We start from the raw sequence: 60,655 nt of genomic DNA, 5'->3' as shown, positions 1-60,655 counted from the left end.
CCATCCTTCCTTCCTTCCTTCCTTCCTTCCTTCCTTCCTTCCTTCCTTCCCCCCTCCCCTACCCACATGCTCTAGTCATTACAACCACAGAGGAGGAGCTTGAGGTCAATGTGTATCTATTGGCGATTGTCCTAAAGGTCTGAGGTAGACGGTTGCAGAGAGGCGGGTGCGGACCTAGTGTGGCCGGGTCCCAGCCAGGCACCTTGGCTCCCAGCAGGATTCGGACCACAGCAGAGGCAGGCTTAGGGCTCTGGACGTATTGGGCCATCTGCCACCAAGGAAGAGGCAGGCCAGGACTGCACTCTGCATGGGGGACAGAGGTTCCAGTGAGAGATCCAGGCCACCTTGCTCGGGTCTGAGACGTGGGACTGCAGAGGGATGTCGTTGACTTTCCCTGGGAAAGCCTGCTCTCCTGGAAGGACAGCCATTCCCCTACCCACAGGTGCACGCCCAGGGCTGCTCCAAGCCAGGCCCTGTGCTAAGAGCAGAGAAACAAAGAGGCATCAGACTCCAAGTGGCTCTCAGGTCAGGCGTCACAAGTCCACAGGCAACCACAAAGCAGGCTGCAGAATATGCTGGAACGACTGCCGTCCAGGAGGGCCAGGCCAGGCTGCCCAGAGGAATGCTGAGGGTCTGACATCTCACAAAGTGGGCTCTCGGGGTGGCCCAGCGGGGCGTGCAGAGCTTCCCCATGGAGGGATGGAAGGTAACTCAATATGCACACACGCGGGAGCCTCTGCCACCTGCCTCTCCCCTTCTCCGCTGGGGGGCCGGGGAGGGCCTACTCCATCTTTGCCGTCCCCCACCCAGGGCAAAAATCTGCGTGTCAAATTCTTTCTCTCATATCTCACATCCCACATCCAATCTGTTGGCACTCCTTTCAAAATAAAACTAGATTCTGTATGTATTTATAAAACACTTAGTAAAATGCACACATTAAAAAAATAAAATGAGAGAGGAAACATCTAGAATCTGACCACTTCTCGCCACCTTCAGGGCTGCCATGATGGCTGGTCCGAGCCGCCATTCCCAGGGTGGGCGACGGCAGCCGCTCTTCCTCATTCTCTCCGCCCCCCCAACGCTGGGCCTCTGCCATCTCTTCTCCACGCAGCAGCCGGTCAGCCAGCACAGCGCCTGGCGTCCCACCAGGTCCCTGCTCTACCCATGCTGGGCAATGGCTCCCCATTTCCCTGTAAGTGCCATCGTCCTCCCGGGACCCAGGAGGTCCCCAGCCTGCTTCTGGACCCAGCTCCTCTGCTCTCTCCCTGCAAAACCTCCAGCACACGGGCATGCTCCCTCCCTCCAGAGGACCCGGCTCTCCCCTCTTCCTGGAATGGGCTTCCCCAACCGCTCACTCCCTACCACCTCCAGCTGCCCTGGGATCTCCCCGTCTTCATAAAGCTAGTGCCCACCAGCCTGCCGGATGCTGTCCACTGGCCCCTGGCACTTCCCTTCTCCCTGGTCCTGCCCCCTCCAGCTCTGTTCTCTGCCACTCGACACCTGACCTCTGTCTCCCCAGCCAGAGTGTAAACTCATGAGGGCAAGAAACTTTCTTTTCTTTTTTTTTTTTTTTCTTAATCGCAGATGTATATGCTGAATGGGACATGGTCAAGAGAGAATGTGGAAGGTAAGGGGATGGCCAGGAGCTCAAGAGTGGAGAGGGGCTTTCCAGAGCCAACACAAGTGAGGTGGCGGGTAGGGCTGGGTGACAGAGAGCCTTGCCGCCCCCCCTGAGAAGCCTGGGGCTGATCCTGGGAGCAATGAGATACCCCTACCCCATTCTCTGCAACATGACCACTCTCCGCATGTGTGAACTTGGGCAGCTCAAGCGTCTTGAGGCCTAATATCCTCGGGGGCAACCTAGATGGCCGAGAGCGTGGCCTGCGGTGATCAAGGGGGACCCACAGGGAGGTGACAGGGACTCTGTAAGGTTCAATCACTTCACCACTGGGCGCTGTTGGAGTGAGAGCCCCGCCTCCAAGGGGACAGCCTTTGAATGTGGATGCATTTTTTACAGCAGCTCTCTACAGATTTTCCCCGGCTGTTTCTTGCTGCCTGGGGAAGCTGTCAGCCAGCGAGGGAGGTGGAGCGGCGGGCACACCCTCTACCAAGGTGCTAGGCTCAGTGCCCTCCTGGGGAGACGCTCTGCAGTCGCCGCTTTGGGCTGACCGTGCACATGTGGGCTGAGTCTGGAGTCACTATCCTGCATTCCCACTCCTGGGGTGTCCGTGAAGCTGTGAAAGTCTTGACGAGCAGACGTGAGGAACGTGGCGTATGGCCGTGGGGGTGTGGCTGTGGGCCTGAGCTCAGGTGGTGTTGGGGCGTGGTGGGGAGTGAGGTGACTGGGTTTCTGGGTCAGTGGGTGCCTGGGCTGGTGGCTCCTGGGATGGGCCAGGCATTGCTGGGCTGGCTGGGAAACGGGGTCCCATCCAGATGAGAGAACAAAGTAGGGCATTGTCCAGGCCCTGAAACCCTGAGTGGGGAGAGGGGGAGTCCACGTGTGCCACCCCCGAAGTAGCCCCCCATGTCCTGAGTGCTCACCTTGTCCAGACACAGAGTAGAGACCCACCTTTAGGCACGGGCTGTTAAAAGTTCCAGTTTACTGCAAAACCACACAGCTAACACGGCCAGAGCAGGGTGTTGTCAGACTCTGTCCCCGCTACCCCACGGTCCCCCTCAGCAGGCTTGTCCCAGAAGGAATTCAGAACTGGAGAGACTCAGGGGTGGGGAGGGCAGTGACCGAGGATGTTACTCCAAGGGTTTAAACACTTGCCCTAAGGGGAGGCCTAGGTTCTGGCTAAGCCACTAACTCATGGTATGGGTTCATCCATCCATCACACGGATATCCAGCATGGTGAGACTGGGCTGGGCACTGTGGACTCAGTGGGAGCAGCAGGGGGTCTCCCCTCCACCTGAGACTCCCAGCCCAGGCAGGGACACACAGACACCAACAGCACAGTGAGGAGCAGGGAGCCCGGCGGCAGGCAGACCTCGGGGGCCCCCCATCCGGACCTGCAGCTCTGGGAAGCCTTCGGACCTGCCTGAGGATAAGTGGGTGTTAGCAGGCAAGGTAGAGAGGAGGGGAGCCCGTGATCCAGGAGGGAGGCTGGTGCAGAGTGGGGAGGTGTGGAGGGGGTGCACAGGAGCAGAGGTGAGTGCAGAGCAGGGGTGGCGTGGGAGAGAAAGCCCAGGTCTTGAGGAAGGCATCCGGAGGAAGGATGACCTCGCACAAGCCCCACCTCTTTCTGAGCCTGATTTCGTCCTGGTCCCGAAAACACAGCATTTGTGTAGCTTTGTGTTACTGATCACCAGAGGGTCTCAGGAATGACTCATCCTCATTTCACAGATAGAAATAGAAGGCCCAAGGGAACAGGTTGGCTGGAGTTGGAACCCATGTCTTCTGATTCAAATCTCATTTCCCACCCCCTTTCTCAAGAGGAGGGGGCTGGACTGGCTGCTCTCTGACACGGAGGCTCCGGAATCAGGGTTCAAACCCTGTTTCTGCTGCATGACCTTGACCTTCTCTGGGACCCCGTTTGCTCCTTCTAGAAATAAAGCCATCACTAGCCCCCACCTCATGGGGTCGTTAAGAGGATTGAATGAGATAGCAAACACAAAGCCCTGAGCACCTGCTCGGCATACAGCAGGCGCTTAATACATCCCGTTCTTCTTACAGGGCCCCGACAGCATGAGATCCCGGACGGGCGGCCCGGGTAGAGGGTGCGAATTCCAGCTGGGCTGCTGTTGGCAGGGCCCGGGCTCCACACCCGCGTAACGGGCAGCCCTGCCTCCCGAACTGTGTTTCTTGTCACACTTGGTGGTGTCAGCTGCTTGTTAGAAAGCCACAGCTGGGTAGCTGACAACCCGCATCGCCGTGCCAGCCTCTGGGGAGGAGAGGGCCGCCTCTCTGAATTCACAGTCCGATCCTGAGTTGGGGGGAGTGGTGGCTCCCAGGCCCAGTGGAGCAAACCCAGGGCTGGACAGATGCCAGGTGCCCACCTGTGGGTTCATGGCCATGCGTGCTGCACGGAACCTTGCTACTGTCTCTCTCCCCTCCTCCTCCTCCTTCTCTGCTGCTCTCCCTCTCCCCCTCACACCCATATGCAAGGAGCCAGATTTTCTTGCTAACCCACAGCTTTGCGTTTGCCAGGTTTCCATTTTGGGGAGAAGGTCCCCCATGAATGTTCCATTAGCTCCTTCTTCCTTCTACCCACTGCTTTTTGCCAATCTGGCCCTGCAGACCTTTGGTCCGAAACGTCAGCCGAGGGCACCAGTGTCCGGGGCGGACAGTCTCCACTCTCTGCTCCAGACTCCGTGCTAGGGCATTCCCACCCGTGGCCTCATTTCGTGCCCACAATATGCTCTTCATTAGGACCTTCATTGTGCAGGGCAGAGGAAGGGAGGTGGCGTGTGCATAGGTGGGTGGGGGCGGTGTTGGGCTCAGGGCCATGTGGCTCCGTCTGCTCTTTGCAGGAGACGGTGTTGATGGCAATAAAGGATGACAGAGGCAATGCTGGTCACCAGTTGGTCATGTCCTTGTGCTCTCCTGGGCATGGCCAGTCTGCAACAGGGTCCAGAAGCAGAGGGGCAGGGGATGTGGAGCATAGAATGGGCGGTGACCCAGAATGACCACTAGGTGTCACTCGAGTCCTGGAAAAGAGCTGGCAGCCCCTCCTGGAGGGCTCTGAAGAATGGGGTAGGGCAGAGCTGTGCTTCCAGCGAATGCAGAATTCTGACCTAGATTTGGGCAGAGATGCTGATGTGGAAAACTAGAGCTGGACGGAGGTGCAAGTAAAAACCGATTGTATTCAAGAACTATGGCAACGAGGGGGAAAAAACTTCAGTATATCAACTGCACTCACCTGAAACAGAAAAATGGGGATTTACAGCCAAATGAGCAGGGCAGGGGGAGGCTTCTCTGGGTGGAGAATGGCTAAGATAGTGAGGGGTGGGGGGCTCTTGCTAAACTGACCTAACAGGAGTCTTGCTGAAGGCAGGCCTGGTGACCGCACCGGCGGTGGGGAGTGCGGCGTGGGGGAGGCGGGAATTTGACCAGGTGTTGAGGACAGGTGGGCGCTCTTACCACACAGACATGGCAGATATCTGGCCACATGCCAATGATGTTAGAGGGGCACAGAAGCCCAATGGTCAGGCCTGATTGAGGAGAGGTCTCAGAGGAGCCTGACTGAAGTTTGGTCGAGGAGACAGTCTTCGTCCGTCCCTGTTCTTGTTTGAGGAAAGAAAAGGACATTCTCCTTTCTGAGCAATACGCATCCCTTTCTCATCAGTCATTTTGTTCGGAAGTGGCCCGCAGAACCATCTGTGAGGCTTGGTAGTAGAGGATGTTTGCTGGAGGTTGCAAAGTACCAGGCATTTCGATGAGGGAGATTTCCATGCAAATAAAAGAAAACCAAAGATGAATGGCTGGAACTGGATGAAACCCAGTTTCTGAGCCCAGAAGGCAGCCAGTGGAGATTTCTAGAAGTTGAGCCTGGAGCATCTTTAGACGGTGAAGTGAGAACACCAGAGGAAATCTAAAGGACCTCCTGGCGTGTGACTTGAATGTCCTTGGCGATGCCCCAGCCATGAATGTCACCGCCATGTCTATTCCTCCGAGAAGAACGTGGAAGCATCCAGCCTCAGCTCCCAGGGCTTCTTCAGATGCTCCCCCTAAGGATCTGGGCAATGGGGTTTAGTTCTCAGTGACTGCAGGTCAGCAGGAAAATCCGAAAAGTCAGTTTGGAGAGTTGTAGCTAGATCTCCAAGGAGAGATCTTCTTCTCCAGAAGATCCAACACCAGGTGCAGAAGACAGAACCCAGTCCAGCTTACAGGTGGGCATCTAAGTAGAGAGGAAAACAGAGTTTCACCAAGGGGTGAAAATAGCTCAAAAACAATGAATAGGACTATCATTTAAAAAGCCAAGGACATGCGCCATAGTTTCCCATTGGAACACTGAAAATCTGTCTCTACAGACACCTCCCTTGTTGATTCCCGTTTCTACAATACATCTGATTTCATACAATTCATCTGATTCCCGTTTCTACAATACATGATTGTTCACACAAGGGCAGTGAAAAAGGTAATTGACCCATAGGCCTTTTAAACTTTGCTTTACTGGAATCTTTTGTAAGGAATCTCAGGCTAGCCTTTCAAGAGCCTCTCAAGGTTAGGAAGCAAAGTTAAAAACTCACCACCTGATTTTTCTGGCAATGCCTATAGATTTGGGTGAATTCGTCTCCTTTCAAGGTCCCCAGTATAGCCTAAGGTTGCTGGGTCTGCCAGGAAATGACCTTCTTTATTCGCCCGCAAGGCCGGGAGCCCTGCAAAGCCAGGTCCCGGGCTGGTTTTTCCAGAAGGGCTCCATGAATCAACCTTAGTTTCTTCCATTGTGTTCTATGCACATCATTCTCAAACATGACATTCCAGCCAAGGCCTTGGGGATATAACCAGTTTCCAATGACATTCTGTCATAAGGAAACGGATTCTTCTTGAACTTACGCAAATAATTATATTGCCATGAAAATAAGAATACTCAACGTAAGTTTCCAAATTCTGGAGGAATCGGGCAGGGAGAAATGATAACCTGTTTTGTTTCTGCTTGCAAAAGTACCATCTACTAAATTGTCATGAATTATAGACAGCTTGAGATAGAAGGGAAAACAGTTCTGTAAACCCAGAAAATAGAACATTTAAAAAAAAAAAAAAAACCAGCAACATTTGAAGGGAAAACTAGAATCATCCTTCACTGGCTAATTCAGTCCCATGTAATTAATTCTTGTTCTGCTTGATCTTGGGTTCGCAATTTGATGAACCCGTCAGCTTCTCTACTGGTTCTGGAAACCCTTACTGAGGTCAGCAATGTGATCTAAAGGTCATTGAATGTCATCAGAAGTCTGCTCCCCACAATACCTGCCCTAGTCCTTTCCAGGGGTCTCTGAAATTGTCCTTGCTAATGAAAATAGAGCATTTTGGCTGCCCGGTGATTGGCATAACCTTTCAGGAAAGCATCAGAGGAAAGCTTACTATCTGTAAATGACAAGAGGCTTAAAATAGCTGCGGTTAAAGATCTGATGAGAACTCATTATAAAACAATTAACCAACAAAGGAATGTAATCGTCTCTGTGACATACAACACATTAAGATAATAACTAGAATTATGACTGATAACATTATGCCAGGATGTTTCATAAGCAACAAAGCATAGACAAATTTCTACGAATTTCATACAATTTCTAAAATATTTATATATTTAATTTAAAATATTTACCCATTCAAGTATAACAGGAAAGTTAAAGTACTTCTTCTGATCTGACAGTGCCGTCCAAGCAATCCAACATGTCGAATAAACCAGATTATTTTTAACATCTCTCCTTTTACAAGGTGAGAGAACAAATCCTTGGAGATTTTCCAGGGACCTAGTGCAAGGTCAGTTTAAGACCAGGATTTCATTAAGGAGTTGATTTTTGGGAAGGCAAAATTGTAAGAAAAGTAAAAACGAAACAAGCCGTAAACCCCTAGCTCTTCTCAAAGTGAAAAGTCTGGGGGGTGGGGGGCCGTGCCCAAGTGGTTCAGTTGTTTCAGCATTTGACTTTGGCTCAGGTCACGATCTCAGGGTCCTGGGATGGAGCCCTGCTTCTGGGGCTCAGCAGGAAGCCTGCTTCTCCTTCTCCCTCTGCTCCTCTCCACGATTGTGCATGCACATTCCCTCTCTCTCTCAAATAAATAAAATTTTTTTAAGAAGTGAGAAGTCCGTGTTCTCTTAAATAATCACTGACATGGTATGGTTAATGTAAACACAGTAAATTATTCGGATAAAACATAATCTTTGTTTTCTAGGCAGTTTTACTTAAAAGATAAAGAAAAGCTTTCTACAATCTCATAGAAAGAGCAGACGAATCATCCAAGAAAAGTTTGTTGTTTCAACAGAAAGCAAACCAAATGCTAGTTTTGCATCTTACACTATTGCGCTCATTTTTAAAACTTTATAAATCAATCAATTCAACGAAGCCAGCTTGACCACACAGGAAATTCCTTCTCACAAACCCTCTACAACTTTCTATAGCCATGCAAATTTTTTTTGCCCTATATTTTCCTCTTTTTCATTCTGAAATAACTTTTATTTTATTTTTTTAAAAGATTTTATTTATTTGACAGAGAGAGAGATCAAAGTTGGCAGAGAGGCAGGCAGAGGCAGGGGCCTCGGGGAAGCAGGCTCCCTGCTGAGCAGAGAACCTGATGTGGGGCTCGATCCCAGGACCCTGAGATCATGACCTGAGCTGAAGGCAGAGGCTTAACGCACTGAGCCACCCAGATTTCCCTAAAATAACTGAATCAACCTCTAAACAATTTGTACGTTGAAGACAAAATTTTTCTCCTTTTCCTTAACAGAAATATAGCCTACATTCTTGCATAATTTCCATGCAGTTTTTTTCTTTATCCTTATTATTCCTAGAAATTTCTAGCAATTCACTTATACATGACTGGGATCTTTAAACCACAGGAATCTCAATTTCCAGTGAAAACAAGGAAATAGACACTTGTTAACTGTCTGCTATATGTCAACATTCTATGGTAAATTAGTAAATTTTATGAATATACCGTCTCACAATTCCTAGAAATACATATAGTTCTTCTGGTACAATTTTTCCTTTTTATTAATAGACCCAAAGGTATTTCTTCATACCTTATAAAAGTAAAAAGACAAAAGTATATAAGCATATACTTGTGTTTAGTTATTAATGTCTTAGTGGTTTATCTGACTTAGAAATGATTTAGATAGTTAATGACTATCTATTACTTAATTTAATTAGCTTAACTGTTAAGATGGCAAGCTACTCAATATCCACAATAGTCAAACTATGGAAAGAACCTAGATGTCCATCAACAGATGCAGGAATAAAGAAGATGTGGTATATCTATACAATGGAATACTATGCAGCCATCAAAAGAAATGAAATCTTGCCATTTGCGACTACGTGGATGGAACTAGAAGGTATTATGCTTAACGAAATAAGTCAATCAGAGAAAGACAACTATCATATGATCTCTCTGATATGAGGAAGTGGAGATGCAATGTGGGGGGTTAGGGGTTGGAAAAGAATAAATGAAACAAGATGGGATCAGGAGGGAGACAAACCATAAGAGACTCTTAATCTCATAAAACAAACTGAGGGTTGCCGGGGGTAGTGGGGTAAGGAGAGGGGGGTGGGGTTATGGACATTGGAGAGGGTATGTGCTAAGGTGAGTGCTGTGAAGTGTGTAAACCTGGTGATTCACAGACCTGTACCCCTGGGGCTAATAATACATTATATGCTAATAAAAAAATTCAAAAATTGTTTAAAAAAAGATGGCAAGCTACTAAAAAAATTATGGAAGCTGTTCTTAGGCGAGCATAGAAGAACATCAAGCAAAACTCTCTAGCATCTCAAGCTATTTCCCTTAACTATATTAACAGTACCTGCCCGTTAGGCAAACATTGTAGAAACCAAAACCTAAACAACCTACAGACACGGGTTTTCTGTTTTCTGCAGTGCTTGATCAACACAAATGAACAGATATCAAGCAACTCACTTTTACTGCACCTTGACTTAGACATTTTTTCCTTAGGTTCAGTTTATAATTTTTTATAATCTTAAATACCTAGTCGGTATGACATTATCTATTTAACTACTAAACCCCAGTAGAATGAAACATATGCTCATATGGTCCTTTTCCTGCTGGTAAATCGGAAGACATTTCTGTTTTTGTTCCACCAATGCCATTAAGCCAAGATTTGCTCGAATCGTATGGGCTTGGAAAATACCTGGGTTCTTTGCTAGATTTCTGTGTGATTTAGGAATACTTAATTAACAGAAGTGCTGATTTCTATCCAAGCCCCTTTGAACAGAGCTCCGTGAAGAGATGTCGTGAATTAATCTGGCAATGCTATCTTGAATAGAATGATATCCCATATATTACATACATTCACACACACGCACAAACTATTTTACAGGCAGACAGAGACCTTACCAGTTTCTCTCTAAAAATTTAGCCCATGAATAGCAAAACCTAGTGATGCACGCTCTCTGATTTATACAAAATAGTTGGATCTGGTCTTCACTCCGTTGTGTATTTTTTATCTGAATTGTGTTTCTGGCAGATGGGACAAGCTGAGGTTGTGTATTCAGCATGAGAGCTAAGATGTTCACTGGTGTTTGTGGCAGAGACTTTTAAGCTTTTCAGTTGCCCCAATATGTAATTTTTTAAAAAAGAGGTTATTTATTTATTTGGGGGGGGGCACAAACGGGGGAGGGGCAGAGGGAGAGGGAGAGGCAGACTCCCCACTGAGTGGGCAACATGATGCGGGGCTCGATCCCACGACCCTGAGATCATGACCTGAGCCAAAATCGAGAGTCGGAAGCTCAACTGATTGCACCACTCAGGTGCCCCCCCACCCCAATGTGTAGTTTTAAGGAGGCCATGGAATACATTTTAAGGGAGAGATTTGAGGGGACGTCAAGCAGCTGCTGGGATGTCTCCAAAGCCCTTCTAAATGAATAAAATATCTAGTTGTTTCCAAAGAGCATTTTCCTTCTTAGCTTTAGGTGGTTGCTTCTAGGGGTCCCGGAGTCCCTTAAGAAATGCTTACGGAGGCAGAGAGCTAAATATGCAAGGACCCAAAGGGCTGGCCTGGGCAGGGAAAAGGTCTGGCAGAGGCAGGCAGAGGGAAGAAGGAGGCAGGGGTTCGAAGGCATCATATAAGACGACACAAGGGGGCTGAAGGAAGGCTCAAAGAAGGTGTGGGTGCAGGGTGTAGGAACGGAGAGGTCTTAGAGGAAGCAGTGAGTTTCCAAATTCAGCAGAGGGTCAGGAAGGAGAGGGGTGCGCTTGAGTCAGCTGAGAAGTTTCCTTGGAAGAAGCAGGATCAAATAGAAGAGAGAGGCATTCCAAGAACCGGGAAAAGTATTCCAGCCTCGGGAGTCAGGGAGTGGATCCCCACTCGAAAGGGCCAGGAAGAAAGACTTGCAGCCCAGCAGGTCTCTGTCAAACAAAGTAGCCTATACCTCTCATCCGGCTTCACAGAGTGTACTCAGAACCTTAAGAACCAAAACCTATCCTTGCCGGGCCTCAGTGGACCTTTACACAGAGCCCCGGCTTAGGGGTGGGGCTCACAGTGGATCCCCCATCAATCAGTCAGGGCTGAAGACGAAAGCCTCAGGATGTCCGCTTGGGGTCCTGGGTGACATGGCGAGGGGCCCAGTATGATGACTCTGTTCTCACACGAGTCATGGCACCACGGCGGTTAGAAAACCAGAGCCAGGGGCGCCTGGGTGGTTCAGTGGGTTAAGCCTCTGCCTTCGGCTCAGGTCATGGTCTCAGGGTTCTGGGATTGAGTCCTGCATGGGGCTCTCTGCTCGGCGGGGAGCCTGCTTCCCCCTCTCTCTCTGCCTGCCTCTCTACCTACTTGTGATCTCTCTCTGTGTGTCTAATAAATAAATAAAATCTTTTAAAAAAGAAAAGAAAAGAAAAGAAAACCAGAGCCAGACAGTTGTTTCAGTGGTAGAAACAGATTCTATTCAAGAACTATTGCAACAAGGGCCCGTATGGAACTGGGCTCTCATTCTCAGTAAGACAATTATGAACACTCCCTTTTCTTAGATGGGGACGTATCGCCAAGGAGCAGGGAGAGAGGCTGGGGGACAGAAGACCACCTGGGAAATGGGGGAGGGGAAGGAATTTGATCAGATACTGGGGGGCCCACCCCTTCTCCCAAGTGCGGTCCCTTCTGGGACTGCCACAGACACACTTGGGGCTTCAGTCTCCATGCTCCCCAAGCTCCCATGACACCACTTGGCCCTGTACAGCCAGGTTATCTCAGGTTGCCCCCACCGCCAGCCTCTGGGCTTCCTTGGGTAGAGTCCGAGACTGATCAGAGATATACCCCCACCCCCCGGTTCCCGATGACCATCGGTACAGGTCCATTGAATGAATGAACCAATGGACAGTCTTGTCCAGGAGCTTTCAAGCTTTGAAAGAAATTAATAAAGAGTGTCTTTTTCTTCTTACAGTAGTTCGTGTGAAAGCTCAGTACATAATAGAGGCAAAGCAGAGCTGTTCAATGGAAGATTGAGGTGGTGGGGAGCAGAGCCCCAGAGATCATTCCAGATGTGCCCAGGAAAACACATGGCTTTGGGGAACAGTTTCTCTGGTCCCCTTGCACATTGGGAAACTGATGCCCACAACAGGGAAGGGACTTAAATCAAAGAAGGGGCTGGGGGGGGGGGGGACCGGGACTTGGTGTCCTGTGGATTTTCAGTTGCTGGCTCCACTGTGCCCAGCTGCACAGGTCATCATTAAGAAAGTGCAAGGAAGGGCAGTTAAAAGTCAGATGCAGGGTGTCTGTCTGGCTTTATCAGTTAAGTGTCCTACTCTTGGTTTTGGCCTCAAGTCATGATCTCAGGGTCATGTGAGAGAGCCCCAAGTTGGGCTCTGTACTCAGCTCTGAGTCTGCTTATCTCTCTCTCTCTGCTCCCTCCCCCAATAAATACATAAAGAAAAGAAATCTTAAATAAAAAAAGTTGACCCTGAGGAGTCAGACCCAGCCCCATCACTGACAACCTGTGTCTTTGGACAAGTTACTTTCCCTCTCTGGGCCTCAGATGTTCAGCAGTAAAGGACGGGGTGGAGATTGATGCCTGACAAGCACCCAGCCCAACAGTTATCGTCATCCAGCCCTTGCAACACACCACTCTCCAGCCTTCCTGATACTTGCTTCTCTGCTAGAGCGGGACCACTGCCTCCAGGCCCTGGGGCAGGAAGGGGACAGGCCATGCCAGATGCTGGGTGTTTTCCCAGAGCTTTCCCCAGAGCTCCAAACCCTGGAGGGAGTCTCTGTGCCCTCCCCTGATGCCTGGTCAGTGCGCACCCAGCCAAGGAGGAAAGGACCAGCAGGGGGAAACTGAGGCAGGAGGACTTTATTAGATTGAGGAGGGCGTGCTGAGTCCTAGGGAGTGTCTCTGGGGTGCAGCATCCTGAACAGGCCGGGGCAAGGTGGGGGGGCGGGGAGCAGGCAAGACTGTTGGCCAGAGAACCTAGTCCCAACACATGGGCCCAGACTCTCTGTGGTGGAGGCATGTGCAAGGTGGAGAGGCACAGCCCAAAACCTGGGCCCCCACGGGGGAACGGTGGAGGCTTCTGCAGACCCCAAATCCAGCGGGGACACTGGGTGCCCCATCGTGGTCCCACCCCTGGCTTGGTCGGTGCTTCGGCTCAGAGATAACGGGCCCTCCCAAGACAGCCAGGAGAGGGTAGTTCGTTAGCTGGAAGACGTCAGCGATGAGGCTCACAGCAGACCACGGCCACCACGTCAGAGGGAGGTGAGCGGTGGAAGGGCCTCCTCTCACGCACAGTGACAGCTGACGCCAACGGCTTCATCTTTAGTCTCCGAGGCCGGTGTTCTAGAAGGTGCCACTAGGCAAGGCGTCTGCCCCGTCCTGCTGTTTGGGGGGTGGGCAGTCTCTCCCTACCCCCATACCTCTCTTGCCTCCAGCTTTCTTGGCCATGCCTGCTGACAGCAGCCTACGGGGTGCTGGCAGGGCAGGGCGAGCTCCTGGTGGCTGCTCTCGGTGTCCAGGTGAGTCACAGTGCTGGGCCAGGGGGTCATCGGGGTGAGGCAGGGCGTGCTGGTTACTTGGAGGCCGCTGAGGTCAGGAGGTGAGGCAGGCAAGACAGGGGAGGGTGCACCTGGAGAAACAGCAGTGCTGGCGCAGAGTCAAGAAAGCTGCACCCACCCCCCCCACCGAGGCCGACCCTCCTCCACCTCGGCCCACAGTCCCACGGGCTCAGTGGGAACCTGGGCCCAAGGAGGGTCCTGCAACCCAGGCTCCTTTACCGCGCTTCTCCTGCCCAGACCCCTCAGGTCTGGGTGCCTCTGGGCCCCACCTCTCTCCCACTTTCTCCGCTTCCATCCCTCTGCATGCTGCTGCCTCCCCACGGCCTTCCTGAATGTTCCCCACAGCCTCCTTCCTGGACCTGGTCCCTCTTGCCTTTGTCTCCCCCTTCATGGAGGTGGGTCCCCGCCCTCGGCCTCCTCCCCATGGAGAGGACTTCGGACCCCAGGGTGCAGCCTCGTCTCTCCCTGGCAGGGAGAGAGGGGTTTGGGGTCTCTCCACCCACTGGCCTGGCTGCTGCAGGACAGGAGGTGTGGGAATGGGGGGACAGCCCTGTCGCCTCCACGTCTGCCAGGGTCCCAGGAGCCTGGGGTTGGGAGCTCCTCTGGGCCATGCCCTATGGCAGGCCCGGCTCAGCAGGGAGGCAGGGGAAGAGCTGTGAGTTCTTGGGGACATATCGGTGCCCCCATCTGGGTCACCCTGCACCGAGGGGAGTGCCACTAGGAATGTGGGTTCTGTCGGAGCCCTAGAGACCGCTCTGAGGCCAGACTTTGGGGCAGAGACGCTAAGCACTGTGGTCACCCTCTGATGTCTGGGCCACCTCTGACTCTGGGCCACCTACCCTGGAGCTCCAGGGAGAAAGCAAGGGTCACCCTGAGTCCTCCTAGGGGCAGCCAGGAGGCCTCCAGAGCCCAGACCTTGGGACCAGCCCGCCATCGGTCTGGCAACCTGTCTGAGAACACACCAAGCTCTGAGGTTGTGCCGGCAGCTAAAACTCTCAGTCTCTAAGTCCCCGGGGTCCAACCTGGAGGGTGAGGCCGAACAAGTCAGGCTGTGGCCAGGAGCAGAGGCCCCACTCAGGGGACCTCCTCTCTCTCAGGCCTTGCCTTCCACACTCAGGAGAAGCCCCAACAAGCTGCATGTTCTCTGCCAAGTCTAGGACCGGTGGCAGAACATGGCCACACCCAGGGCCGGGCTGGACCAGCCTGGGGGCCACAGTCAGAGCCCAGGCCTTCCCGAGCCCTCGGGAGCCTGTCTCACAGTCCTTGGACTCCCAGTCTCACCCCGCCCCAGCTCCCCCTGCTCAGTCTGTCTTGTCCCCAGAGGGCACTAGGGAGGTGCAGGGGGAGTGGGGTCAGTGTGTCTCCAGGCCACCTCCTCGGGCGGTGGCTCGTAGATGCTGCAGTTGGGCGTGGGGCCCTGACAGTAGATGTTGAGGTAGTTTCGATACTTCTCGTTGTACGTATGGTTCCGGAGACACAGAACCACACTCTTGTCACATTCGCACGTCTGCTTGTCGCACTCCGTCTCGTTGAGCTCACCTGCGCGGGGCAGAGGTTCTAGTGGGCCTCAGAAGGTGGTCCCATGGTGGGGGGACGGGCAGCAGAGCCTCACTGGGGGTTCACCCCTGGCCCACGGCTCAGTGGGCCCCGCCATCTGTGTCCACCGCCCTGCCAGTGGCTCTGGGGTGCGCTTCAATCAGAGAAGCCCTGAAGTCCAATGGGCCACTTTATAGATGGGGAAACCGAGGCAGGCACAGAAAAGGGGGGACTGGTTTACCTAAGTCACCCAGCTAACCTAAGGCAGAGCTGGGCCAAACACTCAGGGGTCAGGAACTCCCTGCCCCGGGGCCTCCTCTCTTCCATCACGGAATCACAGGACCCCTGCCCTTGGAGGTAGCTGGTGGTAAAGAGCCTCGGTGGAAGGCTGGCTTCCTAAAGAACCTGGCGCAGGGCCACCCACGGGCAAAGGCTTAAGACCTAGTCACTGCTCCCACTGCCACCATTGCTGCCAGTGTTGTGAGCGCCCAGAAACCCTCCACCCTGGCCGTATCGACCTGAGGGCTGCCTGGGGATCTGCCGGGGGCTTATGGAAACGGAGACTGCTGGGCCCAGGCCCCATGGCTTCGGGTACACTTGGTCTGCATGGGGCCCGACAATCTGCATTTCTAGCAAGTTCCTAGGTGATAGCGATGTTGCTGGGTCAGGGAACCCTCTTTGAGAACTGCCCCCAGCTCAGTGGTGTGCATACTTCTCAAACTTTGCATCAGCAGAATCCTTGCTCTTAAATGAAACTCTTTGCAGGAGGCTAATGTATCAAATGGCCTAAAGAGAAGCACTTAGGCTATCAGATGGGCTAATGGGGCCAGCTGGACCACTTAGAGGACCCCCATCCCCTGACTCCCCATGACCTTAGGAGCCCCCAAAACCCAACGTGAAAACCACTGCTTGGGTTAGTCCACTGCCTTTGGGGATCCCTAAAATGCTTTAATGAAGGACCACCCCACTCTCCCAAGCCAGCCCCGCCAATCCACTGTTTGAATAGCAGAATACAGGGACCTCAGCTCCCAGAGGGCCCCACCTGAGCCCAGTTCCCCACCAGAGAACAGGAGACTTGGGGTTTCTTTGCAAATCTGGGCTTACTGGTGAGCTTGAAGAATAGTGAGCAGAACCTGGTTAAGCCAAGGAGACAAAGGGGAGCCCAGGGCTGCCCATGGGGCTGGGCCAGGAGGCACCTGCTACCTAAGGGGAGAGAGGGCAGGGACACTTGAGCCATTAAATTGGATGCCACATCCCTCAACTGAGCAATGGCCTGGAAAGTCCATGGCAAGGGAGGGAATGTTGCCAGGCCTGGTTCTCATCGCTTAAATCCTGGAAACACTGAGCATCCTAGGATGAGGCCATCTTCCAGCAGGGTCCCAAGGGCAGAATTAGAAAGAAATAAGTCTGTTCTGATCCAAACTCTTCCAAGGACTCATGGAGAGACTGAGGCCAGGTAAGGGAACACCTTGGGTAGGGTTACACCCAGCAGGAGGTTCTGGCAGAATCCAGGTTTGAACCCAGGTCAGCATGTCACAAAGTCTCACCATCACCAGAGGATCTGGTTAAAAACAGATTTCTGGGCCCTCGCCCAGACCCACTGACTTAGAACTGCTCCTTAAACCCCGAGAAGCTGAGGAATCGAGGATCAGGGAATGAGGGTACTCATTCAGGCTGAGCACATCAGGATGAGGACCATGGCTGGGGTTCTCAGATTTAACGAACAAGAACAAGGGGCCTGGCTAATTTGAATTTCAGACGAACAGTAAATATTTTAGTGTAAGTATATCCCAGATATTACATGAGATATACTTATGCTAATTCTTACTTTTATACTAACAGTAATTGATTTTATGCTAACATTGAATTTTTTAGTATAAGTATGTCCCATGCAATATTTAGGACAGAATGATGTGAAAATAGTTTTCATTGTTTATCTGAGACTCCAATTTAACTGGGCACCCTGTCTGTTGCCTGGCAACTGTGCACACAGGGTGGTGGGGAGAGGGACTGGCAATCTAAGCTCTTCTCCTAGGTTGGGGAGGAGGGAATGGCAAGGGGAGAACTCACTGCAGACGACCTCAGTATTATTCTCGATGGTGTGCTCATAGTGGTCCACATAGGGGTGACAGCCCAGGTCAAAGAGCTTCTGGTAGCAGCAGTCATGGGCGTGGCAGCACCTCGGGGCAGGTGGAAAAGAACAGGCGATGTAGGCAGGCTTGGCCTGTCTCCTACTGTCAGAGATCCCAACTCTCTGTACCAGTTCCTTACAGATCAGACCTGCAGACTCTGGCCCAGAGGGGGCAATCACATGACTGAAGTCACACAGCCCGGCAGAGCCCGGCCAGTGCCCCAGTTTCTTGCCCATGATCTTGCCTCCCACCTTTCCCCCTGAGAGCCCTGAGTGCAGCTGCAGGAGGCAGGAAGCGTCAGGCTCTCTGGCAATGCCGTCAGGATGGGAAAGAAGATCAGGGCTCAGTCAGTGTCCAAGGAGCCTGCCTGGCTATAAGAAGGGGCCTTGCCTGGCTATGAGGGATGGCCAGGGAGAGACAAAGTTGCAGGGACAGGAAGCAAATGTAGTGTGGCCAACTCCATCCCCTCTGGTGGAGGAAGGCAATCAGTCAACATGCATCTATCAAGTCTCCCCCCTACCCCGTCTCCTGCCCCCTATGATGCCAGACTTAGTGCTGGCTGCTTCTGGGGAGATAGGAGCAGAAAGTAACCATGGCTTCAGTCAGCAGTCTGATGGAAGAAGCTCAAGCCCTCCATCAGAGCCCCTTAGGGTGATGGGGGCGAGAGGGGTCACAGTCCTTGCTTTTGCTGAGCGTGAGCTGTGTGTTCGTTGCTCCCATGTGCTTTGGGGGCAGGTCAATGTTTCCTTCCTGGCAAGAGTGCAAAGTTCAAATGCCTCCAAGACCAAGACTTGGAGAAGGACAGTAGAAAGCATCCACGACAGTGGAGGAGGGCATGAGTCAAGGTCACTAACTCATTGGACCAGGCTCATCCTTTGGGGAAAGAGTCCTCTCCCATCTGTCAGAGATGGAGACCAGTCCAACCCTCACTGTCTCCCCTCCCTGTCCTGACACAAGAGCAGCGCAGGCGCTCCGGGACCTACCAGTCCACCTCGTCCATGGGCAGCCCGCGCCCTCCCAGCCCACAGTAGCAGCCGTAACCCACGAAGGACAGGATGGCGTTCCTCCCCGTGATGGCTTCCACCATGGACTTCAAGTTAAGCAGGCTGCCGCGGGCCTCAGGCAGAACTGCAAGAAAATCAAGGGGTGCTGTGAGTGTCCTGCCTGGTGGGTGCCCACCCCTGCCCCATCTGAGTGACTGTCCTCCCCACACCCCAGGGCCAGGGAAGGGGGGGAGCGGGAGAGAAGGTGAGCACAGGCAGGAAGGGAAGCCATGTATAAAAAGCTGTGACAGGGGGTTCCTGGGTGGTCCTCAGGTCATGATCCTGGGGTCCTGGGATCAGGTGCTACATCGCGTTGGGCTCCCCACTCAGCGGGGAGTCTGCTTGCCCTCTCTCCCTCGACCCCTCTCTCCCTGCTCATACTCTCTCTGTTTCAAATAGATAAATGAAATCCTTTTTTTTTTTAAGATTATATTTATTTATTTGACTGACAGAGATCACAAGTAGGCAGAGAGAGAGGAGGAAGCAGGCTTCCCGCTGAGCAGAGAGCCTGATGCGGGGCTTGATCTCAGGACCCTGGGATCATGACCTGAGCCGAAGGCAGAGGCTTTAACCCACGGAGCCACCCAGGCACCCCTAGATAAATGAAATCTTAAAACAAACAAACGAACAACCACAACCGTGAGGCACCAGGGGCCTTAGAAAGTAATCATTGTTGCTATTTGTTGAGGGCTCTGTGCCAGGCTCTGTCCTAAGCCGCTCCCATGCATTAACTCACTGAGTGGTGTTATTATCTCCACTTTATAGAGGAGGAGACTGAGGCCCAGAGCACCCAGCAGCTTGCCCAAGAACATTATCAAAACTGGTAGGGATAGAACTTGGACCCGGGTAGTGAGACCCCAATGCCCAGTCCACTCACCGTAACGGGGTTCACAAATGCCATGTGCTCCCCTGAACACAGGGCTTTGGTTCTGGGCCCTGGGCTTGGTCGGGTTTCTCTGCCTCCAGCGAGGACTCAGTGTCCCTGCCACAGTCCTGGGCCTGGTGCCAGTCATGATGAAGCCAGAGACAATTCAGCGCTCTGGTCGTTCAGCAAAGACAGATGGACAGACACACAGACAGACACACACACACACACTTTCTCCTTTGGTCTGTGTCTCGCAGGAAGCAATAGCACAATGACCCCTTCCCGCACCAGCAAACTCAGCAGCTTCCCCGCACCTGCCAGGCCAGCCCACCCTGGCAGACTCTCCCCTCCCCTGCTCCCCGACTCCTGGGCCCTGGGCCTGTGCTGACTCAGCATCTCCTCCACGATCACCGCTGAGTCAATCCCAAGCCAGGTGCTTAAGTCTTTTCTCGGGGGAGGCCACCCCGCACGTAGGCAGGAGAGCCACTGCAGCCCCATTTAATGGGCTTGGGGATCCCTGCTCTTCCTGAGCCTCCCTGTCTGCTGGCTGGGTGATTTTTGTCATTACAGAATATAAGGAGCAAAGGAGAGAGGAAATGGGGAAGGAGTTGGGACAAGTGCTTTAAGAGGATGCTGCAGAGCAAAGTACATGTGTCAGCAGGATTTGGGGCAGGGAGAGACAGGACCCCATGTCCCGTGGGCCTGAGCCCATCCCTGAGCTGCACAAGGGTGTGAGGGCTGTTGGTGAGGGGAGGGAGAAACCGGATGCTACCTCTGCCTTCCTCCGGCAGCTGGTTCAGGGTGGGCGCGCCGAGCAGCACAGGGAGTCCGATCTTGAATCTGACCTTGGAAGTCAAACCCAGACACCCGAGGGTTTGCAAACAGGTTTCTCCCTGAGCGCTGCGGCACTGCAAGCAGGTTGCATAAGCTCTTTGACACCATGGCCCAAGCTGGGGAGAACACCACACTCCTGCAGGGTGCCCTATGGGGTCCTGGCCTCCTGGCTCCCTGGCCCGAAGCCCCCGCCTCCTGCCACTGCAATCTGGCCGCGCAGGTGTTACCCTGGGGTGGGGGGTGGAGGAGCTTCCCTCCCCGGGGCGCCCTGACCAGCAGCTCCATTCGAGGTGGGCATGATCACACGAGCCCTCCATACCTCATGCACAGGGACACACCCCCTTACATTCCCACGGACACACACAAACTTCAGACTCTCCTCTGCACACCACACTCTGGGGCACACACTCACCCACACGTACCTCATACACAGTCACGTGTTCACGCCCAGCGGCCTCACACTCAGACACACACAAGTCACCCAGCCATGCATAGTGCACATAGAAACACACTTCACTTGCACACATTCCCCCGCCTCACAGACAGCACCCTCAGGAGAGATGCACACTCACACTTGCCCCTACACACTACACGTGTGTCGAAGCACACACCTGTGACACACTCACAGACATCCCCCACACGGATACACACTGTTACGTACACAGTCCTGCTCATACTCACCCACAAACGCCTCACACACTCACACACCTCACACCCGCAAACACACCCATGATCACACATACACCTCACACACTCAGGCTCACATCTGCACACACACACACATGCGGCCCCTACAACCCATACGCGTGCTCCAAGCAGAAGAGACGGAGTCCACGCTCAGGAGCAGTCCCTGGCCAGCGCTAGGGGCTCAAGGCAGATGCTTGTTTTCTACACAACAATCACGTTAGCAGCCGATTCAAGTCCCCCCCTTTCTCACTTCTGGCCGTGTTGAACCCTATTTTGTTCCTGGTGTCTCTTTCTTTCCCTCAAACCAGGCTGCGTTTGGATGCTGTATAACAGGCAGGAGGAGAAGTCAGCGAGGGGTCCGGCCACCTCCCACCTCCCCAAGACACCTGGTTGTGTGGGGCCATATTTGTGTCAGGAGCCTCAGCTGTCCCCAGGCGGTGCACCTGGGAACAGCAGTCCCAGGAAAGGAGGGGCCCCCAGGCCCTACCCCCAGTGATTTGAGCGTTCACAGATACCTGCTACACACACCTCATGCCGGTCCCAGTGTCCCAATTAACATACACCTACACGTTTTCCCGACATGTGCTGAGACACACCTCTGCACGCAGAGATAGACATGCTTACAGCCACACACAAACTCATTAGCTCTTGTCTAATGTACACATGTACACAAACACCCAGGCTGTCCCGGGGCGGCCAGACGCCCTAAGCAAACATGACCGTTTTATGACGCTTGCTCAGCTCTGGGCCCTGCCGCCTTGCAGGCTCGTAAATGCCAAGCCAAGGGCCCCTGGTGTGTTGACGGCTGGCCAGGGGAACAAAGAGCCCCAAGACAATGAAGGGCTCCCTGGTGGCCCAGACAGGCAGCCCAGGCCACAGGCTTGTTGCCAGCCAGTGGCTCAAGAACCTAGGTGCCCAAGGTCACAGGAGAAAGTCTGGGAGCAGGAGAGAAAGAGGAGCCTCCCCAGAGCCTTTACTCACCGCTGCTGACCAAGATGACCATGGCAAAGAACTTCTTTATACCCAAGCTAGATCTGAGAGAGGAGAAAAGTCCAAGTCCTGGGTCCGTCCCTTCCACTCTCCTGCAGCCCCGGGCCTGCTGTTCCCTCCTGGGCCTCATTAGAGGCCCCATCAATGGTGCCCCTTCAGGCCTCTGTTCCTGGCTCCCCGGGCTCTGTGGGGCGCTCTCCCCACCTTCCCAGCATCTGCTGAAAGGATGGTCCCCAGGATGGCAGAGCCAGGAGGCACCGGAGCCTCTTTCCTTCTTACCCTGAGTAGGAGTACACTTCCTGCACCAGCTTCCAAGACAGGAAGCTCACTGTCCCATGGGGTCGGGCCACTGTCACGGATCAGAACCAACCCCCTTTCCATACACACTCCAGGAAGTCACATGACCCAACCTGCTGGCTGGGTCTTGCACTTGAAGCCAAGAGACCTGGGTCCCTACATTCTAGACCTGGCTATTCTTCCAAATGGCTGTGTGACCTCGGGTAGATCTCTTACCCTCTCTGGGCCTCAAGTGCCTCATGAGCATTGACTAGATGATCCCAAGGCCCTTCTGGTGCTGCAAATGCAGTGACATATCTCAGCCATCACTCAGAGACTTAGAGCTCTTCTTTCTGGAGAAATGAACTCTAGGCACCAGTTCCCCAGCCCCATCCCTGCTTCTCCCCATGGAGGATTTCATCCCAGGGTAGTAGGCACATACCTGGAGCTTCTCCTAGGAGAAGAGGCCCTGAGGCTTGGGCCCCTCCACCCAGAGAGATGTCTAACCAGCACCTTCTTCCTGAACACTCTGGGGTTGGCCTGTGCCCCATCTGCCATGTTCTGTGTTCTGGGGGTCCAGCAACATAGGGCTTGTAAGGTCTGTGATCTCTCTGAAGGCTCCGGGGACAGGCCCCAGCTTCACACGGCCACACGCACTGGCAGGGGAGCGCTGGGGCAGTGCCCCTGGGCAGGAGGCTGGTGACACTGCCCTAGAAAAAGGAGACTCCACCTCCTCCCTCCCACAGCCACCGCCCTGCCCACAGCTGCCTGGTCCGGTCCCTGCCCCAGGGAGGGTGCAGGTGGGGGTTTGCACACCTGCCCAGGAGCTGGTCCCTCCCTGCACAACTGGAAGGAAAATCACCTGGAGGTTTCCCGGTTCCCACCTGAAACGGATGTGAAACAAAAAATGATTCAGTTACATTTGTTAAAGCACAGGGCAGGGGGTCTGGCACAAGGGGGCATTGGAGAGAAGTGGGGCCACTTCGGTGGGGGACAGAGACTGTGTCTGATTCCAAATACAACAAAGAAAAGGGGAATTTGTGGCCAAGGAGCAGGATGGGGGTCAACAGATGGAAAATTACTAAAGGGGCGGGGGGATCCTAGCAAAACCCACCTGACAGGACTCCTGTAAAGGACAGGCCAGGGTGACATCACCTGGGGGTGGGGGTTGATGGGGACACCTGTCAGACATCAGGGGTGATCAGATATGGAGGCTGGGGGCTCCTGGCTGAGCTGGCTCCCAGAGGTTCTTGGAGAGAATGCAGGTCAGCGCAGAGACGAACACGGGAGTCTGAAAGTCCAGCCCTCTTTGAAGAAGAGCTCAAGGGAGCCCGAGCAGGGCTTGGTCAAAGAGGAAGTCTCTGTCAGGGGCTCTCTGTGTGGCTATGCCCATGTCTGTAAAGCATCCGTGCACAGCTGGAAGGGTGCTGGTCCAGAATCTGTAAGGAATGCTCTACCCACACCTGCCAGCACATCTGTGAGGACTGGAGGAAGCCACCCCCACCCCAGCTGTCATCTGAAAGGGCGAGCCCATCTGCTCTGGGAGCCGTCTTCTGCGCCATAGCACCACTGGGCTAACCCACCACTGGGGGTTGTCCTGGGCATCCAGAGTGCTGGGTAGCGTCCCTGACCTGAGACCCAGCAGGGTCCCCCTCCCCACGCTCCTCTCCCCAAACCTTGCCAAGTTGTAACAACCAAAAACTGTCTCCAGACATTTCTAGAGGTACCCTTGGGAGCATAGCTGTCTCCAGTTGAAAGTCTGGTGGCCTGTGAGTTGCTGCCATTCGCCTCTCTTGGGGGTGGCAGGTGTGTGGGAGGAGAGGGACAGGAGAGAAACAGAACAGGGCTGGAGCCCTGGAGCCCCCAAAGGTTTGGACAGTTGCACCGACAAGGGCTTCAAACTCAGCACCCCCTCTTCTTTGCTCTGAGAGCCCAGCAGGAGGGTTCCCTACCCTGGCTTCTGAGTCTGCAGCTGTAACCGGGCCTCACCGAGTCAGGATCACACGGACAGGTGTCCAGTCATCCGGGACCTGTGGCAAGTTAAAGATCTGTGGCCCAGTTAAAGATCTGACTGCTACTGAGCAGAAGCCTGTTCTCCAGCCCTTGAGGTGAGCTGAAATGTTGGGAAAGGGGAACAAGAAAGAGGGAGAGAAGAACACTCTAGGAAATTAGCCCATGCCACCTCTCCCACCTTCATGCCAGCCTGTGTCCCCCAGCGTCCCCAAACTTGCTGACAAGGGACAGAAGTGATCCCGTGGGGCTTCCCTTCCTACCCTTCACTTTTCCAACTTCCTCTTCTGGTTCTGCCAAACCAGGTGGCCTTTGTTCCCCTTCTCCCTGCCTCCACCTCCCCTGGCCCACTTCCTCTCTGTGGATGCCAGGCCTCCTCTTTCCGAGAAAGTGACTGTACCCAAACCCCACTGCGCCCACTCACGTGTCCCTGCACGGAAGGTACTACCGCACACTTGCTTACTCATTCCTTTGTAGGTACCTGTCCATGTTTGGAGTTGTGGATCTTGACCCTTCCCTCGGCCTGGGAATCCCAGAGAACAGGGGACTAGAACTTTATCCAAATGTCTGGGGGGTTCCTCATGGGACAGGGGCTGCATTGGTCCCAACAGACTGGGAGATCCCTGAGGACGTAGCAAGACCGGAGAATGAAGCTGGTCTCTGCTGTAGCATGTCTGCACAAAGCTTCTTTGCAAACACCTCTTAATGATATCACTCGCTCGAGGAAGGAAACAAGAGCCAAGAAGTAAGGCCCAATACAGTCCACACACTGAAGATACAGCTCCAACCTGCTGATCTATGCAAGAGGCCATGGCCAGAGCGGGAGACTCCTGAGAGCCTCTGAACTGCCTTTTTGCCATTTTCCCATCTCACATTCCCTCCCTGGCTGTGCTGCTTGGGCTGTTCTCTAGAGACAGTGAGTCCCTGGGGGGGTGGGGGGAGGGGTTGGGATGGCTTCTTCCCTCCCCCTACTTCCCCTGAAGCACAGGGTACTCAACACCAGAAGTCAAGAATAAACCGGCCAACCCAGTCCTTCCACTGCTATGCCTGTAAACCAAGATGCACACCTGAGTTGTCCCCAGCAACAATGCAGAGAGCACAGACTGCGGCATTCTTTGCGGTGCTCCCTCCACAAATCAGAACAAACGTCCGTTAGGAGGTGAGTGAAGCACATTAGTAGACATCTATCTACAATTGTGTCTTCAAAAATTTGGTGATACAAAAAACAAAAACCCTGGGTATTAAGAGTAATAACAGTTTTATTAAAAAAAAAAGGGGGGGGTGGTGGCAGAGGGAAATAAGGAAGTTGGTGTGCCCGTATATAAGAATTATCTGGAAGAATATACAGCAAAACATGAGTAATGGTTATTTTTAGACAGTAGGATAACTGGTGGCTTTGTTTTCTTCTTGGTGTTTTTTTTTTATTAAAATGAATGCAAGACAATATATTCGATAATCAAGATGGAAAGGCCAATTTCCTTGAAAGACACAAGCTCACACATCTGGAACTATCCCTATATCTAATAAAGGAATTAAATACATAGATTAAAACATTTTCATAGGAGCGCCTGGGTGGCTCGGTTGTTAAGCATCTGCCTTTGGCTCAGGTCATGATCCCGGGGTCCTGGGATCGAGCCCCGCATCTAGCTCCCTGCTCCATGGGGGGCCTGCTTCTCCCTCTCCCACTCCCTCTGCTGTGTTTCTTCTCTAGCTCTCTCTGTGTGTGTGTGTCAAATAAAGAAGGAAGGAAGGAAAGAAAGAAAGAAAAAAGAAAGAAAGAAAGAAAGAAAGAAAGAAAGATTTTTAAAAAAACATTTTCATAAATAAATTCCAGGTTCATATAACTTCACTGGTAAATTTGACCAAATACTAAAGAAGAAATAATACAAGTTGTATGAGACTGCTAGAGCTACTGTAGCAAACTTCCATGGATTGAGTGACTTAAGTAACAGAAATTTGTTTTCTCATAGTTCTTGCATCTAGAAATCCAAGATCAAGGCACTGGCAGGTTTGGTTTCTTTCTGAGGGCCTCTCTCTTTGACTTACAGGTGGCCATCTGATTTCTGTGTCCTCACAAGGTATTTCCTCTGTACGGGTACATCCCTCTTGTCTCTTTTATGTCCAAATTTCCTCTTTTTTTTTTATGTCTTTAAGATTTTATTTATTTATTTGGCAGAGATCACAAGTAGGCAGAGAAGCAGGCAGAGAGGGGGAAGCAGTCTCCCTGCTGAGCAGAGAGCCCAGTGCAGGGCTCAATCCCGGGACCCTGAGATCATGACCTGAGCTGAAGGCAGAGGCCTAACCCACTGAGCCCCCCAGGTGCCCCCAAATTTCCCCTTCTTATAGAGATACCACTCTAGGGGTGACTGGGTGGCTCAGTTATTTAAGAGTCTGACTCTTGATTTCAGCTCAGGTCATGATCACAGGGTGGTGAGATCCGGCACTCAGCAGGGAGCCTGGTTTAGATTCTCTCCCTCCCCCTCTGCCCCTCTCCCATTCTGTCTCTCTCTCATAAATAAATAAATAAATCTTTTTAAAAATAAAGACACCAGTCCAATTGGATTAGGGATCACTTAATGACCTTATGTTAACTTAATCACCCATTTAAAGCCATATATCCAAATACAGTCATGTTCTGAGATATTGGGGGTTAGCATCAACATATAAATGAGGGGGGAGGAGGCAAAATGCAGCCCATAATTACCAATTTCAAGCAAATTCTTCCAGGGAATTAAAGTGGAGGAAATGTTTCCACTTAACTTATTCCGATAACCAGGATTATTCTGATACCAAAACCAGATACAGACATTACAAGAAGAGAAAACTACAGATTAATATCCCTCATAAAGATACATGCAAAAATTATTTGGGGCTTCGAGTCCAATGTGGGGCTTGAACTGATGACCCTGAGATCAAGACCTGAGCTGACATCAAGAGCTAGACTTATAAATAACTGAGCCCCCAAGGGGTCCCTAGAGACAAAAATTCTTAACAAAATATTAGCAAAGAGTCTGGCAATATAAAGAAGGAAAAAAGACCATGAGAAAGTGGGGTTTATCCCAGAAATGAAGGTTGGTTTTACATTAAAAATCAACCAAAAATCTATAAAGAACTTAGCAAACTCAACACCAAAGAACAAATAATCCAATCAAGAAATGGGCAGAGGACATGAACAGACATTTCTGCAAAGAAGACATCCAGATGGCCAACAGACACATGAAAAAGTGCTCCATATCACTCAGCATCAGGGAAATACAAATCAAAAGCACAATGAGATATCACCTCACACCAGTTCGAATGGCTAAAATTAACAAGTCAGGAAATGACAGATGCTAGCAAGGATGCGGAGAAAGGGGATCCCTCCTACACTGTTGGTGGGAATGCAAGCTGGTGCAACCACTCTGGAAAACAGCATGGAGGTTCCTCAAAATGTTGAAAATAGAACTGCCCTATGACCCAGCAATTGCACTACTGGGTATTTACCCTAAAGATATAAACATAGTGATCCGAAGGGGCACGTGCACCCGAATATTTATAGCAGCAATGTCCACAATAGTCAAACTGGAAAGAACCTAGATGTCCATCAACAGATGAATGGATCAAGAAGATGTGGTATATATACACAATGGAATACTATGCAGCCATCAAAAGAAATGAAATCTTGCCATTTGCGACAACATGGATGGAACTAGAGCATATCATGCTTAGCGAAATAAGTCAAGCGGAGAAAGACAACTATCATATGATCTCCCTGATATGAGGAAGTGGTGATGCAACATGGGGGCTTAAGTGGGTAGGAGAAGAATAAATGAAACAAGATGGGATTGGGAGGGAGACAAACCATAAGTGACTCTTAATCTCACAAAACAAACTGAAGGTTACTGGGGGGAGGGGAGTTGGGAGAAGGGGGGTGGGGTTATGGACATTGGGGAGGGTATGTGCTTTGGTGAGTGCTGTGAAGTGTGTAAACCTGGCGATTCACAGACCTGTACCCCTGGGGATAAAAATATATGTTTATAAAAAATAAAAAATTTTTTAAAAATCTAAAAAAAAATCAACCAATGTCATTAACCATATTAACAAACTAAAAAATAAAAACTATATGATATTTTTAATAAATACAAAGAAACAGCCCATTTGACAAAATCTGACAACCATTTCTGATTTAAAAAAAAAAGTCAGCAAACTGAAATAGAAGGGAACATCATTAGCTTGAAAAAGAACATGTACAAAAAACCTTTGCAACTAACATCATAACTAATGGTGAATGACTGGTTGCTCTTCCCCCAAAGATTAGGAACAAAGTGAGGATATCTACTCTCACCATTTCTACTCAACATTGTACTGTTTGTTTTATCCAGGCAAGAAAAGAAATAAAAGACTTTCAGATTGGAAAGGAAGAAGTAAGATGTCTCTACCGGCATAAACATGGCAGTCCATGTAAAAAACACTGTAGAATCTTTAAAAAGCTACTAGAACTAATAAATGAGCTTAAAACATTATGTAATAGAAGATGAAATTGTAAGAAAATTAGTTGTACTTCTATATATTAGTAATGAACAACTGGAAATCGAAATTGAAAAACACATAATAATATCCAAAAATATGAAATATTTAGGGATAAATTTGATAAAATACATGGAAAAGATGTACACTGAAAACTATAAAACAATGTTCAGGACAATCAAGGAAGACAAAAATAAATGCAGGGATATACCATGTTCATGAATCAGAAGACTGCATGTTGTTAAGATGTCAGTTCTCCCCATTTGCTCTATAGAGCCAATGCACTCCCAATTAAAATACTATAGGCCTTTCTTATAGAAATTGCCTAGCTGGTCCTAAAATTCAAATGAAAATTTAAAAACCTTTAGAATATCAAATCAACTTTGAAATGAAGAACAAGGTTGTTGAACTTACATCATCTGATTTTAGGCTCATAACGTTATATAATCAAGACAGTGTGCATTGGTATCAAAATAGACAACAAGACCGATGGAACTAAATAGATGATGCAAAATCAAAGCTACACAATTATGGAAAAAACATTTTAAGATTTTACTTATTTGAGAGAGAGCGAGAGAGCATGAGTGGGGTAGGGGGTGCAGAGGGAGAGAAGGAGGGAGAATCCCAAACAGACGCCATTGAGCATGGAGCCTGACACAGGGCTCAATCCCCAGACTTCAAGACCATGACCTGAGCCAAAATCGAGAGTTGGTTACTTAAATGATGAGCCACCCAGACACCCCTGGAAAAATTTATTTTCAACAAAGATGCAAAGGCAATTCTATGGAGGAAGAATAGATTTTCAATAATAGTCCTAGAATAATTAATCAATAGTGCTAGAATAATAATCAATAAGAAAGAGAGAGAGGGATGAAGGAAGGAAGGAAGGAAGGAAGGAAGGAAGGAAAAAAGGAAAAAGAAAAAAAGAATATCCATTCAAGCCTCTCATTATATACAAAAATTTATCAGAATGGATTATAGTCTGATGAGGGTGCCAAGACAATTCAATAGGGAAAGCCTTCCACAGATGGGGCAGAGACAACTGGATATCCACATGGAAAAGAATGGAGTTGGATCCCTTCCTCACACCATACACAGAAGTTAACTCCAAATGGATGACGGATCTAAACGGAAAAGTTAAAACTACAAAACTCAGAAGAAAGCATAGGATTAAAACTTTGTGGCTTTGGGTTGGATGAAGTTTTAGATACTACAATGAAAGTACAGTGGGGGGAAAAGATAAACTGAAGTTCATTAAAATTAAAACCTTTTCCCTGCGAAGTATGCTATCGAGAAAGTAAAAGGACAACCCACAGAATAGGAGAAAATACGTGCACATCCCTAATAAGGGACTTGTGTCCAGAATATAAAAAGAACTCTTACAACTCAGCAATCGAGAAATAACAACCCAACTTGAAAATAGGCAAAGGCTTTGAATAGACATTTCTCCCCAAGAAGGAAACAAATGGCCAAGAATCCTATGAAAAGATGCTCAACATCATTAGTCAGTAGGGAAATGCAAATAAAAACCATAATGTGATACCAATTCACATCCGCTAAGGGATGGCTATAATAAAAAAGACAAATGACAGCAAGCAATAGTGAAGATGTGGAGAAATTGGAACCCACATACATTGCCTCTGGGAATGTGAAACAGAGCAGCCACTTTGGGAAAACACTTCAAGGGTTCTCAGAGCACTAAACGTGGAGTCACCATGCGACCCAGCAATACCACTCTTGGTTATATACCGAAGAGAAATAAAAACACACATCCGCACACACACAAAAAATTGCACACAGATGTTCATAGCAGCATTATTCATAATAACGAAGAAGTCGCAAAAAACCTAAATGTCCATCAGTTGATGGACTGACACATAAAATGTGTCTTATCTGTACTGTGGACTGTTATTCAACAATGAAAAGGAAAAAAATATTGATGAAACATATTCTAACATGGATGAACCTTGAAAAAGTATGTGAAATTAAAGAAGCCAGCTACAAAAGGCCACATATTATATCATTTCATTTACATAAAATGTCCAGAATAGGCAAATCTGTAGAGACACAAAGTAAATTCATGGCGGCCTGGGGCTGGGAATGGGGAGGGTATGGTGGAGGTTGGTGGGGAGGGAGTGTGTGACCGAGGGGGTTAGAGAGTGACTGCTAATGAGTAAGGTTTTTTGGGGGGCGGTGTGGTAAATTAGATTGTGGTAATGGTTGCATAACTGAATATAGAGAAAAAAATACACCAAAGTGTATACTTAATATGAATGAATGGTATGGGACCGAAATTATATTTCGATAAAGGCATTTTTTAAGATTTTATTTATTTATTTGACAAAGAGAGGGAGATCACAAGTAGGCAGAGAGGCAGGCAGAGAGAAAGGAGGAAGCAGGCTCCTTGCTGAGCAGAGAGCCTGACGTGAGACTTGATCCCAGGACCCTGAGATCATGACCTGAGCGGAAGGCAGAGGCTTAACCCACTGAGCCACCCAGGCACCCTAAAGGCATTTTTTAATGGATCATATTATTCAGCTTTAACAAGGAAGGAAATTCTGATTCATGTCATCTGGATAAAACTTGAGGACATTACGTTAGGTAAAACAAGCTAGTCACGAAAAGGACAAACACTATATGATTCTACTTCTATGATGTTCTCCAGAATAGCCAGATTCATAGAGACAGAAAGTAGAATGTTGGTGGCCAGGGACTAGAGAGAGAAAGGGATGGGGAGTTAATATTTAAAGGATGCAGGGTTTGTTTTGCAAGATGAAAGACAGTCTGTGGATGGACAGTGATGACGGTTGCAAAAGTGTGAACGTCCTGGGTACCATTAACCTGTACACTTGGAAATGGTAAGGATACCAAATGTTAGTTTTGTATATATTAATAAAATATTTATAAAAGTAAATATTTAAAAATGGATCACAGACCTAAATGTAAAAACCTAAGCTTATAAAATTTCTAGATGAAACATAGGAGAAAATCTTTGTGTCAGAGGAGTCAGATTTCTTATTACAACATCAGAAGAACAACATATAAGAGGGAAAATAAACCCAATAAACTGAACTTCTTGAAAATTCAATTTCCGTTTTTTAAAAGAGGCTCCTAAGAGCATGAAAAGATAAGTCACAGACCAGAAGAAAATATTGCAAAAATTTGATTAAGGACTTATATCCAGAATATATAAAGAGCTCTCAAAACTCAATAATAAGAAAAGACCACAATTTTTTAAAATGAGTAGATGATTTGCACAGACTCTTCACCAAGGAAGATAATAGTTGACAAATGAGCATATACAAAAGGTATTCAGGCTCATGAGGCATTAGGGAAATGAAAGTTAATACCACATGAAATTCTACTACACATTTATGAGAGTGCCTAAAAGATAAAAGACTGACCGTACCAAATTTGGGGGATGATGTGAAGTAACTGAACTTTCACGTACTTGTGGAAGGAATGTAAAATGGTATGGCCACTCTGAAAAACAGATGGGCACTTTCTTACCAAATTAGACATACACCTACCATATGACCTGGTCATTCCACCACTTGCTTTTTACCGAAGGGAAAAGGAAGCACGTGTTCATACAAAGACATATACACAAACATTCCTAACAGCTCCCAATTATAAATGATCCAAGTGTTCACCAACCAGAAAAAGGATTTTGTATGTGATGCATACACATATACATATACAGTCATACAACGAGATACCAGCTCCGCAGTTGAAAAGAGGGGACCCCTGTTCCATGGGACAGCACAACCTCCAGGGGGGCCCGAGGGAACTCTCTTGGGGAATGGAAGTGTTTCCTGTGGTGGCTGGGGATGTGGTTCTACAGTCGTGCACATCTGTCAGAACTCATTGAACTTGACACATTTATTGGTACATTTTATTCTATGTAAATCATACCTCAGTAAAGCTGATTTTAAAAAGAAACAATGTGTACATTGACACATCTCATTGAACTTGATGCATTTATTGGTACATTTTATTCTATGTGAATCGTACCTCAGTAAAGTTGATTTTAAAAGAAACAAAGAACCTTTCTAAGAAAAAACAGATGGCTTCTACATTTATAACAAAAATGTTTTATATATCCATATCTATAATGATTGCTTTGCCAAGTCATCCCTAATCATTAGACAGCTGACTGTGGAGGAAGTGAGGCATCAAAGGACATTGCTCCCATTTCATGGAGGCGGATACTTGAGGCAATAAACCGGAGGGCCTTATGAGTCAGGGAAGGCCTGTCTACAGGCAGTGTCTGGAGGACCACGCCAGTCCCTCAGATCAGATCCCTGCACTGCAGGCACTGTTTGTGTGTGTACACTCAGGGTGGAGAAGGGGAGCAAGCAGAAGAAAGAGGATGATGACTAATAGAAGCTCACCTCCTCCAGGGAGCCTACGTGGGTTAGGCTTCTCTCTGGGCTCCCTTAACACCTGTGTTAGTCTGCTCCAGCTGCCATCACAAATCCCACAAGCTGGGTGGCTTCAACAACATTTATTTTCTTATACTTCCAGAGGCTGGAAGATGCAGATCAAAGTGTCAGCTGGGTTGGTTCCTTCTGAAGTCTCTGTCATTGGTTTACAGATGGTCATCTTCTCCCTGGGTCCTCACATGGTCGTTCCTCGCTACCAGTCCCTGTCCCAAGTTCCCCTTCTTAAAAGGAGTCCTATTGAATTAGGACCTACCCTAATGACTTCATTTTAACTTAATTACATCTTTAAAGACTCTCTCCAAATATGGCCACATTCTGAGGTACCGGGGACTAGGATTTCAATATGTAAATTGAGGGAGGACACCATTCAGCCATTGTCCACATGGCCCACAGCTACAGCCCACTAGAAAAACCAGACTTGGGAGTGACATTGGGTCTGATTAGCCCTCTGTTTGAGTGGTTTGACCCTTTAAAGTCCCACTAACCCCTCTGGAAGTGAGCAAATAGTACCAGCATCTAAATTGTGCTTTGAGGAGGGAGTGAGAGCAAAGGCTTTGTGCAAGGCAAAGCGCTGTTATTTTCCACGGAGTTAATGGTGTATCCCTCCAAGCTAACCCTTTTACCGGGGCTCACAGGGCCTCTGGGTCATATCGACAGTAAGAAATGCCTCTGGTTTATTATCCAGCCCACGTAAGTCAGAACCCCCTTGAGCTCCTAGTTCCCAAATAAAGTCTTGCTATTATTTCTGGGAGTCTCTGTAGGAGCCTTGGGAGCCCCAGGCTTCTCCTAGTCTTCTCTTCTGCTCCCCCACGTGACCTACACAGCTATTCATGGAGGTCTCAGCACCCCAGAGCTGCAGGCTCTCAGACACTCATTGGGGCCACCCCATCTCAGAGCCACTCTTGCTCTGCTCAGAGGAGGGGACATTCCTCCAGCTCCACACTGTGCCCTGTCTGCTCTCCTCTGTTCCCTGGGAACTACCCCATGACTGTAGCCTAGGCCTGAAACTTCCATATGGCCCTCTCCATGGGGCTCCAGCCAAATCCCCCAAACGAATATCTTGGTGTCCACAGTCATCCCCCACATTCTGACTCCTCAGGCAGATCAACTCACCTCCATCCAAATCATCTCATGTAAATTGGTAGGAGACCTCTATCCCCACCAGGAGCTGGGGCACCAGGGGTTGGCACAGCCCAGATTCCAACCAGCTCCAAAGTGTCTGGTTGCCCTGGGGACATAATGAGATCCTGGTGGGGATCTGCCTTACTCCTTCCTCTCTGCATCCTACCCAGTTTGCTGTACTTGTTGGCAGCTGGCGTGTAGTAGGTACTCAGGAAATGCCTATCAAATGGAGCCATTTGCTGGTTTCCCATGGAATTTCTTGGAAGTGTGGTCTTTGCCTCCCATAAGCCAATTATCAGTAACGACACTGGCTGTCATTATGGAGAGCTTACAGTATACGAGCCAAGCACCACATATGCCCCCTTGGAATCCTTACAGAAACCCCGATGGGGTGCTTTCTCCTTTCCCTCCACCTCATTTAACAGATGAGGAAACAGATGAGCAGTGAGAATCCACATCAGGCCAGGCGGTCTGGCCCCATTTCCTTCTGAATGCCCAGGCTCTGCCGCCTCCCAGGTTGGGGTGGTGCTGGAGGAAGGCAGCAGGAGCAAGGCTGGGGCTGGGAACAGAAGAACCTTCTGGCAATGACCACCACAAAGCTGCTGCCTGTGGGGATTTCAAGTGATTCTGAAAGTACATTCCATGGCCACTTGTCTGTGTTTAGGTCACTCTGAATGAACTGAGAAGTCAAAGTGGAAATCCCCCTGCTATGGGTGACCAGCCCTGGGTCATTTAGAAACAAGAAACTCTGGGTCTGAGACATGTGGGGAGGTCAGTTTGCCCAGCTCCTTGCTTTGGTCAGAACTTTCGATTCGTTCTTCCTAGGAGGAAGGGTCACCAGGTGCCATACATTTCCCGATCACCGCCTGTGTACCTGTGTTCCCTGTCATTCCACCTGAACTCATGACAGAGAGCCAGCAGGGGATGCATCGCTGGCCCCATTTCTCAGACGGGAAAGCTGAGGCTCAGAGAGATGAAGTAGTGGAATCAAGGTAATGCCATTGTTAAGCTGGAGTTCAAAGCCGCAGGAGTCTGATTGCAAAGATGTCGAAGGAATTTTCACAATGTGAGCACGCCAAGGTAACCAACACCCAGCCAACACAGGAGATCAGAGACAAAGCTCAGAGCCTCCAGGGAAGCACCCTTTCCTGAAAAACTTTGGCAACTCCGAGATTCCTCTTTGATGCTTTCTGCATGTTCCGGTGGATGGAACCCAGGCCACGGGACTGTGGCAGTGAGTGGAGCTTTGAAGCGAGGGATGGGTCGAGGGGAGGATTCCATCACTGGCTAAAAGGACAGGCTTCCCCCTTGGGGATACCTGTTAGAAGATGGGGTCCACCTTCTTCTCTTCTGCAGTGAGGTGGGGGAAGCCAGTTTCCAGACTCAGGCCAATTCTCACTTCTATCTCCATCAGTGTGGGGAGGGCAAGAAAGTATGGTGGAGCCCCTGGGTTGAATAGTTCATCTGTAACATGGAGATTAGGGCAGTATCTACCCTTACGTTACAATGTGTGAACCATTTAGAGTGGTGCCCAGCTCACAATAAGGGTGACTCTGGCAGATCTGTGTTCAGACCCAAATTCCCTGTGTACCAGATATGTGACCCTAGACAACTTTCTAACCTCTCTGAGCCTCACTTTCCTCACCTATAAAATGGGAATAGCAGTATCTTCCTCAAGGTGCAGTTGTGAAAATTAAATGAGACAGCAGCCCAGTGCCGAACACACAGTAGAGTCTCAGCCAATGGTAAATATTCCTAACAGAATTTGCACGCCAGCATCTAAGCCCCTCCTGCTCCTTTCCACCCGCCACCAGGAGGTCTTGATGGGTTGCAGTCTAATGGTATCATCAAGTGTTTTTCCTGCCATTTCCAGGGAATTAAAAGCACACAGAACTTGCTAACAAGTCCTGAGGAACGACCAGGCCCAGTGGAAACTCATATGTGCCAATGGGGACAGAAGCAAGAGAGTTTCTAAATTCTTACAGACTTCAGAGAGTGGAAGAGGCTTAAAACCTTGCTCTGTGGGGCGCCTGGGTGGCTCAGTGGGTTAAAGCCTCTGCTTTCAGCTCAGGTCATGATCCCAGGGTCCTGGAATTGAGCCCTGCATTGGGCTTTCTGCTCAATGGGGAGCTTGCTTCCCCCTCTCCCTGTCTCTGCCTGCCTCTCTGCCCACTTGTGATCTGTCTGTCAAATAAATAAATAAAATCTTTAAGGAAAAAAAAAAGAAAACAAACAAACAAAAAAACAAAAACAAAAACAAAACCCTTGCTCTGTTCCACCCCAGCAATTCCACTTCTGGATATCTATTTTAAAGCAAATACTCTTTGGGGCGCCTGGGTGGCTCAGTGGGTTAAGCCTCTACCTTGGGTCGGGTCATGATCTCAGGGTCTTGGGATCAAGCTCCAAGTCGGGCTCTCTGCTTGACAGGGAGCCTGCTTTCCCCCTTTCTCTCTGCCTACTGCTCTGCCTACTTGCGATTTCTCTTTCTGTCAAATAAATAAAAAAATATTTTTAAAAAATAAAGCAAATACCCTTTAAACATAGACAAAGCTTTAACATCCCAGCGCTAACCATAATAATGAGGGGGGGGTGGTGACTGAAAGTCATAATAAGGAAAAAACAATCAATAAAAACAGACCCAGAAATGATCCCAATGACAGAATTAATAGATAGAGCTATTAGAACACTTATAATAACAATATTCCTTATGCTTAAGATAGGAAAGCTTGAGTGGGGTAAGTAGAATCATAGATTTTTTTGTTTAAACCCAGATCAAATTTCTAGCGAAAAACAAATACACTCAGAGGAAAGGAATAGTGGACAGGACTAAGGCAGATTTGACAACACAGAAGAAAAGGCTAGTTGCTTTCTGTTCATTGAAGCAGGAATGGTACTGATAAAGATGGTGGTGATGGTGGGACCCATCATAACTACCATCTGTTGATCTCCAGCTTTGGACCAAGCCCCATTCACCTACCATGTTGTTTAATTCCTGCAACAGGCCTGTGAAGTAGGTACTATCATTGTTCCATTTTACACATGAGGAAGAGGAAGACATGATGCTCCAGGTGAGGCAGCTGGAGCTCCAGGGAGTTTAGCCGTAACCCAGGTGGTCTGGATTTGAACACCACCTGCCACCCTCTTCACCTCCATATAATGCTACACGGCCTGAGCTGTGGTCACTGTGGCGGCTTTCTTTCCATAGGTGGGGCCTGGTACAGTGTGCTGGATGCACATGGTCTCTAAACTCCATAGTGACCAGAGAAGGGAGGTACTATTGTCCTCATATTGTCCCCACCAGCAAATGAGGAAACCAAGACTCATGTAGGGGGAGTGATTGGCTCAGAGTCCCAGTGTTGGTAAGAGAAGGAGCCAGAATTTGAAGCAGGTCCCTCTGGCCCCAAACCTAGCCTTTCAGGTGTGCCCTGGGGTCTTAGGACATGTCAGGGACAGTGGTTCTGAGGCCTCTTTGTAGCATGAATGGTATGTCTTCTCTCCCATTAGGGAAAAGTCTCTGGAATCAACAAAGTACCTGTGGTCCTTGCTGGTTTTGCCCCTACCCAAATGATAACTAGATCAGGAGAAGCTGGGATTCTGAGAGGTACCCACATGTCCCATCAGGAGCCCAGATCTGGAGGACAGTATGGTGAAGTCCCACACTGAGAGCATGTAAGGGAATGACCACAGAGCCCATAACAGGAAGACGTGTCGCAGACCATGCCCGGGACATATGGTGAGCTTACTGCTTGCTTATTTTGCATGAAGATTATTTTCTCACAGATGAAGTGGTCGATTGGTGACTGAGTCAAGGAACAAAGGAAAAAAATTAGACTCGAGAAAGAACTCTCAGCAGTGACTCTTACTGGCACACTTTTTTGGGTGAATTGGCAGCAAGGTCAGTCTGTGGACTATGTCCTTGAGCGCCATTTAACAGGCATGGGAGAAAACCAATCTCTACTACCAGTGGACCCTCTATTAAAGCTTGAAAGGTTACCAGTGGAGTGTTTGTGGGAGACCATCTCTAGAACGCCTGCTACCACTCACCTAGCTAGGCTGGGTCCACACCATGGAATGTGTTAGGATTCTTCTACACAAACGGAGGCAGACCCACAGAATAAAATGGCAACACCCATCAAATGCCTTCAAGTTGTGCCCATGCTGAGACTCTCAAGTTCACTTTAGGAACAGATCCTACGAAATAGTTCTGGACACAAACTGAGATCTAGCCTCAAAGATGTCTCTCACTGTACCACTGTATGGACTAGTATTACAAAATTACAAAAAAAAAAATGAGTGGAAACAACCCATATGTCCATCAATAGGGGATTCATTAAATGTACAGCAGAGATGTGTAAAGGAATACAGAGTTGCCTTGCCAACTGTCACCACAAAAGAATCCTTAATGACATAGAAATAGGTTCAAGCTATATGGGTCAAAGAAAAGACAAAGGACGACTTGTAACATTTTTCTAATCTGGAAAGGGAAAAGTGTGGAAAGGTCCGTAAAGCCATAGAACCAGAAGAACAGACCCAAAGGTTAGTGGTAGAAATAACTCAGGTGCCTCTCAGTGGGTGAATGAAGTTGATGGGGTAAAGATACCAAAATGAGACAGGATTTAGCTGTGAAAACAAGGCCATCCGGCCATTTGTGACATGAATGGACCTTGAGGACATTATGCTAAGTGAGATAAGTCAGAGAGAGAAAGACAAATACTGTTTAATCTCACTTATCTGTGGAGTCTGCAAAAGCCAAACGCAGGGGGCACCTGGTTGGCTCAGGCAGTAAAGCATGAAATTCTCAATCTCAAATCCAGGGTTAGTAGTTCAAGCCCACATGAGGCATGGAAAGTACTTAAAACAAACAAACAAACAAACAAACAAAAAACTTCATAAAAACAGAGAGTAAAATGGTGGTTACCAGGAGACAGAGAGGAGCGAAAATAGGACAAGTAATGTTCATAAGCAAAAGCTTGCAACAAGTAATAAATAAGTCCTAGAGATCAAATGCACAGTCTAGCGAATACAGACAACAATATTGCACTATAATCACTCAACTTGCTAAGAAATTAGATCTTTATTCCAACCACTAAAAAGAAATTATAATTCTGTGACGTGACGGAGGTACTAATTATTGCTAAATTGGCAGTCATGGTGTAATATATGAATGTATCCACTCAACATGTTGCACACCTGAAATTTACACAATGTTATATGTCAAATATATTTCAATCCCAAAGAAAGGGAATGGTGTATACCGGATTCACAAGCGATTTTAAATTGTTTTGTCTATGATTTTCAAGTCTCCTCCACTGAATGTTTTCATTTTGCAATCAAAAGGTTTTAAAAAAACTGGTATTAAAAATAAAAACCATAAAATTCCCCGTTGCTAAAAACAGGAAATGGAAAGAGTGTGCTGGATGCCAGAGCTGGGAAGGACAGGGGTGGGCTGTGCCGGGTGGGGCGACTCTGATATAAAAGGCTGCCAGTATGGAAAGGTACTTCCAGCAGCTGCGTCCACTGCTCTGTGCTGGGACCATGGAGCTTCCCCTGCTGTGCACGCTGCTGGTGTTTGCTGGTGAGCTGGGAAGGGAAGGTGGGACGTGAGTGGGCGCTGTATCTTCTTCCTCAACTGAGCCTTTGCTCTGATCCCCTACGCTGGCCCCCAGTCCTCAATCCTTCTGCCCCTGCAAGGAGCCAGCAGCAGTGGCTGGTCCCCTAGAACACTGGCTTTGGCCGGGGAGCTCTGGGCTGCCACGCTGTGCAGCATGCCTCTGGTCTGCCATGAGGATATGCAGCTAGAGGCTCAGACACTGGGGCTAGCTAAGCAGGTGCCTGCAGGACTTTGGACGCCAAGTTACAGAAAAGGATCTCCCCGCTTCACTCTGCTCCCCTTTGTCACCTTGACCAGATAATAACAATTTTTCACTTATGCACAGTACCATGTACTTTTAGAACCCTTTCTTTCATGTTCATTGTCTCCTTCGAACCTGGGAAGAGGGTCCTGTTAATGGTGGTGGGAGATGGGGCGGTTTCCATTCAAACTTGCGCAGATCAAATGTAAAAATGTGCTTGGCTAGCAAATCAGTGTTTTTGTTCCTCAATCCACCCAAGTATCCAGAGTTAGAAAGGATTTGTACTTTAAAGTGGGGCTTTATATAATCCTGGGACTACTACATTTGTTTTAGGGGAACACATCTCCAGGGCTACAGCAAAAACCATCAGGGAAATTGCAGTCAAGCTACAGGAACTCATCTCTCAGATATAAAGAAGCAATACGCTGGAGAGATAAAATACACAGGCGAGCCTGCATTCAAATGCTGTCTCCTAGCAGGATGACCTTGGCCGAGTCACTCCACCTCTCTATGTCCTCACCTATAAAATGGACACAATAACACCCTCTTCATAGGGTTGTTAGGACTTTGAAGAGAAAATGTATCCAAAGGGTTTAGCAAGTGGGATTAATAATGAGCAAACAATAGCTTCACACATGGCATGTGCGTGATGAACTGATAGCCTTGTAACTCCTGGGGGAGGGCGCCCATCCCCCTTGGTGGCAGCGAAGGATAGAAAGAGTTGCCAGGACAGGAATTACTGACAAGCTAAGCCAGTTCACCAAAGGCATCGTGACCCCAGATGGAGCTCCTCGGTGTCTCAGGACTGGTTGCTCCTTACTGTAAAATTATAAGAAAGAAGACGACCATACCAAAGCATTCTGAACCAAAACTCAACGTACAGCTTGCTTGGCAAGGGAAAACGACATCATTCAAGTGTGAGTTTACTTGTGTATTGCTAAGCTGACATGGAAAGAGCCAGACTTGGGGCAGAAAGAGGGAGGAGGTAGACCAGGAAGGCAAGATTCTGAACTCAGGTCCCTGGTTGACGCACAAGGTCGGGGGGAAGTCCGCTGTGGCTTGCCTCCAGTTTCCTTAGCACAGAAACTGGGCTTCCGGTGGGCCTGGGATGGGTCATTAGTCCCCTTAAGACTTAGCAAGGGTGTCCAGTTGGAGCCACCGTGTCAAACAGGAGTAACAACATGGGTTCCTGTACATTGAGGGGACACACCGGGGACAGAACAGACCTGCAAGTACCAGACACCCCCGGTCGCTTTTAGCTGTAGCCCAAGGCAACCTGCTGGGGATCTCACCCTTTAGGATCCCTTCCCAAATCTCCTCTTCCCACCTCCCCCTCCCCCAAGTGGGCATTAATCGTAGTTCTTGTTGTATTAATGTCAGTTTCTTAGTTCCCAAAAGTATACCGTAATTACGTAAGCTGATCATAACTTCAAAGGGAAGTAGGCGAGGGGTGTATAAGATCACTCTGTAACTCCTTGCAAGTTTTCTGTACCTCTAGAAAGTACCAAAATAAAAAGAGTAATTTATTGGGTGGGAGGGGATTTATCTCACAGGTTGAATGAAGTCAGTAAATGACTACATGAGCACGTGGTTGGCTCCGTCGGTTCAGCATCCCAGGGTCCTGGGATCAAGTCCTGCTTTGGGCTCCTTGCTCAGCAGGAAGCCTGCTTCTCCCTCTGCCTCTCCCTCTGCCCCTTCCCCCTGCTCGCGCTCTCCCTCTCTCTTTAAAAAAAAAAAAAAGAAAAAGAAAAGAAAACGCAATAAGCCCTCACTAGTGCTGTATTTTTAACAGCCATAGTGCACAGTGGCTGTTGTCATTTTACTATCCAAGGTCACTGGTTTGGTGCAACCGGGCACAAGTGCCAGGCCTGTGGTCTGCTGGCCATCTCTCACATTCACGTCCTCTCTTTGTTGCTGGACTCTTTGGCAGGTGTGATTCCAACCCAGGGCGGGATCTTGAACCTGAACAAGATGATCAAACAAATGACCAGAAAGATACCCCTCGTCTCCTACTGGTCCTATGGCTGTCACTGTGGACCTGGGGGCAAAGGTCAACCCAAAGATGCCACAGACAGGTAATCCCTTCACGGGCAGGGCGGCGGTCCTGTCTTGTCCTGTCCCGTCCTGCCCGCACCCCGGGACTCTCCCCTTTCCTGTTCTCCCATGGATTCATTCCACGAATTCATTTTGTGGTCTGTTCTAGCAACCCTGCTGGGGCCCGGTACCGTCCAGGCCCTCCTGGAGCTTGCCTTCTGGCTGGTTCTGCAGAGTCTCCGAAGGCCCCCGGCCCTTCCAACCCTGATCTAGTTAGAATACCCACACACACTCTCTGCTGCCACAGCATGCTGGTTTTTGTTTGTTTGTTTGTTTTAAAGATTTTTATTTATTTATTTATTTGATAGACAGAGAGAGATCACAAGTAGGCAGAAGGCAGGCAGAGAGAGAGGGGGAAGCAGGCTCCCTGCTGAGCAGAGAGCCCGATGTGGGGCTCGATCCCAGGACCCTGAGATCATGACCTGAGCTGAAGGCAGAGGCTTTAACCCACTGAGCCACCCAGGCGCCCCTGCGTGCTGTTTTTTTAAAAAAAATTCCTACTTCTTTTTTTGCCACCGTCTCGTGCAATCTTCACCAGGCCCCCTGGGGAATCGGCCAGGAGGGAAGAGAGCCATCCAGACCCAGGGCCACTTCCCTCATCCACCATTTACAAGCTGTGTGGCCCTGGGCATGTGGCTTGACCTCCTTGAGTCTGTTTCTTCATTTGTGAAATGGGGATCATACTAGTGCCCCCATCACAGGGGAGCAGTGAAGCTGAAGGGAGTATTCACGCAGGAAACACATGCCTGGCTCACAGGAAGTCCTCAATAGGCCTGAGCTAGTGCACCCTCCATAGCGTGCGCTCAGTTTCCCCCCTCATGCAGCCGTGCTCCCTGCCTGTCCCTCCTCCTGTCCTCTCTCTCCAGGTGCTGTCAGAACCACGACTGCTGCTATGGTTACCTGAGGCAGCACCAGTGCCGTGTCCACACAGACCACTACAACTACACCTTCTCCGACGGGGACATCCAGTGCCGTGAGTGCCGGGGGTCTCGGGTTTGGAGTTAGAGGCTGAGGAAGGGAGGTCTGGCGCTTACTGCCTTCACGTGCTCTGTGACAGTACACAAGCCCCTCAAGCTGTCTGTTTTTCTCGTATGTCCAGCGACAGTAGCGGGGTTCTGGAGGAATGGGGCTGGGAGTAGGGAGAGGTCCAATGGGCGTTTGGATCTGGAAGGGCGGCAGACCTCAGCTTGGATCCCAGAGCCACAATCAACCGGCTGCGTGACCTTGAACACATTGTTTAACCCCTCGGAGCATCAGTAGTCTCATCCGTAAACTCGGGATGATAAGAGCGTTCTACTCCCTAAAGTTAATTCCAGAGCTAAAATGCAAGCAGACCAAATGAGCCTCACATGCTGCCAGGCGCATGCTCAGATCAATCACTTGGGCTAAGTACAGTATCAAGTTACAACTTACATCGTTACTGGTCCTCAGAGCAGCCCGGCCAGGAGCGGCATCACCCTGATGATCTCCATTTTACAGACAAGGAAAGTGAGGCCAGAGGGACGAGGTGTTTGTCCAGGGTCACCCAGATGCAGGTGACAGAGCCTGAGCTAGACCTCCGGTCCCCCCCGGCCCTGGGCCCCTTCCTGGAGACAGCGAGCAGCTCCCATGCCTGGGAATCAAGGAGGCTCATCACATCACTGCCTATTCATTGAAGGCTTAATAATAATAGCAACAGGGGTGCTTGGATGGCTCAGTCAGTTAAGCATCTGCCTTTGGCTCAGGTCATGATCTCGGGGTCTGGGATCAACCCTCATGTCGGGCTCCCTGCTCAGCGGGTAATCTGCTTGTCCCTCTCCCTCTGCCCCTCCTCCCCCTCATGCTCACTGTCACTCTTTTCTCTCTCTCTAATAAATAAATAAAATCTTTCAATAATGATAATAGCAATAATAATAGCCAACATTTATTGAGCACCTATTGTGTGCTGAGCGCTTTGCTTCTCCTGTACTCTCAGCAGCCCCAAGGCCAGCTCTTACCTTCATCCCAAGGACAGATACTAAAACTGATGCACCAAGGTCCGTTCAGCCTTAGTCTCTGCACATGCTGTCCCCTCTGCCTGGAGCACACCCCCTCGGCCACGGCGGCTTTCCGCAGGGGGAGCAGACCCCTCCCACCTCAGAGCTCAAATGGCTCTTGGTGCTGAGTCCCCTTCCCCCATTTTACTGTCTTGTAGACCCTGCCTCATTCCTTACTTCCACGAGGAACAGGCTATGATCCCCATTTCTGTGCTTCTCGAATATCCGCTGCCCCCCGGGAGTGTAAACCCTATGCGTCAGTTTGGGTCAGTCCTGTCCCCCTAGGGCCTGCCATAGGATGGGTGCTCAATTGTCTAGTAAATGGATGAATAAATGAATAAAGGAGCAAGGCACCCAGGGAGGTCACCATACATGCCCAAGGTCATGCAGCTAGAGCCCAAGCAGCTGGGCAGGGTACTCTAGCTGAGCAAGGACAGGACTGCCTTCAGAAACTCCCTCCAGGCACCCTAAGGCCACCCTGAGCTTTGCTTCGGGAAGGAATAGACACTGAGCTCTGTTCTCCTCCACCTGCAGCGGATAAGGGGAGCTGGTGCGAGCAGCAGCTGTGCGCCTGTGACAAGACGATAGCCCTCTGCCTGAAGCAGAACCTGGACACCTATCAGAAGCACCTGCGTTATTACTGGCGTCCCCGCTGCCAAGGCCAGACCCCCACGTGCTAGGAGTAGCCCAGCCTGCTGCCCTGCACGCCCTCCTCCGTTCCTCAGCATCTGCGGCTCTGGAACTCCACCCCTGCCCCAGCGTCGGACCCCCTCCACTGGCCTGGGAGGGTCTCCACCACGCCCCACCCTCCTTCTTGTTCTTGGACCTTCCAAATCTTTCCGACTGAGGCAGACACTCTCTTCTGATTGTGGATTAAGATCTGAGAAGAAGGCAAGTCCAGGAAGCCCCCGAGGGATGGTGTTTGGGCTGAAGCTGCAGGTATTAGGGGTGGGGACTTGGGGGGCCATGGTGCGGCGCGTCCTCCCTGCCATAGCCACTCGCCAGCCCGAGTCTCCCCCTGTCCGACACACTGTCCAAGCTGCAGCCGGGATGGCCTCTCTGAAGGGCAATGCTGACCCTTCTGTCCACATGGCTCTACTTCTTAAAACCCAAAGCCTCCCACCACCCCCGCCCCAGGGAGGACATCTCACAGAGTTTGGGACCCGCATTGTCCGCCACTATGTCGCTCTCCCAAGCTAGGCTGGGCGGTCCTTGTGGGAAGCACCCGTGACTGTTTTGGACTTGTTGCATCTGTGCATCCAAAGTCATGCCCAGGATCAAGAAGGAACTCCACGAATCCCTCGGGAGCTAAAGGCCAGATGAAGCTGCCTGGTCCTCTTGCTCCAAACGCAGGTCCACAAGCACACCTGGTGTGTCCGCTCCTGCTTCCAGGAGCTTTCTCGGGCTGGAACTTTGGCGGAGCCATCCTCAGGTGGCCAAGCCCCACCGAGGCTCCTCAGGGTCCCAGGGCCACTTGCAACAGAAGCCTCCCCTGGCTGACTCCTCCTTGGCTCTGAGGGCTTGTTCCATCCTCCAGACCCACATAGCACTTTACGGGTCTGTAGTCTACCAGGTTTGATCTTAAGTGGGATTTAACATTTGGCCTTTTCTGATCCCCTCCTGCTGGACTAGAGGTCCTAGAGGACAGGGGCTTTGTCTCTCATCTTTGTTTCCTCTGCTCCCCGAAATAGCAAAGGGGCTCGATTAATGTTCGTAGACAAAATGATCCCATGATGGATGGATGGAGGTTGTGGTAGATGCTGCTGGTACCCAACCCAGATCCCCACCTGGCCCTTTCCCCAATCCCCAGCTAAGCCAGATGTTTGGCTGCTGTGTGCTCACATCTGTCTCCTCCTCCTTGTCTGCTGGGAGCTACCACCCCCCCCCACCCCTCTCACCTCTAACCAGTGCCTAGAGAGTGTAATACCAGAAGGATGTAACTGACCAGCCCCAGCCTCTCTGCAGGACCACCGGGCAGCATGGAAGCAGGCTTGAGGCTAGACGTTCAGAACACCTCTTTGCTTAGCTTCATACCCTGGTCCGGCCTGTTTCCCTTGCTGCCTTACAGGTTTCTCCTGAGAGCATGCCCTCAATAAATCGCTCACTTGCACAAGAATCCTGTCTCAGGCTCAGCTTCTGGGGAAACTGACTTGTGATGGGTGGATGGATGGACGGGTGGACGGATGGACGGGTGGCTTCTTCATATAAGGATCTGTCATTTATATGTAATTATCTGTGTCCCCAGCAACAGGGCTGGAGCACCAGGAGCTACTGGCCCTCCAGCCTGTGACAGACATAAGTGAAACAACTGTCAAAGCATGTTTCCTATTTTCCCATGAAGTTCAGTGGCTCATGAGGCAGGTAATTGGAATTAAAAACCGTGGGCACTGGGTTCAAATATTAGTCATACCCCTGACTGGCCATGTGACCTCACCTAAGGAATCTTGGGTTTCCACACATGTAAAGTATAGGCAAAAGTTAGAAGAAAATAAGACAAGGTCAGCGGATTAAACAAGATTTATGCGTAGGTAGCTGTCAGCACCATACCCCACACATGGTAATGCCTCTTTATTTAAAAAAAAAAAAAAAAGATGTATTTATTTTAGGGAGAAAGCAGAAGAGAGGGACAGAGGGAGAGAGACTCCCAAGCAGACTTCACGCTAAGCATGGAGCCCGTCTCCGGGTTCGATCTCATGACCCTGAGATCATGACCTGACCTGAAACCAGGAGTCCATCACTTCACCAACCAAGCCGCCCAGGTGCCCCGATAATGCCTCTTTAATGTTACCTGTAGTACTCTTGCTCTTGTTGTTATGTAATCACCACATCTGAAATCAAGACCCATCAGGAAAGAATAGTTAATCGATGTCCCCCTTCTTTCCACCCAATTCCTCTCTCCCATCCACGTGACGGTGCAAGCCATGTCAGTAAGATCCTGGTGCACAAGGTTCATTTATTCAAGAGCTGGTGACCCTGCTTGTCCATTAGCACTCCTGTATGCCAGGCTCTGTGATGGTGACAAGATCCGTCTTGGCAGGCTTGGGCGTTACTGTCCTCATCTTACAACCTGAGGCTCAGAATGGGGACGGCAACCTCCGAGGTCCCACAACCAGCAAAAGGCGAAGCCAGGATTCCACCCCAGACTCTCCCTACTTGGCCCCTGGCACCCTGTCCCATTTGTACTGGTCAGGAGGCTTCCTGTGACTTGATGGGCTTCAGCAATGACCTCATATGACAAGAAGTCCAGGGGTTAGGTGGCTTTTTGGTGACTTGGTGATGGCATCAGCACCGGGGGTCTCTCCAGCTCATGGACCACCTTGGCCGTGCTGTTTTGCCCCCCCTCCCCACCTCGTACCCTGGGTGGCTCCTCCCAGCTTCCAGATCACAGCTGTGGTCCAGACCCCAAACCTGGACATGATAACATCCAGCAGAGAGCATGCAGTCCCTGTTGTGTCTGTTTTCAATGAGCCTTACCGCCACCCGCAGGACTGACTACCCCAAACCCTAGTGCTTCAAGGTGATGGGATTACTCTGGCTATTGTTGATTCCTCCAGTTCTATTTACCCTTGAGAGGAGACCGGGTCAATGTCCCAGAGTTGCAGGTAACAGCTACAATGAGAGCGGTTGGGGTTGTTGATAGGATGGCCTTGGGTGGGCAAGTCCAAGGCTGGGTCAGGAGCAGGACAGCGCCTGTAGCTAAGCGCCTGGTGCAGGGCCTGGTGGTCACAGTTGCTTGGTGATCGAGAGTTGTTTGTTATGAATGAATGAATGATGAATAAATGAATGAATCCCAGGTTGGTAAAGACATGGGACTTTGGACGGAGAGGTGGGACGGGCACATGGGGTCTCAGGGCAGCCAGGACTGAGTCCGCAGAGTAAGGTAGGACCCCGCTCCCTCCCGTGCATTCTCATTCTGGGCCAATTTCCAGTTTCTGGAATAGTTCCTGGAATTGGGTAAGAGGCATGAAGGAAGGAGAGACTCACCGGCAGTTTCCGTTCTCCGCACCCATCTCTCAAGGAGCCTGGATGTAGGAGGCAGACAGAAGGACACGAGTCACCGTGCTTCCCCGCCCCTTCGGGGGTGAGACTCACAAAGGGACAACCACAGGGGCAGGAGTGGAGCCAGCACAGAGCTGCCAACACAGAACACCTGGGGTGCCCACTCCCCCACTCCCCACCCCTCCCTGGGGCATGGTATTGCATCTTCCAGCTGCAGAAACTGAAACTTGAGGGTGAGTCACTTGCTGATAAGCGGCAGAGTCGGGACTCGAACCCAGTTCGCTCTGGCTCCGGGGCTGTGTCTCCCCCTACCTCCCACACTCTTTCCTGGGAAAGTTGGTGAATAAGGGCCCTGGGTGCTCCTTAGTGGGTAAGAAGATGAGGAGGTAAGAGGGGATGTGGCCAGGCAGGAAGCAGCCTGGGGAGAGAGATGGGGGTAATATTGTACTGAGAGGAGCCCATCACAGCAGGGCTCACTTAGAGCCCTCAGGGTGGGAGCCCTTAATCCCACTGCTGGCTGAATCCCCAGGCCACCTGCACCCAGGGTACCACCTCCAGGGGGCAGGGGACCCAGCCTGGGGCATGAGGGGCCTTCTCCACAGCTCTGCCTGTTTTCCCAGTAGGAACCTCTCCCAAACACCCAAGCTCCTTCCACAGGTCCTCTCTGTTGCTGTGATGTGAGGGGGTGGGGGGTGGAGGGGTGAGGGGGTTGGGGTGGCTGAGGCTCCTGTGTCAGTACCCCTGGAGGGGGCTTGGGGGTGTTCCCTCGGAGTGCAAGGTGTCCTTGCTCATTATTGAGGACAGACCCTCCCCGACCTCACCCCGCTACCTGGAAAACAGGGAGTGAAGGCCTGGCTCTCTCTAGAACTTGGGGTTGGAGGAGGTCCTCTTTTTCTCTTTTTCCCACTTAAAATAAAGGAGAGATTTTAAAGTAGTCTGTGAAAACTCAAAGCAGGTCAGAAAAGGCAAGGCGGAGAGGTTCCTTCCTCTCTCTGCTTTAGGTTCCTGGCCAAGCCTTGCTTTGGCGCCTCTCCTGGATGCACTTTCCCGGCTCTTTCCAAGACCATCCCCCTTCCGTCAGGAGCTCAGCCCGGAGTCACTCCCTGAGAAAGATCAGGGTCCTCCCAACCTAAAGCAACCCCCTCACACCCTGACTTATCTCAATGCTCTGCTTGCCTTTTCTGTTGGTTTTCTTAATCACTCATCCAGCCGTTTGTTTATCTTAGATTGGAAAAACTTAGTTGATCACCTCCCAGCCCCTCCCTCAGAACGCTCAGAAATCAGCCCCTCCCTCTGCCCAGGACACGCCTCTCCTCCCAGGACACGCCCCTCCTCCCAGGAGACCTTGCTGTCAGAGATCATTCTCCAGGCCCGGCTATCTCTTTTGGAGCCCCTCCCCCGGGCCCAGGCTGGCCTGGGGTGGGGCTCTCCTCTCCCCTGAAGCCCCAAGATGAGTCTGCCCCAGGCCCTGGCTCTACGGATCCCTGCTGTACTTGAGTCTCCTCGGTCCCCAAAACCCCAAGTCTGGGCGCCACAGAGCAGCAGGAAGAGGAAATAATTAAACCAGGTTTAATGAGTGTTGAAGAGTGTTTAAAATGCAGGTTCTTAGGCTTCTTCTGGCTTCTTAAGAGGGAGATGGGAAAATGCCGTTTTTCAGGAGTCCCCGGTGCTAAGAACCTTCTACACATGATCTCTTACACCTGCCCCCCCAGCCGGGTATTTTGACCTTCTTTTATAGGGGAGGAAGCAGGCTCTGATAAGTAAAATATCTTGCCCGAGGTAACTCAATCAGCAAGAAGCTGCAGAGGCTGGGCACACGAGGCCAGACCACACCAAGCTCCGCGTCCCAGGGCCACTCTCTCCGGCCCGGAAGGTGGGCTCCCGAAGGGGGAAGTTCTGAAACCTCACAGTGGACAAGAATTCCCAGGAGGAGAGTGTTTAAAATGCAGGTTCTTAGGCCAGAACCCAGACCCAGGAGGTCTGATTCTGTAAGTCTAGGATGGGACCCAGGAACCTGTATTTTTACCAAGTGCTGCTGGACATTTGGCTTCAACTGGCCCAGCAACATCTTTCAAAAAGGGTGCAGGCTGTCACCGCTAACCCCAGGTCCCCATTACCCACTCCCCCTAGCTCTGGCTAGCATCCAGAGCAGGCAGAGTCTGTCCCCATGGTCAACTGTGGGGCTGACCAGCCCGTTCATGCCAAGGTTGGTTCCTCCTGTGCCAGCACAGCTCAGTCAGCTGGAAGCCTGGAGACCCACCTTCTAGATCAGACTCCATGCAAGCCCCGTTCTCCTGGCCCCCACTTATTCCTCTGCCAGGTAGGAGGGGGCAGGAACCTGCTTCCCAAACCTCAGCCTTTCACACACCACCATCCAGATGTCTGGTTTAATAATTCAATTTCCTCCTTCTTCTCCTTCCTCCTCCTTCCTCCTCCTCCTCCTCCTCCTCCTCCTCCTCCTCCTCCTCCTCCTCCTCCTCCTCTTCTTCTTCTTCTTCTTCTTCTTCTTCTTCTTCTTCTTCTTCTTCTTTTAACTTTTCTTAACCTAAATAAATGTATTTAAGAAGGAAGATAATTCCATTCTGGTATAGAGAAAACCAGTAACACTTGTCATCCACAGAAGGTGACTGAAAACAAACAAACAAACAAACAAGTCAATGGAAATAAAACTCTTATTGGAGAGAGAAAAGCAGGACCAATAGTTGGGTCAACTAGCAAGTACGGGAGAGGCGCTGAGGATGCCCGGGCTCCACGCAGAGACCGACTTCAACTGGTGGTTGAAGGACTAGAAGGAACTAGAGAGAGAGCAGGTCAGGTGCTCCGTGAGCAACACTGTTTGTCCTCTTCTCTGGCGAGTCCCAAGCCAGGTGGGGAATGGGGGACACCAGCTAGTTGATGCTGTAGAAGGTTCTGGAGACAAGGGAGGAGGAACACAAGATCTGCTCTTGGGGAGCACAAGCACACAGGGGAAGAAGGCAGTCACGGAGTGCCGGACCGGGAGCTAGGAGACACCCACGCTAAGCCAGCTTCTGTGATACTCTTGCTCCAAGGCCTCAAAAGGGATCAGAATATGTCATCCCAGAATATGCCACTTTGCATAGAAATTATTTTGAGCTGAAGACAGTTGAGAATGCAAAGATGCGGGAAGAGTTCTCTGTCCATCCCTTATCTGCCTCAAAGCAGGACATAAATTTCCTTTTGAGGAAACTGCCCCCAACCTTGTACTTGGAGAGAACAGCAGCTCTTATCATCAAAGCTGAGGAGTCAACAGCCAGATTGGTTTGCATAAACAGACTTTTCTAAAATAGCCTTTCTTCCATTAGTTGCCCCCATATAGCTCTTAGTCATTTCCTCACAGGTTATGTTCCTTTAAGTCCAAACTCTCTCTCTGCTATAAAGGAATCCTCTGGGTCTTATCACTCAGAGTTTCACTTCTTTTCTGTGAACTCCTGTGCATGTCAATATGAATAAATATCATGTGGCTTTTCTCCTGTTATTCTGTCTTTTGTTAGTTTAATTTGCAAGCCCCCATGGACTACATCTAAGAGGGTAGAGAAAAGTTTTTTTCACCAACACTGGCCTGCAGTTCCCTGTTGACCCCATAGCGGTCAGGGTGAAAAGGCTCATGTTAAATGGAAAGGTGAATAAAACAAGATGAACAATTTGACTCTGTGGGGAAAATGCACTACATGAAAAGTTGGCAGGAAAAATGCTCTAATGTAGTGGTCAAGAGTGTGGGCTCAGAGTCCCACATATAAGGTCTGCCAGCTTTTGAGGTCTGTAGGATCTTGGGCACAAGTCACTCTTTGGGCCTCTATTTATTTATTTATAAAATGGGAATTATCATACTGTCTTCACAGGCTGTTGTCAGGGGTGAATGACAGACCTCTGGAAGGCACTTGGCACCCTAGAGACCAGCCTGCGGAACACATAGCAGTCACTGTCAGGCTCATTGTTGAAGGACTGTTAGCAGCAGTGGTCGTGGGTCCTGGTGGTGGCATCCCCCTCATTATTTTACTGTTGTTTCTTTCCTTCTCCCCAGAGCTCGTGCTCAGCCAGGCCTGCTTGTTGGAGCTCTATGGCATTTGCAGGCAGGCGGTGGAGAAGACACCCCTCCTTAGCCACCTCATTGTGGCTGTCACTGTGGCTTGGGCGACCAGGGTAGCCTGCGGTGCCAGCAACTGGAAACGCATCCCTCCTGGGTCAGCAGGCGTGCTGGCCAAGGTCTGAACTGAAACCTTGTCTGGGCATCGTTTAAAGCCGGGGCCGCCATACTGATTCAGCACAGCTTTCCTGGGCGAAGAGGGTGGGCTCTGGGGTTCATTCCCTTCTGCATTGCTTACCAGCTGTGGTTCCTGGGGCAAGCTCCTTGACCTCCCCGTGCCTCAGTGTCCTCACATACAGGATAAGGTGTTTGCTGTACTTCCTTTGTAGGTTAATATGAGGATTCAGTGGAACCATGGCGAAGCACACTTAGGATACTATCTACACTGGGATCTGCCCCATTGTGTCAGACACCAGGCAAGGCAGTGGGCGCTCATGAAGAAATGCCAGTCCAGCCCCCAAGAGGTCCCTGTTCCCATGAGGGGGAGAATCCCCCAAACTTCAGCTTCTGAGAAGCTGGTTCAAGTGCTGACAGCAATAACTTCAAGCAGGACCTTTTTCTCTCTATCCCTCAGTTGCCCACTCTGTAAAATGGGGTGTTTTGAGGTTCTATTGGATCATGGATTTGACAACACTTTGCGAAGCATAAAATATTAGAAGGTTTTTAATATGGAGAGTTTTCTATGGAGAGTTCTACATAGAAAGGAAGTGTGCAAGCTGAAACACGTTAGAACTTGGGCTGGATGCACAGTATGATAGCACAACCGTGTCCAGATACAGAGATCCTTAGAGAAGATAATAAGAGGTTGTAGGTTTACAATCAACACGTTTATTTGAAACCTGAGTAATCTTGGCGTCTGGCAGGAAACCAATTGTGCAACATTCCAGATTTATTAAATCAGCTGTTTAGAACTGATGATTCAAAGAGTTTTTAGGCACGGCAACCAAACAATGTTCAGATTCTCTGCCTCAGGGGTTGTCAAACCTGATAAATGAGTTGTTTGCCAATTCCCAGAATCTATCATTTTGGTGTTGATGGACTGATGAGTCTGAGATGTGATTTTTTTTTTTTTTTTTTTTTTTTTTTTTTGCTAGAAGATCCATCTCCCTTTCTCTCCAGCTCCTTGCTGGAGAAAGGACAGGGCAGCTGAAGTAGAATGAAAACATCAGTGCAGAGGAATTCACACAATGACCAGGAATCTTCCAGGAAAAGGTAAAACCAAAGGAAATCCAGAGGTGGGCAGTAGTTAACAGGGTAAAAGTAAATTCTAACCAGGGCGCCTGGGTGGCTCAGTGGGGTAAAGCCTCTGCCTTTGACTCAGGTCATGATCCCAGGGTCCTGGGATTGAGCCTTGCATCGGGGCTCTCTGCTCCGCAGGGAGACTGCTTCCCCCTCTCTCTCTGCCTGCCTCTCTGCCTACTTGTCATCTCTGTCTGTCAAATAAATAAAAATCTTAAAAAAAAAAAAAAAGTAGATTCTAACCAGGAATGATTGCAAGAGCCTTCACATACAATAGGGCTCAGTTCAGAATACAGGATGGACATGTGGGGATTTACAACCATGGAGCAGGTGGGCCTGGAAAATCACTAAAAGAATATACATCAGAAGTAAGGGGCGGGGGGGGGGGCGGATTCCAGCTAAGCTGACTGAACAGGATTCTTGCCAAAAGCAGCCCTGGCTGATCAGACATCACCTCAAGGATGACAGGGGTGAGGAACCTGATCAGATATCAAAGTGATCAGATATCGAGGGTGAGGGTTTTGGTTAAAGCTCCTTGGCAGGATTCTTGCTCTTAAGGATGTGGCTGAGTCAAAAAAAGGTCTTAGAAGAGCCTGACTCAATTTGGACCAGAAGAGTCTTCATCCGTCCCTCTTCTTGTTCAAGGAAAGAAGAGACAATCTTTCCTCGGAACACCATGAGTCCTTTTATTATTCTGCTGCCTTTTTTTTTCATGAAGGATCAGATAACCCACTACTTGGGACCTGGCCCTAGCAGCTAGCTGCTGGATGGTCTGAGCAGTCAGGCATCAGATAGGGGAGTTTCTATGAAAATAATGGAGAGACGAAGATTAGTCATGGGGAGCCCAGTTTCTGAGACCCGAAAGCAGCCAGTTGGAAGAGTTCTAGATGTGGGGCTGGAGACATCTACGGGACGGAGTGAGGACAGCAATGATGATCCAACGACCTTGCCAGCTTGCGGTTCGAATGTCTTTGGCGATGGCATCGGGCATTCCAGTAAACGTTCTGAGTGGCTCACACGACAGCAGACACCATCGATCATGAGTTCTCTAGATTTTTTTTCAAGTCGTCCAGCTTCTGTTTATAGGGCATTGGGAACACGACAGTTTCAGTTCTCAGGGATGCGAGCCAGGGAGGTGGGAGAATAATTAGAAACTTCAGTCTGGGGAATTAGAGTCAGATATTGGAGAACCCCAAGGGTGAGCTGTTGTTTTCCGTTAAAACACGAAATTTCTCTCTGCAGTCAGCCTCCCCTTTCTGACCAAAGATAATCTAAGCGCAGCTGATCTTGTTTACAAAATTATTCTGGTCTCATCCAACTGGACATGATTATTTACATAAGGATGACAAAAACAGATTTTGACCACATATCCCTTTTTTAGTTTGCTCTGTCCTAGAAGTTTTCACAGGGAATCTCAGATTAGACACTTAAGAAAACTCTGGAGGCTGGGAAGTCTGGGAAATCTTCACCAGACTTTGCCTTCTGTATCCATAGATTTGGGTGACTTCCTCTCCTTTCAAGGTCCCCAAGATATCCTGTGGTCCCTGGGTCTGCCAGTAAGTTACCTTCTTTACTCATCTGCAAGGCTAGGAGCCCTATAAAGCCAGGGATTAGAACAATTTTTTTTTTTTTCAAAAGGGCTTCATGAGCATTGGTTCCATGAAGTCAACCTTAAGTCCTTAAAACTATGTACATCGTTCTCAAATAGGACATTCCCATCAGAGCCTCAGTTACATAACCAATGTTTCCACTGAGTATCTGTTGCAGGGAGAACTGATTCTTAGTGAACTCAGGCAAATAATTATATTGCCATGGAAATAAGAAGACTCACTAAGAATTTCCGAACGTTGGAGGGAGCAGGTAAGGAGAAGACATAAATATTTCATTTCCGTTTACAAAAGTAGAGTCTACTAAATTGTTATGAGCACAGACAACTTACAAGACAAGAAAAAAGGCATGAAAAATAAAGCTGAAAAATAGAACGTTAGAGACCCAGCAATGTTCTAATGATCCTCGCTAAAGTGACTTAACAAAATTCTTGCCGTTGGGGACGAGACTCAGGGACAGAGCCCAGTCAAACAAGGGCTTAGAGAAGCCTGGGTGAAAGGTTGGGTAAGGTGAGCCTTTGTCAGTAACAAACTTACAGGGGTGTTCTTGGTTTAAACAGTGGAGACGTGAGTAATACATTTAAAGAAAATATTCTATCATAAAAAATGAAATATGTTTTAAAGATTTATTAATTTATTTGGGACAGAGAGAGAGAGATCGGGGGAGGGGCAGAGAGAAAGGAAAGAATCTGGAGCAGACTCCCCACTGAGCACAGAATCCCATCTCATGACCCCGAGATCATGACCTGAGCAGAAATAGTCAGATGCTTAGCAGACTGAGCTACCCAGGCGCCCCCAAAAATGAAAAATGTTTTAAGTAAATTTTTTTTTAAATATTTTATTTATTCATTGGACAGACAGAGATCACAAGTAGGCAGAGAAGCAGGCAGAGAGAGGAGGAAGCAGGCTCCCTGCTGAGCAGAGAGCCCGATGTGGGGCTTGATCCCAGGACCCTGGGATCATGACCTGAGCTGAAGGCAGAGGCTTAACCCACTGAGCCACCCAGGTGCCCCTTAAGTAAATTTTTTAATTAAAAGGGAAAGTTATGAAATGTACATGGGTTAAGTGGACTAGGATGGTCATCTATAACTCAGTATTGTTAGGAGGGCACACCTCCTACACCTTTACCCCTGGAGGCACCGTCTAGAATTTAGAAATGTGCAAAAATAGGGCTAGGACTACAGGTCATCCTAGTCTCTGTGGATGTCAACAGGCTGTCCCCATGGGTATATGCGAGTGTACCAGATAGGTCTGGCTCATCTTTAGTGTCCTGCCCTGCCTCCCGCTTTCCCCACACCTGACGGCTTTGCACATCTGGGTGCAACTGGGAACTTGTTTACAAACACAGATTTCTGGTCCCCAGCCTGAAAGTTGGGACCCAGTCTGGGGATTTGTTTTGGCAACAACAGGTAATTCAGAAGTAGGCCTTCCACCTGCCAGGCCAGAGGGCAGCCCGAGAACACATCAGGTACCTGGGGCAGGGGTGGGGGGGACGAGTTATCCCAGCTCCACTAGGACTAAACTCCTAACCCTTTCTATCCCAGCAGAAAAGATGCACGACGCTAGGAGGTTGAGCTAGAGTCACAGGGTCACCTGGCGTGGCGGTCTGGCTCAGTGACCTCGCCAAGCCTGAGCATGTATGACCTGGGGCCTTCGTGGGCAAGCAGCACTGCTCTTTGCTGCTTTGGTGGAAATGGTGTCCAGCCGTCCTTGCTGGACCAAGAGGCTCTGTGGGGAGGGAGGCTGCTGGCAGCACCACCCACCACCTTCCTGCTTGGATGTAACTAGCCTCTTGGTTCGACGCAAACTCCTTCATCGAGCATCTCATTCTTGCCACGGTGGGGAGTGGCTGTCTCCTTCCCCGACTGCGCATCTTGAGGGAGAGGTTGATGTCGTGTTGTGATGGCTATTCTGTGTCCCCATGCTTCACCCAGGTGGGCAGTGAAGACCTGGTAGGCGGCTTGAGTGGACACATGACTGGTACTCCATGGGAGCCCTGGAGAGGAACGGTGGCCTCTGCTGGAGACACTGGGACAGAGGTCATCTGGCAGGAGCACATAGCTGGCCTGGGCAGGTGGGAGGGATTTAGCTGGTAGGGGTGGGTGGACAGGTGGCCTGGGGTAGTGGGCAGACAGGCTGGAGGTGCAGAAACGCACAGCCTCTGACCGGATGCAAGGCTTACTGCCGCAGGCCCACAGGTGCAGCCTCACCTGTAAGTGCTGCTATGCTTGCCTGAGAGAGATCAATCACTGTGCTCCCTGTGGGGTCACCGCACCTGTGATGACAGCATCACCAACGCCCACGCTGAATGTGGTAAGCACTTCACGGGGCAGCCTTCTGCCCTGGACACTAACCTCGGCCTCTAGTGCTTGTGTGTAGAACCAGCCGGTTGCAATCAAACTCTTGGGCTTGGGTTTGGTGGTCCTCTCCCACAATAGGTGCCATTATTGAGTGCCTACTGTTTGCCGGGCACTGCAACAGGTAATTTACGTGCATCATGTCATCAAATATTCCCAACAGCCTTGAGGAAGGTATTATTAGCCTGTTTGACAGCTGAGAAACTGAGGCTTGGAGAATTAGAATCACAGGCCTGGGGTCACTCAGTGAGGAAAAACACAGAGCTACCACCTTCAAGCCAAAGCCCTTGAACGCTGTCTCCCCAGGACTTAAACTCATGGCTTAGTTCTCTGTATCCTAGCCAGGAGCCAAACACCTGTGTTTATGTCCAGTTCCTCTGTTGTGTGGTTCCAGAACATTCAGGGACTCATGCCATCATGAGCTTGGAGGTCCATGGCCAGAAGCCCTGTTCCAATCTAAGGCTTGAGGAGAAGGATGAGGGGGCACAGGGGCCCCTGACCCCAGGGGTGCCTTTCCGGGTTTGCACAATTAAGGTTCAGACAGGGAAGCCACTCAGATGCCCGCAGCTTCAGACCCAGGCAGGTCTGTGAGCAAGGGTCTCTCAGATCCTTTTGATGACAGCCCACAGAATTTAAGAAATTTCACACCTGGAACCAGCCAGCCTCCAGCAGACACACACACATACACACATACACACACACACACACACCCCTACCAGAGAGGCACAATTTGCTGAAGCAGCACTTTACTGCTTGTGATATATTAACACATGCACAAGCACACACATGTGGCACACACACACACACGTGCACACACGCACGCACATGCACACACCAGATGCAACCCTCAAAACTGATTTCACAACCCACTCATGGATCAGGGCTACGGTTAAAATTATCTGTCAAACTGTGGCCCAAGGTCACCCAAGATGTTTGCAGAGTCAGGACTAGAACCTGGTATCTAGTTCCCAATACTTCTGGTTATTGAATTCCGATTAATAGAATGCTAGCCCCGTTGAGTGCGGAGGGAGCAACTGATGGTCTGGGTATGAAGTTGCTACTGCTAGTCAGGGTCTAACAGCACATTTCTCCGAGTGCTCAGAAGACAGAGTGGAGGCTCTGGGTCCCGGCTGTGGCCATCAGCTCTCACTGAGCCAGTGGAGTCTCAGGTAGCTAGGCTCCCCTCACGCCCAGGTTTTCTGTATGCACCTAAGTCTGCCTCCTGGCTGTGGTTCCCTGCTCACTCCCTGAGCGTCTCTGATGTAAGGCAGCACGGACAGACACAGCAGCGTGCCTGGGGTCTGGCACAGGGCACACTCACCGGGCACGCCCCCTGTGCCAGACCCTGTGCCAAGCAAGGAAAGATGAGCCGGCAGCAGGGAGGCACAGGCTCCGTGCCCCGGGGAGCTTGGGCTCTGGATCTGTACGGCCCCAGGTTCAAATTTCCACTCTGCTTCTCTTGGGTGTGTGGCCAAGGTTTCATGCTTGGCCTCAATGGACTTGCCCAGGAAGCGGGATTGTGACACCTGCCTGTCAGGTGGTCTGGAGGATGAAGGGACATAACCCGTGGGAAAGTCCCTGGCATGTGGCAGGTGGTCAGTAAGTGGTAGCTTTCATGATTATTATGACTGATAAGGAACAAAAGCAACTCACAGGTAAAGGAGAGGGGACAACATCCCAGAAGAGAAGCAGCAGCAAGAACAGAGGCAGAGTGGAACCCACAGGGTAAAATGGGAGGCGCGGAGATCTGGGGAAGTGGAGAATGGTTGGGAGATCGAGTGGAAGGGCAGCACAGCCAGCCGCGGAAAGACCTTGAACATCAGCCTGAAGAACACAGCAATGGGGAGCCACTGAGGGCCTTAGAGGGAGGGAGTGGCACAATTTGGAGTATGTGAAAGAAAAGATGGATTAAGGATCCTTGACTGATAGCAACAAACCTGCACCAGGGCTTGACTTATGCCATGGTGGTGAGCTTTCTGAGTTCAGCAGGGAAGGGTATGGTCACCATCCTAAGAGGCCTCCAAGAGGCGGCAGAACTTCAAGGGAGGCTCTTGCCACCTGAGTGGGATAGGATGGTTCTCTCTGATGGCAGCAGAGGGGAGCACTCTCATGCTGGCACAGGTCTGGAGAGCAAGTGTCAGAAACAGAAGCGGTGACCAGAAGTTGGCGTCCTGTCTGGTCAGGTTCTGGACACATGGAGCAGTGTGGAACCTCATCCCAGAGGCAAACCAGTTGCAGGAAGACCACACCCCCTTGCTAGACATCGGGGCACCGAGCTATCTCCCCTGGCTCCTGACTGTGTCTCATTCATTCATCTGATCATCCAGCCCCTTACTCAGTCAGCATACACTTGTGACGCCCCAGCTGTGTGCCAGGCACGCCGCTACGCCCCAGGAAGACGGCTCTATCAACCAGGGTTTGATCGGAGCCCCAGAACAGCAAGGAGATTCCGATATAAAAAATCAGGAACTTTGGGGACACCTGGGTGGCTCAGTTGGTTAAGCGGCTGCCTTCAGCTCGGGTCATGATCCCAGCATCCTGGGATTGAGTCCCACATCGGGCTCCTTGCTCAGCAGGGAGCCTGCTTCTCCTACCACTGTGCCTGCCTGTGCTCGCTCTCTCATTCTCTCTCTCTCTCTCTCTGACAAATAAATAAATAAATAAAATCTTTTTTTAAAAAACCAGGAACTTTTTACGGGGATTGGACTTCCATGATTGTGGGTACCAGTAAAAAAAAAAAAAAAATTCTATGAGAGGCTGTTTCTTGTTCTGCTGGTGCTGTTGGAATACTGTGGCCCAAGTGACAGGGAGAACCAAAATGGCAGGGGTGAGTGGAACCTGTGAGGCTAGTCCAGGATGCCCTTCACCATCTCGACACCTCCAATGATAGGAGCTAAAGCAGGTGCCCCGGCAGGACCCGGAGCAGCTGTGGTCCTGGTACTTCCTGACACCGGCACAGTGAGACAGCCGATACAGGACAACAGGTGTCAGCCTCGACAGGTGTTTATCTCACGCAGAACATCTCCGGAGACCCACACCAGCCTGGGATTCTGCAGGGATAGAATTTCTGGGAAATGCAGTTTCCACAGAGCCAAGGGACATAGGATAGATCTAGGACAGTCCACCCCTTGTGGGGGCCTTGCCGTTTTGAGACATGACTTCCCTGATGGTTTTCCTGTCACTCAAGAGCTAGTCAAATAAGAGAGTCAGAGAGAACATTTCCTCCCAGGTTTTGGTGATTCCTGGATTTCATCATTTCCCCAGAGATGTTCATGGCAGCGAGACAGGA

At 50.0% G+C, this 60,655-nt stretch overlaps 2 protein-coding genes across 11 annotated transcripts; one reads left to right on the top strand and one right to left on the bottom strand.

Annotated features, from left to right (window-relative positions):
- Nucleotides 1-12,939: 12,939 nt before the first annotated feature.
- PLA2G2F (phospholipase A2 group IIF) lies at nt 12,940-22,736 on the bottom strand. 10 transcript variants are annotated; one of them, XR_006601680.1, is made up of 9 exons: nt 22,458-22,736; nt 21,731-21,783; nt 20,001-20,136; nt 19,241-19,362; nt 18,304-18,448; nt 17,259-17,368; nt 15,025-15,191; nt 13,515-13,723; nt 12,940-13,437 (listed from the first exon to the last, which is right to left on the bottom strand). XR_006601680.1 is itself a non-coding variant. In XM_045063858.1 (8 exons), exons 1-8 carry the CDS (start codon nt 22,571-22,573, stop codon nt 13,667-13,669), a joined length of 906 nt encoding a protein of 301 aa, XP_044919793.1. In that variant the 5' UTR covers nt 22,574-22,736; the 3' UTR covers nt 12,940-13,666. The 10 variants fall into 10 exon arrangements, 9 of the variants coding, with proteins under 9 accessions (XP_044919793.1, XP_044919794.1, XP_044919795.1 ...); XM_045063858.1 differs by having other exon boundaries at nt 12,940-13,723; XM_045063859.1 differs by having other exon boundaries at nt 12,940-13,723; nt 20,001-20,073; nt 22,458-22,735.
- A 16,832-nt stretch (nt 22,737-39,568) lies between these two features.
- On the top strand, nt 39,569-46,175 carry PLA2G2D (phospholipase A2 group IID). The gene is made up of 4 exons (XM_004741302.3): nt 39,569-39,673; nt 41,881-42,025; nt 42,911-43,017; nt 44,594-46,175. Exons 1-4 carry the CDS (start codon nt 39,586-39,588, stop codon nt 44,737-44,739), a joined length of 486 nt encoding a protein of 161 aa, XP_004741359.2. The 5' UTR covers nt 39,569-39,585; the 3' UTR covers nt 44,740-46,175.
- Nucleotides 46,176-60,655: the final 14,480 nt, after the last annotated feature.

Source organism: Mustela putorius, unplaced genomic scaffold, assembly GCF_011764305.1.
Source record: "Mustela putorius furo isolate JIRA1106 unplaced genomic scaffold, ASM1176430v1.1 tig00003853_pilon_pilon_pilon, whole genome shotgun sequence".
In the NCBI taxonomy this organism is placed as follows: domain Eukaryota; kingdom Metazoa; phylum Chordata; class Mammalia; order Carnivora; family Mustelidae; genus Mustela; species Mustela putorius.
This window is presented reverse-complemented; position numbering and strand designations above follow the sequence as displayed.

Coding starts and splice junctions, on each gene's coding strand:
- PLA2G2F (XM_045063858.1), bottom strand. CDS start 22,573: ATGGCAGATGGGGCACAGGCCAACCCCAGAGTGTTCAGGAAGAAGGTG. Junction 20,137..21,730: donor GGTCATCTTGGTCAGCAGCG/GTGAGTAAAGGC, acceptor ACCTGCTTGCAG/TGCCGCAGCGCTCAGGGAGA. Junction 13,724..15,024: donor ACGAGCCACCGCCCGAGGAG/GTGGCCTGGAGA, acceptor CTGTTTCTCCAG/GTGCACCCTCCCCTGTCTTG.
- PLA2G2D (XM_004741302.3), top strand. CDS start 39,586: ATGGAAAGGTACTTCCAGCAGCTGCGTCCACTGCTCTGTGCTGGGACC. Junction 39,674..41,880: donor CACGCTGCTGGTGTTTGCTG/GTGAGCTGGGAA, acceptor ACTCTTTGGCAG/GTGTGATTCCAACCCAGGGC. Junction 42,026..42,910: donor CCCAAAGATGCCACAGACAG/GTAATCCCTTCA, acceptor CTCTCTCTCCAG/GTGCTGTCAGAACCACGACT.